The 67,351-nt window shown below is 35.1% G+C and overlaps 7 protein-coding genes and 1 long non-coding RNA gene across 8 annotated transcripts; 5 read left to right on the forward strand and 3 right to left on the reverse strand.

Moving 5' to 3' along the window:
• Positions 1-6,024: 6,024 nt before the first annotated feature.
• Positions 6,025-17,364, reverse strand: LOC116139231. Its single transcript, XM_031424904.1, is given in 20 exon segments — positions 6,025-6,935; positions 7,114-7,207; positions 7,540-7,734; positions 7,844-7,925; positions 8,674-8,831; positions 10,471-10,600; positions 10,679-10,754; positions 10,834-10,891; positions 10,979-11,077; positions 11,151-11,279; positions 11,861-11,982; positions 12,175-12,343; positions 12,855-12,955; positions 13,122-13,248; positions 13,335-13,424; positions 13,509-13,525; positions 13,528-13,591; positions 16,808-17,026; positions 17,123-17,197; positions 17,298-17,364. Coding segments are annotated over 19 exon segments (2,787 nt in total). The 5' UTR covers positions 17,298-17,364; the 3' UTR covers positions 6,025-6,153.
• Positions 17,365-25,410: 8,046 nt separating this feature from the next.
• Positions 25,411-26,211, reverse strand: LOC116139217. Its single transcript, XR_004129420.1, has 3 exons — positions 26,091-26,211; positions 25,899-25,989; positions 25,411-25,775 (listed from the first exon to the last, which is right to left on the reverse strand). It is a non-coding gene; the product is annotated as an uncharacterized LOC116139217 (long non-coding RNA).
• A 221-nt stretch (positions 26,212-26,432) lies between these two features.
• LOC116139232 lies at positions 26,433-28,068 on the forward strand. Its single transcript, XM_031424905.1, has 2 exons — positions 26,433-26,523; positions 27,377-28,068. The coding sequence occupies exon 2, from the start codon at positions 27,382-27,384 to the stop codon at positions 27,949-27,951; it is 570 nt and encodes a 189-aa protein (XP_031280765.1). The 5' UTR covers positions 26,433-26,523; positions 27,377-27,381; the 3' UTR covers positions 27,952-28,068.
• A 442-nt stretch (positions 28,069-28,510) lies between these two features.
• On the forward strand, positions 28,511-33,599 carry LOC116139233 (alpha-taxilin-like; the record flags this gene model as incomplete). Its single annotated transcript, XM_031424906.1, has 10 exons — positions 28,511-28,615; positions 28,838-28,946; positions 29,461-29,528; positions 29,708-29,785; positions 30,273-30,337; positions 30,448-30,514; positions 30,612-30,794; positions 32,373-32,429; positions 32,537-32,632; positions 33,139-33,599. Coding segments are annotated over 10 exons (963 nt in total), but the record flags the coding sequence as incomplete, so codon positions are not given.
• Positions 33,600-35,580: 1,981 nt separating this feature from the next.
• Positions 35,581-38,262, forward strand: LOC116139226 (general transcription factor IIF subunit 2-like). The gene is given in 7 exon segments (XM_031424898.1): positions 35,581-35,795; positions 36,156-36,172; positions 37,205-37,273; positions 37,275-37,329; positions 37,426-37,494; positions 37,623-37,769; positions 37,947-38,262. Coding segments are annotated over 7 exon segments (684 nt in total). The 5' UTR covers positions 35,581-35,588; the 3' UTR covers positions 38,067-38,262.
• Positions 38,263-50,227: 11,965 nt separating this feature from the next.
• On the forward strand, positions 50,228-52,934 carry LOC116139228. The gene is made up of 4 exons (XM_031424900.1): positions 50,228-50,409; positions 51,261-51,417; positions 51,542-51,835; positions 52,064-52,934. Exons 2-4 carry the CDS (start codon positions 51,283-51,285, stop codon positions 52,688-52,690), a joined length of 1,056 nt encoding a protein of 351 aa, XP_031280760.1. The 5' UTR covers positions 50,228-50,409; positions 51,261-51,282; the 3' UTR covers positions 52,691-52,934.
• Positions 52,935-54,243: 1,309 nt separating this feature from the next.
• LOC116139227 (oleosin 1-like) lies at positions 54,244-54,573 on the forward strand. The gene has a single exon (XM_031424899.1). The coding sequence runs from the start codon at positions 54,244-54,246 to the stop codon at positions 54,571-54,573; it is 330 nt and encodes a 109-aa protein (XP_031280759.1).
• A 1,269-nt stretch (positions 54,574-55,842) lies between these two features.
• On the reverse strand, positions 55,843-57,696 carry LOC116139218 (UDP-glycosyltransferase 84B2-like). Its single transcript, XM_031424893.1, has one exon. It carries the CDS (start codon positions 57,624-57,626, stop codon positions 56,100-56,102), a length of 1,527 nt encoding a protein of 508 aa, XP_031280753.1. The 5' UTR covers positions 57,627-57,696; the 3' UTR covers positions 55,843-56,099.
• Positions 57,697-67,351: the final 9,655 nt, after the last annotated feature.

Consider the following 67,351-nt stretch of genomic DNA (forward strand, 5'->3'; position numbering starts at 1 on the left):
CATTTTGAACTCATTTTGGGGGTATAAAATTGTTCCATCTTGACACATAGGATTTGTGGTTGTTATGTGATTAAATTTTATTAGTGATGATGTATATATATATATAAAGCTGAATACCCCCCTTAGTTGTTTGACACGTAGCACATTTTGAACTCATTTTGGAGCTATAAAATTGTTCCATCTTGACACATAGGATTTGTGGTTGTTATGTGATTGAATTTTATTAATGATGATGTGGATAGATTTTAATTGCTACATTGGTATTCCAAATCCAAAGGTAAAAGCATACATGTTTGAGTGACACATAGGACACTTTTTTTTTTTTTTTTTTTTTTTTTTTTTTGAGCTCTAAAATTGCTTTATTTTGGAGCTCAAGAATTGCACCTTCTACGTTGGATGTGTGGTTTAATGAAATATTAATGCACTGCATTGATATTCCTAATGTTCATATCAATCCAAACATTTCTTGATTAGGTTTAATGAGATATTAATACACTACATTGGTATTCCAAAGGTTCATATCATCTTGATTACATTGAGTAGAACATTTTGGAACTCATTTTGGGGTTGTAGAATTGTTCCATTTTGACATATTGGATTGACAAGTAGGATTTGTGGTTTAATTAGCCCAATCAAATTGCTCAATCTTGACACGTTGAGTTTATATTTAATGCTCCATCTACAATTAATAATTAATAAAAATTATTGGATCTGTAATAATAATACAGGTGCATTGCATTAGCATTCCAAAGCTGTAACTATTTTGACGCATTGATATGCATTAATAACAAGTATACATATGCATTGGATTGCTATTAATAATTATGGTTTAATGACATGTGTTTAATGACATCTGTGAATGATTGCTATTAATAATTATATAGGTGCATTGTACTGATATTGCAAACCTTTCTACATATTCAATTCATATTTAATTATGTTAGCATTTGAAAGGTCTAAATAAGGGGTTATAAAAGGGTCGTATGTTCAATTGTGTATTATTGCAATATGTTAGTTGGTGTCAACAATACATTTGGTCTTTTGTTAATTGTTTATAGGTTATGTTAGTTTGTGTCAATAATACGTCTGTTCTTCATGATTTTATTAATCGATGATTGTTTATTTATATATGTTTTTGTTGTTGTTTACAGGTCAAAGATTCATGAACTGACATGGAATAAAGGTAAGATGTTCGATTGACATTGTCAAATAAGTTGTTATTTTGATTCATTCTTCTGAACTGTAAGTATATCTTCTAACTATTTTAATACGAAATTGTAAGTATATCTCCTAACTATTTTAACGATTATTATTTGATTGAATGATTGTTTTTGTTCAGTCAATCTATTTGAATGATTAATTGTGTTAATCCTGTCGAACGGTAAGTGTATTCCTTAAAAATTTTAATATGAAGATTAATTAACTTTTGTTGATTTCGTTTTCATGTAATAGTTGTATACAAATGAATAATTGTTCCTTAACAATCTTAACATGAACATCGATTAAATTTTGTTGTGTTTGTTTTCAAGGAAATGTTCATGTACTTTACTAAAATCAAATCGACGATGATCTTATTGTCAGCCGGACTGTGAGTATGTGTCATATCTATATTAGTAGAAACAATTCATTTGTGTTGAATATGTTTTCTGAAAATAACATTCGTGTATTTTAATTTGTTATATGAAAGATTAATTGTTTATGTCCTGCTGATATGCGAGTATATATGTTAAATGAATTAATTTTGGCAGATTCCATTTTCTAATTAATAGGTGTTATTTGAAATATTTTTTATTAGTCCTAATATGATAATCCCTTAAATTTGGGTTAAGTAAATCATTCATTTTATCATCACACGCATTTTAGTTTCCACTAAACAATCAATAGTAAATTGATCATAACTTGCATAATAAAAATCCAATTGATAAAAGGATTGAATCTTTGAAAACTAGACAGATAGGGCTTTAATTTGATATATCATACACTTAATTTGGATAACTGTAGCCACACTGCCGAACCATTCCTTTTATCATCACACACGTTTCGACTTTCACTGAACAGTCAGTAGTAAGTTGACCATAACTTGCTCAATAAAATCCAATTAATGAGAGGTTTGAATCTTTAGAAACTAGACAGACAGAGATTTACATTGCTATATTATACACTTAATTTGGATAATTGTAGCGTCACTGCTGAACCATTCCTTTTATCATCACACACATTTCGGTTTCCCCTGTTTCTTGATTTTTACCAAACAGTCAATAGTAAATTAGCCATACTTTTCTCAATAAAACTCCAATTGATGAGAGATTTAAATCTTTGAAAACTAGACAGATAAGCTTTAATTTGATATATTATATGCTTAATTTGGATAACTGTAGCCCCACTTCTGAACCATTCCTTCTATCATCACATACATTTCGGTTTCTACTGAATAGTCAGTAGTAAATTAACTATAACTTGCTCAATAAAACTCTAATTGATGAGAGGTTTGAATCTTTAGAAACTAGACAGAACAGACTTTAATTTTGTATATTATACGCTTAATTTGAATAGCTGTAGCCCTACTTCCAAACTATTCCTTTTATCATCACATATTTCGGTTTCTACTAAACAGTTAGTAGTAAATTGACCATAACTTGCTCAATAAAACTCCAATTGATGTGAGGTTTGAATCTTTAGAAATTAGACAGATATGACTTTAATTTTATATATTATATGCTTAATTTGGATAAATTTTCTTCCGAACCATTCCTTTTATCATCACACACATTTTGGTTTCCCTAGTTTCTTGATTTTCACATAACAATCAATAGTAAATTGGCCATAACTTATTCAATAAAAATCCAATTGATGAGCGGTTAAATATTTAGAAATTAGAAAGATATAGCTTTAATTTGATATATTATACGATGAATTTGGATAACTATAGACTTGCGGCCGAACTATTCATTTTATCATCATACACATAAAACCAATTTAATTTTAGTGACAAAGGAAAACAAATATTGATATGTAGTATTAATTGTATTTGTTCTATCTCTTTTTGTTGATATTTTTTTTTTTTATGTTACATAAATATATCGAAAACAGGTTGTTGCTTAATATAACAAATTTTATTTGTATCACATTTATTTGTATCACAAATATCATCTGATGTTTTTCGCCAAACCATGTAGTTTTAGTAAACTATTTGTAATATATCGAACCATTATTATTATCCTTAAAAGAAAAATAAATATTGATATGCAATTTTAATTGTAATTGTTCTATCTCTTTTTGTTGATATTTTTAATGTTACATAAATATATCATGAAAATAGGTTGTTGCTAAGTATAAATAGTTTCATTTATTTAACAAATATCAACTAATATTTGATGCTGAACCATGTAGCATTAGTAAACTATTCATTTTATCATCACACACATTTAAGTTTTCACTAAACAATCAATAGTAAATTGACCATAACTTGCTCAATAAAACTCCAATTGATGACAGGTTTGAATCTTTAGAAACTAAGAAGACCGGGCTTTAATTTGATATATTATACACTTAATTTGGATAATTTTAGCCCCACTTTTGAACCATTCCTTTCATCATCATACGTATTTCGGTTTCCACTGAATAGTCAGTAGTAAATCGACCATAATTTTCTCAATAAAAATCTAATTGATGAGAGATTTGAATTTTTAGAAACTACACATATAGGGATTTAATTTTTATATATTATATGCTTAATTTGGATAAATTTAGCCCCATGGCCGAACAATTTCTTTTATCATCACACACATTTCGATATCTACTGAACAATCAATAGTAAATTAACCATGACTTGCTCAATAAAAATCTAATTGATGAGAGGTTTCAATATTTAGAAACTAGACAGACAAGGATTAAATTTGATATATTATATGCTTAATTTGGATAACTATAGCCCCACTGTCGAACCATTCCTTTTATCATCATACATATTTCAATTTCCCCTATTTCTTGATTTCCACTGAGCAGTCAGTAGTAAATTAGTCATAACTTGCTCAATAAAAATCCAATTGATGAGCGGTTTAAATCTTTGGAAACTAGAAAGATAGAACTTTAATTTGATATATTATACGATGAATTTGGATAACTATTGACCTGCTACTGAACCATTCATTTTATCATCAGACACATAAAACAAATTCAATTTTAGTGAAGACAAAGGAAAGCAAATATTGATATATAGTTTTAATTGTATTTTTTCTATATCTTTTTGTTGATTTTTGGATTGATTTGTGGGTTTTGTGGATTTTACAATTATCGTCTTTCTTTAGGATGCTATCATCAAATGCTTTTTTTGCTATAGGTGGTGGTCAATTCTAATTGCAGCAAATGGATTTGTGTCATAGAACATTTATCTTCATAGCTTCTTCAATGCTTCAATTAAGTTGCCTTCAGATTATGTTGTTGTTGGAGTTGTTATTGCTTTCTATGTGAGTTCTCCTCTCAACATTCTTAAATTTTTTTATTTCTAAAATATTAATAATAATAATAATTCATTTTCTCTTCTCAACAATCAAAATCAGTTTTTTCCTTTGGCTCTGCAAGTCTCTTGCTTAAAAGTTCACATTTTTCAACAAAATTTCTCTTTCTCTAATTGATTTATAGACTTATCAATAATACCTAGTGGGTTTGCAAATTTTTTTGCTTTTCTTGACAAAGTTTTAAACTTTGGTTGCAGATATCAAATGGTGACATATTGAGAAGTCCCATGATGATATATAGACTTTGAGTTCAATTTGTGGATATTTTATTTATTGATTTTTTTATTATCAATTCAATATAAATGAACTTCAATATAAAAAATATATATTTAAAACACAAAAAAAACCAATAATAATGTAAAAATAATATAATAAACATATCCACGCAATGCAACTTGAAAATGAATATAAGTTATAGAAATTGCGGAAGGTCGGTATAAATTTTAAGTTTAAATAGTTGATCTTGATAATATTCAGGTGATATTAAATATTATACACAATTCACTACAAAATACTGACATCGAATATTAAAGATATGTCTACAAAAATAATATCAATTGTACAAGATGATGATCCTGAAAATATAATTAGACCATATTATATTCAAATAATCATCTCAAGTTAGATCAATAATTTAATGACATTTACCTATAATTGATATTAATAATTATACAGGTACAATTATTAAATTTATCTTAACACAACTTTATATATATATACAATTTATATTTACTTAAAATTTGTATAATTTAACAATTATTATATCTTAATCTAATTAGTTTATTTTGTTAAAATAAATTTGTTTATAATCTATTTAAAAAACATTAAATAAATATACTTGCGCAACACGAGGGCCCATGTGAAGTTATTTTGTATATGCTCTTCTAGTATAAATTTTAGACTATGATTCCTTATCGTATTTAACTACTAAATTTATGAAGACCCCACTTTAAAAATTGTAGGTCTACTGTGTATTTATGGACAAAGCCTGTATCTTAGCTCTGAGCTCTACGGATTATTAATGTAATTAATAGTCAATTATTGTATCCATTTTCAGTAATACACAATATTAGTAGTAATTTGTTCAAAAATTTTAAAAAAGATTTTAAAATCTTTTCCCTCAACATTTATTTTGCTAATGCTTCTGCTTTGTAAGGGACACAAAATTATTGGAAATTTTTTTTGAGAATAATGTGAATATAAAGTATCAATTTAAAGAGAAAATTTGAATAAGATTATAAGAAAAATGTTGATTGAGTAGGGAAAACTTTTTTTTTTCATCAAAAATAAGGTAGAGTAATAAATGCAGGCAAATATAAATGATTTAATGAACATTCAGTTTCAGTTTTTGAATGCTCAAGTGGGTTTATTCTTCTGATATATTTGGAGACTGGTTGTACTGCCCCACAAGGCCACAACTCGTTGTAAACTATACTAAAAAGACATTAGGGAGAAGTGCACATTTTATCAAGGACTTTTGTATTAAACCAACCCATCAAAGAATAATAATGCATAATTTCTACGAAGAACTTGTATATGCATTACTCATTCAAATTAATTCGATAAACATAGTTAAGTTTCTTCCTTCTACTTTTAAATCTATTTTAGACAAAGGGGATATGAGATACTATCATTGTTAGTTAACAAGAGGCTTCACTAAATCCCTAACAGGTAAAAACTCCACTGGCACTGGGATATTAAGCTCTGAACAAACAAAGTCAATGATTCTTGCAGTCATGGCACCAAATGACAATTTGTTCAAGGACACCACTATAACAAACCTGTGTTTTATGTCACAGAAACCTGTTGATCCACCCATGCCCGAGTGCCCAAAACCAATAAACGATCCATCCTTGGCTGTATGCCTCTTAAACCCTAGTCCAAATTGTCCATTTGGCAATACCGAATTCCCATAATCACCCACTCCTAAGAATGCATCATTGATTCTAGGGTTACTGAAAATCTTGCCACCAGTATTTGTGAGCCTGGTATAACCGTCACCACTAGCATCCTGACTATGACTATCATTATTATTTGTCTTGTACTTTGGACCAGCAGGTACCTCCTTGCTTTTCTTATGTTTTGGTTTGTTTGACTTCTCCTGTGAATTAAATTTGAGCATGTGGGTGTGACTACCAAGTGTCGGCTTGGATAGAGAGGAATGTTGGGGTGGGACCACTCCCCCATCAGCTAAGGCTGCATAGTAGCGTGCAACTGCACGGGCTGAGCAATGTCCATTAGTAGCTGGCATGATGCCACGACGAAGGTTCAACATATTAAACAAAGGGGGAAAGGTTTTAGCAAGTTGTATAAATTGCTCAGGCTGCATCGTAGAGGGTAGGTCAGGATGATGACTCTCTAAGAGTGTGTTGAACTCATCTATATCTAGTGTAAGACTTGCAAGTCGAGATTCCACACCTGCAGGGTAGCCATTGATAGGCACAATAATGCCATTGATGATAGCTATTTCAGTTCAATGGTTACAATAGACTGCATAGTTCTATGTTTAATAGAAGATGATTGTGTCGATATTCATGTAAACCTATATTTTTGTAATAGGTGACACAAGATTAAAAAACTGAAGTTTGACAAGTACCTGGTGGAATTCCAACATATAGCTCGCCTTCAATATTTAGGGGTCGAATGTAAGCTTCTTCAAGAATCTCCTGAAATCTCTTCCCAGACGCATGCTGTTTTATCCAAGCATCTTATTAGAATGGGGAACAACATAGAGAAATTGAAAATAAGTTTGATCATTATCCAAGCATCTTATAACACACGCACAATCAATCCCATCTGGCATTCCTAGACAAAGAACCATATAAATATAGGCAAGATATTTGTAACTATAAATTTCAGGGTTCATAAAGAAACAGGGGGTGCACAAAAATTATCTCAGTAGGCTAAATGACAACTTAGAAGGAACATATACATGCTTGAGCTGTCATTTAGGGAAAGCTTCAGACTCAAACCGTAGTTGATATTATATTCATTTGAAAGCAACATTATCATGCTATAATACCTCAATTATTCCACCACACAGCCAGCCAAAAGACAGATAGTGATAGAACTGCTGTTGGCCTGGTTCAGTTTCCGGTACTGACATGGCAATCCGGCTCAAACATTCATTCCAGTCAGCAAGTAGAAAAGGATTTTCTGCTGCAAACTCCATCAAAGCATTGTGCAAACCACTTGTATGATTAAGCACATGATGGACCTAAAGTTGAAAACCAAGTTACACTGAGTACAAATATGGAGACTTACTGACATAAGAACTATTGATAACCATAGGGTATGTTTAACAGGTCATAGGGAAAGATGTACACCTTTATGAGATCTTTCCAATTTGTTCCATTTGATCCAAATCCTTGCCAAATTTTGGCGACATTCTCCTCAAGCTTGAGTTTTCTGCCAGACAAAATGCCACAATCTGTAAAATCGCATGAATGATTAAAGGAACATTGACATCTTGTATCACACAATGGTCTCTTGTGTACCAAAGTATTCATTAATCTGAGAATCTTTATATGATCAATTTCTTCATTTCAGCTATGTTCCAAGTAGTTCAAAATCAATGACAAATTTGGTGAATCTTTCTGAAATACTATAGGTCTATCACCGAATAATTTCATAATGAATTAAAGGTATATGATTTTAAACTCCACCTAAGTAAATATTTAAAAATGCAGCATCGAGGTATAACGAAAGAAGCTCAAAAATCCACAATATGAATTAAATGTTCCGTCAAATGGAGACCTATAGATTTACTATATATCCAGGAAGAGGCAAAATACCACAGAAAAAAGACTCAAATTTCCAAAAGGGTCAAGTAGGTAAATCACTATCCATGTCAATAATTAATTACCCTTGATCATATTGAACTAAGTGATACTTGTAACAATGTCTTCTGACACGCAGTAGATGTGGACCATCCAAAACATCAGCAAAATAATGCATTGTTTATATTTTAATAAAAACTTCTCAAATTATATCTGGCCAGACCTCAACAACATAAATTTGACACTTAAAGAGTTTGTAGTAAATATGCAAGGAACTACTGTTAATGGGCATACAACTAGTCAAATAAAACGTTTGCACAACAAAGAATGAAGATTTACGATCACAAAGCTAAGTACCCATAAGAACAGTGACATACCCATTGTCAACCAGCCAATGTAACAGTCCTGCTGTGATGCCCTTTGTTACCGAAAAAACATTAAAAAGACTATCAGGCTGAACAGGACGAGGATCATATCTACCAAGTACTCCAGCAGCCGTATCTATAATGACCTCACCATCTTTGTACGCACAAACCTTGAGGCATCATGAATGAAAATCTCATAAAAAGTGAAGCATAACCAAAGCAACATTTTTGCTTTTTCTTCTTTTGGCATCCAAAAATAAAGAAATGAGCTTAATATCATCCTACAATTTTTAAAATGAATTTCAAACCAGAAAGTGAAATAAAAATAAAGGTGAACCAACTAAAGGTACATAAACTGGAAGAAAATAATTCTTCTTTGCGACACCACCCAATTTCATTTATTGGACACTATACATTGATTTTCAAGATTCACTAAAAATACCTATTCCTATCACATTCTCACTCGATGTCAAATTAGTACAATTATGCTGTTTTCAATCACTCTCTAATGTAACCTTAGAGAGCTAAATAAAGGCTTCTGTTTGCCATGTCTTTAACAAAAGCAAGTGTCTAATGGTAATCCATGTTACTGAGCTCCTGCCAGCTTACTTTTTCTTCTCTGCTTTGCTGAGCAGTAATAAAAGTGATTTTCAGGAATTTAAAGATCTTGAGGCATAGATCAACTAGCAATTCAATAAAGATCTCCACTTCAAGCATTGTTGGATAAACCACATGAATTGCCTAAAGGAATCCCCAAACATACAGATAATACTAAGTATTTATACTTATTTTAAAGTTGTATTGAGTTTCAACTTTGTAGTCACATTGCCGGGAAATTCTAGCTAGAAACAATCCACAAAGTTTGATGAAGTGATTATCTATGCCATGGTAACGACGAGTGCGCTACTTGATGCAGAAAATTACTTTCATCATTAAATGTGAAGCATTGGTCCAACTTTGTGAAAATCTCACAGCCTATAAGTCACAGGTCTAACCACCATTACAATTTATATTATTAAAAAGAGGAGTATAAGAAATGCACACTTTTCAAAAAGAAATGTGGAAAAAGCTAAAGAGAATAATCCTATAATAATCGAGACAAAAGTGTTGTAATAATCTTACACTTCATACATCAAAAGGTGTATTATCAAAGTTGTACAATTTCAGGTATTAATAAGGAGGTTTTAAATTGTAACATGCCTCCTAAAAGCAATTTCATTAGTTGAAGCCATCAAAATACAAGACTTGTTTAGGAGATTCTGTACAAAAGGAGAAACTTTTGATAACTAAGTTTTAGAGGTTTTATGGGACATAATTTAATGGTGATCTTGCAACCATAGAAATATCAGATAATCAGGTTGTAACATGCGAAGCCCTGCATTTATCTGCCAGATCTATTTCCAGCAACACATTAAATGTCTCCTTACCCATATATAAGTAGCTCAATAATCTAATCGTAGATCTATTACATTTTCAGATCCTGGATCATCCTATGTTCTCCAAGGGCTAGATACATGCATTAATTAGTTATTATTGTTTATTGGTCGTAGTGTTATTATTTTTTCTCTCTAATAAATGGATACCTCCATTATAATGAAAACAAAAAAACTGAAGGCTTCTAACGAAGTCAATCAGCTCAATCAACTAGTTCTCTCTAACTAGGGACCTATAACATGGAAAACATAGCTCTAGAAGCAGAATGGAAAGAGAAAGAAGGAATTAAATATTACAAGCTTTGAAAATGACATAATTGGAAAGGCACTATTTAGATTATTATGCTATCAGGTAAAAGTTAAAATAGGTTCAGACCTGAATTCGAAGTATTTTACCATCGTTCCCGAGCTCAATTAAGAACTTCCTGAGCTTGGCCTCCACATCAGAATGGACTGGAGTATCATAAATCCATTGTGGATTAACTGCCGGTCCCATATTAATGTTTCTAAGAAGTTAAATCACATTGTAGTCAGATATGAGCCAAAGATAATGAAATGACCCATCAAGGATAGAATGGACTCACCCTTCTAAAACAGATTCAGCAAATGGTCTCATAATATCCATATATGCTATGCGAACATTCATGGTGGATGAAAGCCCTGAACAATTGTTGACAGTAAGATAAAAAATGGACAGTTGGTTAATACAAGGTAACGAATGGAAGTCTCTATCACAGACCTCTAAGAAGACCAAGGACCCTGGAAAATATTACAATATCACCAGGAAAGGCATCAATCTGGTACCAAAAGTGTGTAAACATATTAAAATTATGATTGAATGTCTCAAACAAACATATAGATAAAAGGAGATGATATGGCCTTACAGGATTAAAGCGTTTAACTTCTTTTTGGTCAAGATTCATTTTTTCCTGTATAACCTTCATGTTTTTTGTCTTTAGATCGGTAATATTTTTCATGGTTTCCTGTACACGGAGATTAGTGAGGAGTAAAGAAAATTTAAGTTGAGAAGACAATCTGAGAGTAGTGCAAACTTACTTGAGCTTCATCTGCTGGTGTGGAATCACGGAAGAATAAAGTTGTAACCTCCATAGCCTCCTCAGGCAGGTCTAGACGCAGATGAAGTCCCATTTCTGCCATGGCAGACAAAAGAGCTACATGGTCCCCCTTTGACAAAGACAAAAATAATTATTTCTTAATATGCAAAAGAAATGGTTTGAAGAGATGTGGAAACCAGGAAGACATTAAATAAATTAGTTAGAATTGAAGTCATAGCAAGGTTGTTAAAAAATTATTTTCTCGAAAAGTTTAAGCTTATAGATAAGGTCAAACAATAGTACATAAGCTCTAACATCCCCCACCCCCTTGTAATGCACTTGCATATGGAACATACACAATTAAATACAACTTATAACAATTTTCTTAATACAATATGTTGAATCAAACACAAGACCACTTTATCATCTTGGCTTTGATACGATGTAGATAAGAATGTTTCAATAGTATTTAGGCCAAGTACAAAAAATAATGACGGTCTAGCCTGATTAATGAAAGTGGAAATAAAGTAAAAGATTGCAGCTAAAGTAGACGCAGACACGACTCTTTGATCCTAGAGCAGTTAGCTGATAGACACTCACACTATCAATATATTGGGTCATCAGATAATTCTTCTAATTTCTATTATTCTTTAAAATATTTATTCTAACATTAGAAAGAAAAAAAAATAATAACCAAAAGTTAACCCAAACCTCTGCAGCTGCTAACAACATTTTTGCTAGTGCTTGTTTCACAGAGTTTGACAGTTTCTTTGTGAGCCCAAAGTCGAGCAAAATTGGACGATGAGGAGCCTCCTTGCTAACAAGGAAATTTCCTGCATTAAAACACCCAAGAAATTATTTGAATAGGTAGAGGGAATTGATTGTTGAACAACTGGCATATTGTGTGATAAAAAACCCAGCTTTAATTGTAACACTAATATTATGACTCAATCTAGCCAAACAAAATTTCAAGACTATAAGGATAAAAAAGAAAAAAAAGAAAAGAAACTAGTGAGAACAAGTACCAGGATGAGGGTCACCATTGAAAAATCCATCAACATATATTTGGTGGGCATATGCACGTATTATTTCTTCTACAATCTTCCACTTATCAACACAAAAACCTTCCAGAGATTCAGAGTCATTTAAACGTATCCCATCCATATACTCTAAAATGAGGACAGCTTCAGTTGACTGTCAATTGAAAAATCAAGATGCACAGTTAGATATTTGAAACTGAAAAAGCAGTGTCTCTATTCTAAGTCAAGTTCCTAAGTACAACACTAGATCAAAGTCTAGCATTAGTACTAACTAGGTAAACGAAAAAAAAAAAAAAAAAAGGCATTCCTTTTTCCACATTACAGAGCTAACATGATAAATGTTGCATAACAAAAGAACATATATACAACATATTAGTTCCTGGGAAATGCATAATAGAAAATCTAATAGTTATAGCCAAAAGTTAACCCCATTTGTGAAGGAGTATATGTGCTTACATTTATAAAACTTGAACTTGTTTCATGAGGACAAAACTTTTCTGTTTCACTTGATATTCTATTTGATTTTTTTATAACTTATGATAACACCAGATTAAAAATAAATAGTTCAGACTTCCTATCCTTCAAATTTAAACATAACTCTGAGTCACCTATACTCCAGATACCAGACTCAGCAAATTAAATTTAAAGAATATAGGAAATCATGCCTGAATAACTTCAGGAATAAGAACGTCCACTTTATTGGCAGTGTTGTTATCTTCACACCTGTTTTTGCAGCAAAGATTTCTAGACACAATTCTAGTATTTTCTACAAACACAAAGCAAGCATCAATAAGAAAAAGAAGTGCTTGCTGAAAAGTTGAAAGACATTTCAGAGGATTTTAGAAGTAACTAGTTGGAAATTAAAGCATTTATCCTTGAAATAGAAATACAATGAACTATCTCCAACTCATTCATGTAAATATTCTTCATACCAGCTTCATGATTGAAGTCAAGTTCTTTTGATGTTTCTTTACACCCTTCGTCTATCATGGAATTGAAGTCATATAGCGGTTCTGCCCATGCTATCCACTCAACAATCGATTTTGCATCCTTTAAGTCCTAAACAATTATGGCATACCCAATAAAATTTAATCACAGCAGGTTTTACTTTGCATCCAACATTTATGAACAAAAGAATGTAAAACCTCCAACATAATTTTCTTGATGCCCTGGTGCCGAACTTTGACAACCACCTCCTGCCCATTCATCAGCTTGGCACGGTGGACTTGTGCAATCTGCATAGCTTAAAACATGAAAATCCCAGAATGTACTTACTATTTCAATATCTCATACTGCAAATTATAGTTCGAGGATCTTACTGATGCTGTTGCCAAACTTGGACAAAATCCTTGAAGAGATTATTCATGGATTTACCCAACTCTTTCTCTATGGTATCACAAACCTGTGGGTGCAAAATTTACCACATAGTCAATCATGTAATTGAATATTTTGAAGATGTACAAAAAAATAAGCATATGCACAAACTGAGAAATACAGGGGCCTTGGCGACGGCCACATTTAGCCGCCGTGAACTCCCACGCAGCGGTCAGATCTGCCCAGCCGCGTGGGGGTTCAAGCGACGGCTGTGGCCACCGCGACCCATTTTTCCTCTTTTTTCTAGTTTGCTATTTTTTAAAAATTCCTCGAAATTTGATGACTTGGGCAGTTGGGTTGATAATAAGACCGATTTGCATTTGAACTTTAATGTAAGTCGAATAATCAGAATAATTGATGAAATTCTGATGATTTTTTTTTTTTTTTTTTTTTTTGAATTAGAAAATTTGATAACTTATTTAGGGTAGATATGAAAGATTGCTGGATGGATGTGTTAATTATTAAATAATTCTAAGGCCCCCCTGCTTTTTACTTAAGTAATTTTCCTGTTTTCCGTTAGTTTAAGGAATTAAAAGAGTAATTTACTTTTAATTGTTATAATTAATATAATTAATGAAATTACTTCAAGACATGGAGGCAGAGTAGACTTAGGTGGTGGCTGAGCACTTTTTTTCTTTGTAATTTCAATTCAATATGTGTAGCTAATTCGGCAATTGTATAGCAATTTGTTATCTTACACAAATACCTAATTTGGTAATTTTGTAACTACTCGTTATCCAGATTCACACATATCTTGTGATTGTATAGTCGTTGAAATTCCTCAGTATATTGATGAACAAATCTATTACCTCAACAATTATTATCATATATATTAAATAAACAACATCTTAGCATGCTCCTAAAGAAGTTGTCTTAAGGTATATCTTATTTTATTTTTTATTTTTTTGGTAACCGAGATGTCCAGGCCAATTTGTGTGCATTTCAACTAATTTCCGAGGTCTATTGAACACCTTATAAGCTCAAATGACCATGTAAGCCACAATGTTATTGTGGTAAGTGGTCCCAAGATTTGAACCTAAGAACTCAAGAAAGAGAACAAACCTCATTTGACTATCAGTCCAATCTCTTGTGGTTATGTCTTATTTCATACCACATTCTTGACATGTTCTTTTGAAACATCATTTAATTAAGTTCATTTAATAAAATCTCATGAATCAGAACGTCCTTTGAAATACAAAAGATAAAAAAAAATAGGGTGACTTAGAATGGTTCTCCAAAGTATTGACATATTGGCAATCTATCTTTTCTTCTTTAAGAGATGAGCACAACTAAATTGAAAAGTTTTAAAACATAGAAGGACTAAAAGAAGATATATCCAAAGTTGAGGTTTAAAGAATGACTTTAAACTTCAAGGTAGAACCAACAGTAATAAGTGCTTGAATGAAGCCGAGTGTTACATTACTTAATAGACTAGTCTTTTGGGTACTTACAGGCATAGGCTCTTGTCCATTATGTGCACTTCGTAAAAGGCAAGTTGTCTTACTATACGGGCCTCCAAAATCTACCAATCGGTGAGTTGAAGCCAAGGAATCAGGATAATGCTGAAGGGTTAGTTGGACTGCTAAAAGTGGGCCCTGTACAACCCGAGTAAGGTATGAGTCAGGCCAACCAATGATTGTGTCGAATGTGCAATAAGGGCATCATATAATTGGGCAGGGTAGAATGTTATGTTCCACATCAAATACCCATTGGTTGGATATTTGACTTATAAGGGCAGGTAAACAACAACACTTAATTGGCTAGTTTCTTGGATAGTATAATTGGCGTGTGCTCGACTGTGACACAAGTGTTAATTGATAGATCAATCGGTGGAGAGTTGTCTTGTTCCGGGAATGATGATTCTTTGATCAAACATTATCATTAAGCCATGTATTATATTTATAGTTAAATTTATAAAGTTAAATAATTATTTTCATGACATTATATAAAATTATTTAAGTAATTGTACATTAAACATTAAATGAGCATATATGTTAAAATGTTAATTTTCAGCGCTTTTTAATTTCCAAAAACAAACTTAACTCTTGTAATCATTCTAGAAAAAAAAAAAAAATGTAGACGGTAAAATCTACAGTTGATTCGGAAGGGAAGGATCATGTGAGGAATGAGCCACTGATAATCGTGTGGACTTGCAAAGACAAAGAGAATGAACGTGAAGGCTTGGGGGACACAAGTGTGGTGTCTGCCGTCGATATTCCGACGCTCAAGTTAGCACGGTTGAAGGCAATTTAGTAAGGGTTGAGAGTGAGAAAGGGTTTACCGTAATAATGTGGCTAGGGAGACTATTGTAAAGTGGTTGGAGCACAGTTTTACGGTGGCTAAGAGAGGTAAAGTTAGTCAGAATTAAGCTTTACGGCGGGGAAATGCAGCGGTTCTTGAGAGCAAGAACTTTGAGAGCTAAAACTACGGGTTGTATGTGAATAAATAATGAGGGGTTTGACCCCCTCTTTATATAGTAAGCCAAGGAGGCTTGAGTTCTAGTAGAACTCTGATTTCTACTATTTTAGAAATTCCAATAAATAGGAAAGACGTAATGTTTATCCATGTAAAGATAGAAGTATTAGCTCAAATAAGATTGGAAATATTGGATGAACTAGGAAATAAGTAGGACTCCGAGTCCTATTTTTGGACGAATATGAGCTAATGAGTTGGAGCATAATTTAGCTTAACTTGTAGAAAGTCCCAACTCATGGAGTGACCCAAAGTATAAGTTGGCCCAAGTCGTAGAGTGACCCAACTCGTAAAGTAGCTTAGCTTATAGAGAGGGCTAACTTGTGGTGTGGTCCAACACGTACAATGGGTCGGCCCATAAAAAAAAAACATTCTTACAAAGTGGGGCATCCTATTAGATGGTTAATCCATAAGATTAATTTAAGCGTGGGTCCAACCAGGATGGGGCTCTGGCACTGAGCTGTATAGTGTTTATATTAGGTCTAACAAGTCTGGTACAATTTTTGGCCCATATAACATATCGTTAGAAATATGTATTCAGATTAAGTTTTGTTCAGTTTTCAAGTAAAAAAATCAAACACTACCTAAACAAGTAAATTCTAATCTTGCATCACTAGAACCAAAATTAATACATAATGCAAGCAAACAAACATTTTCGAACAACTAATCTGGAATCCTTCAATATTCACCATGACAATATGAGCTAAGCAAAAATCAAAACTAGACTTCCATTATTTTCTAATATATGAAGTTTAGGTAAACGAAGAATCACCTCTTGTAAAGGACGAGGAGGAAGTGAGTCCTGCAACTGCTTGAAAAGAGATATGTACGCCGCCGGAAGCACATCAGCCCGTGTGGATAAATACTGTCCAAGTTTCACCCATAAGCAACCCAACTCTATTATCACATTTAGAACACGCTTAGCATTGCGCTTATGAGCTTTTTCCCATAAACTAGATTTTTTAGTCCATTTCTCTCTTTTCTGTACAGTCTTCGGTAAAATTAACAGCAAAAAAGGAAATAAGATCACCATATATCCTGTTGAAATCGAGATAGCAAGTTAGTTGTAGTAACAAAGAAACTTTACCTTGTAGTCCAGGTAAATTATCAATGCCGTCTTGAATACTTTCATGCGTCTCATGCAAATGTTTCCCCATCCCATCTGAAATTTTATCAAAACTAATTAACGGTTAGTTGATGACAAAGGAAACTTCAATGAATTAATCTAAAAAACACGGCCTTTACCATTTAAAAGAGATTACCTGAAGTTCTGAAGTTAGTTGATGAAAGAGAGATTGCAGAATAGAAATCGTTGAAATTACTCTGATTTCTGTATCGTTTTAAAAAAGGACGATTTCACTTGTTTTGTTAAGTTTTCTAATAAGAGTAAATGATATTACTAAAGATCAATGAACACAGATGTTGCGTGGAACAAGAGGGAGGGAATCTGAGCGTTAAAATATTATTTGAAAGGGGTGGCTTAAAGCTAGACATTGCTTCATTAGGATGTTAGATTTCGAGATGTTTATATGATCCCCCACCATTTTTAGTTAACTATTTTTTTTATAAGCAATTAAGATATTCTCCTTATGTTAGTTTATATTAAATATATGTGATGAATATTTGTTTATTCTTTTTATTTTATTATTATTAATAAAAAATCATAATTCTTTATTCAAAAAAAAAAAAAAAAAAAAAACTAGCATTGTACAGGATATCCATTTAAGTTAATATATAGTAAAGTTTTTGTTGTAGATAACGACCTTTTCTCTATTTCACGATTCTTCTAATGTAAGGTCCTAAAATAAGTTCTTTTCTTGTTATTGTAATTCCTTCTGGGTTAGGAGACATCCTAGCATGTTTATATAGATATTTAAATACGATAAAGTTTTAATTTATTTCTCCTTGCTTGCCTGATTAATTTGTCTCTTCAATATATATATTATATCCTAGATAATATTGAAGCTCATTGAGCTTTTCCAAGAACCTAGACTTAACAATAGTTTTTATTTTTTATTAGGGGAATATAGCTACAAGAAACATGACTGTTCACCACTAATTTTTTTATAACAAAACAATTTAGTTATAGAATATGGGTTTTTGCAACAGAATTGTTGAAACATTCCAATAACAATAACATTATGATTCACACTTTATTTTTCTACCAACTATTTATTTTTGTCTAGCAATCTTTCGGTCGTTAAAAAAATTATTTGTAACTAATATGAAATTAGTAGTGAAATATAAGTACAGTAAAACCTCTCTATAGTCATAATGGTGGGATTAACTAATTTTATTACTATGAGGAAATTATAACTTCATAGAGGTATAGTTACAAAAATTTATTATTTTATAATTTATGTTTTAGTAGTACGTACAATATTAGGATTTGAATTCATGTTTTAATAGTATTAAGATTTCGATTTAGCACTTCAATTGCCTATATTTGAAAAGAATAGAAGATCGTGTCTTGAAACCAGCAAAGATAAGTGTCCTTGATTGAATTGTAAATGCAGTTGTTGCATGGTCAATTGATGTGAAACCACAGACAATTACTAGTTTTTTTTAAGCATTTGAAAATTAAGACCTCCGATGTCGATGAATTGCAAGTTACAAATGAAGTGAATGAGGAAAATCAAAGAGTCATTGTAGAATTGAGTAATCAGATTTGACAACTTACACTAATTAAATAGATATTAATGTCTTCTTCAATTATCCAAATGAGCAATAAGTCATGTATGCTTTAACTGAAAAATAAATCATTACTACAATTAGACAAGAGGAGAAAAAGAAATAATCATGAAGATGATAGTACAGAAATACAAAAAGTTTTGTGCCAAGAAGCTCTAAACATGTTTAGGAAGCTAGAAATATTTTGACTTCAACAAGAAGATATATATGCTAGCGAGTAATATACTCACAAGTTAAAAGGTGTGGTAATAACTCTAATATATAAATAAATATCCTAAACAACTTTAGATAGATATTTTTTTTTTTTCATTTTAAACCTTTAATGTAAAGTATGTATTTTTTTTGCAATATACATATAATTATTACTATATGGAAGCAACTTTTCTTAAGATGGGATTCAGAAAAATTATAACTTATTACAATGTGAAGTTTATTCTTATTTATAACTATCCTAAATTGGGAATATAATTTTTATGACTATGTAGAGTTTATTTCTATATAAAGTATCACTATATCAAGGTTTTACTGTATTTTTTTCGGAGGCAAAATTTTCATCTTTGTGGACCTATATACAACCATGATTCATAATGAACAACTAAGTATTCGGTGGAAAAAAGCCACTTTTGGTAATAATTTATTACCAATTTTCTGAGGTCAAATTTTTTTCTTCTCCATATGGGTTTATTTAACGACCATGTTATAAAAAGTTATTATGGGTGACAATCACTGTGGTAGCAAAATGTTTTCAAATATTTTATTATAAAAATAATATTGTTTTTGGAGGCAAATAATCCCTCCTTGTTGATTTATTCGACAAGATTTAATAAGACATTAATCCCTCCAATGCATGATATAATAACAAAATTGTTAGAGATATATCAGCTATAAAGGATTCTGTAGTTATAACTGATCAACAGTATTTGAATTCTAAACATGAGAAGATCTCGGAAGTTGATAATGCAGCATCATAACAAGCTATTATTTAAATATATTATAGCTGTGTTCTTATCTTCTCAGTAACCACTTTGTAAATTCAAATACATGTATTACCTCTATAAATATAATGCAACACACGACTGGTAATATATAGAACACTAGCCTTCAATTTCTATTTCTGACTTGGTATCAAAGCACTCATTAGCTCACGCTTTTCTCCCTTCGATCCATTATGGCCTCAGCTTCCAATAATCCCTCTTTTATCATTCCTAATATCACATCTTTGGTCTCTGTTAAACTTGAGGGACCAAACTATCTGAACTGGACTACTCAGTTTATTCCAATTCTGAGAAGTCATGACCTCCTCAGCATTGTTGATGGCTCAGAGGTGTGTCCTGCTCAGTACCTCGTTGATTCAGATGGCAAAGTCACCTCTGATATCAACCCTGCCTACCTGGTGTGGCAGAAGAAGGATCAATTCATCCTGGCATGGTTAAATGCTACCCTTTGTGAGAAGGTTTGGTCCACTGTTTATGGCCTCACTACTTCCAAACAAGTTTGGAATACACTGTCAACAAGATTTGCTTCTCAGTCTCGCTCCATAATTTCTCACCTCAAAAGACAACTCCAAACTCTTCAACAAGGTACTAATACCTATTCTGATTACTTGCTTACAGCAAAATGTTGGGTTGATCAACTATCTGCCGCTGGTAAGTCTGTTGAGAATGATGATCTGATTTCATATGTTGTTGGCGGACTTAACCCCATAATTACCCCTTTCATCACAACTCTCAATTTTGCCACCCGTGATCATTCATCTCCTTTGATGACTTCCAAACAAAGTTACTCAACTTTGAGCAACTTCTCGAGGCACAAAATAAGAATTTACCATCTGAAGGTACTCAAATGACATTCTTCACCAATAAACATAAACCACATTATGGCAAGAAACCAAAATTCCTACCTCAGAAAAACCAGCAATTCACTCGACCAAATATCACTCCAAACACCTCTCCAAATCCTTCCTCTCATACACATAAAACACCACCCTCAAACACCTCAAACACATATACTTTTTCAAGTAAATTCCCTCCCTGTCAAATATGTGGTAAATCCAATCACCAGGCACTTGACTGTTACCACCGAATGGACTTCAACTACCAAGGCAGGCATCCTCCAGCACAACTAGCTGTTATGGAAGCTCACACTCATACTGTCCAGGAGCCAGAACAACCATGGTACCTTAACAGTGGTGCTAACAATCACATTACTTCAAAGCTCGAGAACCTGACACTGAATCAGCAACCATATCATGGGAATGATACAGTCACAGTAGGCAATGGAAGAGGTTTAACCATCACAATAACTGCTACTTCATTCTCACTTCCACTCATTTTTTGGTGAAGGACATGCAGACCAAGGAAACACTCCTCCAAGGACCGAGTAAAGGTGGCCTTTATCCCATGTACCTGCAGCAGTTAAAACTCAATAAGTCAACTCTTAAAGCTGCTCTACTTTCATCATTCACAGCTCTATTAGGTGTCACAGCTCCTCTTCAAGTTTGGCATTCAAGATTGGGTCATCCATCAAAGTCTGTCGTTTCCAAACTAATTAAGAGTTATGTTTTATCTGTTTCTGGTCCAATAAAATCTAGGCATTTATATGAGTCATGTCAAGTTGCTAAGAGTCATAAGCTTCACTTCTCTGAGTCCAATAATAGGTCTACTACTCATCTTGAGTTAATCTATTCGGATATCTGGACTTCTCCTATCATTTCTGATGGTGGTTGTAAGTTTTACATTATATTTATTGATGATTTTTCAAGATTCACTTGGTTGTTTCCATTAAGGCAGAAATCTGAAGTGTTTAGTTGTTTCATTTGATTTAAATGCCTAGCTGAAAAGCAATTCTCTATGCCTATTAAACAACTCCACACTGATAATGGAGGTGAATACTTGTCAACTGCCTTCCAATCTTATCTCTCAACCAATGGGATTTTGCATAAACTTACATGCCCCTACCCCTCAGAACAAAATGGAATTTCAGAAAGGAAACACAGACATATCACAGAAACTGGCTTAACTCTCCTAGCTCAATCTCATCTTTCCTTAACCTATTGGGTCGATGCCTTTCTTACTGCTACCTATCTCATCAACAGACTTCCTACTCCTGTTCTGGCCAACAAATCTCCTTACTTTACTCTTCTTAACATGGAACCAGATTATTCACTCCTCAAGACCTTTGGCTGCCTGTGTTTTCCATTACTCAGATTTTACAATTCCCACAAGTTAGCCTTTGGAAGCAAAAGATGTGTGTTCCTTGGTTATAGTACAAATCAAAAGGGGTATAGATGTATGGATATTCAAACTAAATGTGTGTACATCTCCAGACATGTGGTTTTCGATGAAATGAGTTTTCCTACTCAGATCACAAAGGATAAAGCTGCTGGATCTCCAACCTTGCAGGGGTGCTCTCCTGTGCTCACATCTTCTTCATCATCAGGTAATCTTTCCATTAATCCAATTTTTTTTCCTATAGTTATAACTGATCACATCTCACAACCTGCTCCTATCACCTTACCTGTTACCTCTCCTCGAGAAAACACTTCAACCTTAGTCAATTTGCCTATTCCAGATTCAACTCCACGACCTGATAAGAGTCCCCTCCCTACTCATGTCTCTCCATCAGATGACACTTTCACTTTAGCCAATTCCTTTCCTGCCAGCAATCCCTTACCCACTCCTGCCTCTTTACCACCAACCTCTCCCCCACCCTCTTCCTTTAACATAGATACACAGCCCATCCCTCCATCCATAGATCCCACTTCATCTAGAATTATAACCAGATCTCAAACCAATTCCCTGAAACCTAAGCAATTCCCAGAATATCACCTCTATCATTCCACCAAACACCCTCTCAAAGCCCTCTTTACCTCCTCCTTACCTACTGAACCCCGGACTTATCAGCAAGCAATGAGGGATCCTAATTGGCTAAGTGCTATGCAAGCTGAGTATAGTGCACTTTTAGCAAACAATACTTGGACCGTTTGTCCCCGACCCACTCATCAAAAGGTTGTGTGGAATAAATGGGTATTCAAAGTTAAACAGAAATCTGATGGCACTCTTGACAGGTACAAGGCAAGGTTAGTTGCCAAAGGGTTTGATCAAGTTGATGGTCTGGACTTCAATGAAACATTTAGCCCTGTTATTAAACCTGCTACAATTAGAATGGCTTTAGCTTTGGCTGTTCTCTACAACTGGTGCATTAGACAACTTGATATTTCTAATGCTTTTCTCCATGGTTTTCTTGAGGAAAAGGTCTATATGGAGCAACCTAAAGGCTTTGAAGACCTTAAGCTGCCTGCTCATGTCCGCCTTTTTCACAAATCCATTTATGGCCTCAAATAAGCTCCTAGAGCTTGGTTCTTAAGGCTCTCTCAAGTTTTATTGGAGCTCGGTTTTACTGCTTCTACAGTTGACACGTCCCTTTTCACTTTTCATAAAAACAACATATGTGTTTTTGTGCTCATTTATGTTGATGACATCATTGTCACTAGCAATGCATCATCTACAAGTCTTCATTTAAATCAAGGGAAGTATGCGACTGATTTACTATGCAAACTGAAGATGGAAGGTGCTAAACCAACCTCTACACCCTGTACCTCAGGCAGCAAGCTTTCAAATCTCTCAGGTGACCCTCTCCGTGATGCTACCGAATATAGAACAATGGTGGGAGCTCTCCAATACTTGACACTTACAAGGCCAAACCTTTCCTATAGTGTCAATCAGCTATGCTAGTTCCTTCATTGTCCAAGAACTACACATCTCACCGCTGCCAAGCGAGTCCTAAGATATCTCAAAGGGACACTTCATTTTGGTCTTCAATTCAACAAAGGCTCTTTAAACCTTAATGCTTTCTGTGATTCAGACTGGGCCGATAGTCCTGATGACAGAAAGTCCACCTCGGGTTATTGCATTTACCTTGGTCCTTGCCTAATTTCTTGGATAGCCAAGAAGCAATCCATTGTTTCGAGATCCAGCACAGAGGCTGAGTATCGGTCAATGGCACACACAGTGGTTGAGCTCTATTGGCTAAGGATGCTACTTAAGTAACTCCACATACCTCTACACACAGCTCCTTGCATTTGGATTGATAACATCAGTGCTTTAGCTCTATCATCCTGTTAGAGTAGATGCCCTAGAGCCAATCAATTATTGCAGAATTGACTCTTTGTAATAATATTCATTAATCAATAATAAAAGGCATTTTATTCTATATCGCGAAATCATTATTATTGCAATATGTATTGATATATGTCCTTAGAATGGTAGAACTGTGACGAGGGTATTAAGTGTTTCAAATCTTGATAGTGAGAACCCCATGAGTACATATGGTGGTCATTCTAGAAACGTCCGTAGCCCCAGTATTATTCTGAAGTAAGGACACAGATAATACGGTAAGGCTATCATAGTGTTGAACAACCTTGTCGAAAGGTAGTGACTGATCTCACTTGTCAAGGTCGTTTGGTGACAACCTGGTGCAACACATGGGTGCTTGTTGTAGGCAAATATACCGCATCAAGTTCATTGGACTGACCCACCAGAAGATTCCATATGGATGGTAACCCCAGTGTCTATGGAACAAATCCTCTAACGAATGGTGGTGCATGTGATACTTAGACTTGAGATCACCGGAGNTATAGGGTTTGAAACAGTGTCATTACTAAAACCCCCAACTTTTGGTCATTAACTTAATAAACCCATTAATAATTCCATTAAAAAATTAGTCAAAAGAATTAAATAAAAGATTAGTTAAAACCTTTCACAGTGGATGTAATCAATTTAAGTACAATCTTTCATGAAATAATCGAAAAGGACACAGGTTTCATTATGTTCAATTTATGGACGATTAATTGTAATTTACGGTTAACTTTTAACGGTGAATAACAAACAGACTTACGTACCCCTAGTTATTTAATTAGTTTTATTTTTTGAATTTTAAATTTAAGAACTACAAAAATATAGTTAAGAATTAAGAAAATTCGTCTGACTTCAAAGTTTAAATATTAAAAATGATAATGAAATAAGAAAAAAATTGATAAAAGAATTTAAACAAAAAATAGAAAAAACGGTTTTAAATATAAAAAAAAAAAAAAAAAAAAAAGCTCACAAAAAATTTTATATAAGAGAAAGAACAACCATTTTTATTTTTAAATTTGAAAAATTAAAAAGTAAATTTAAAACATAAAATCAAAATTAGAAAAGGAAAAGCTTCTGCTAGTTACGCAGCTGGCATGAGGCTTTTCCTTTAATTTATTTATTTTTTAGTTCTTTTAAGTATTAATTTTATTATTTCTTTAATTTGACATTTTCAACACGTTTCAACATTTCATTGGATGAAATTATTTTAGTTGACTCTGTTTTTCTTTTTCTTTTTTCTTTTTTTTTTTTATAATTACTTACATAATGTGTAGTTACCAAATTCGTCCTTATTTTTTGTTAAGTGTAATTGCTATTTAATGTCCCTAAATTGAAAAAAAAAAAAAAAAAAAATGATTGCACCTAAATTTGATTATATCTGTTGACTTTATAATGAAAGTAAGGAGTTATCATAATTTCTGGTCCTCCAAGGCGAAGGAAATCAAATGCTGCTGTTATTTATTAACACACTAGTGTTCAGAGTATTAATCCTTTTGTTTTGGTCTCACTTTATGCAACCATTTACAAATTTTACATATAAAAACCACCATGCAATAGTACATGATTATATAGTATTTACTACACTTAAAAAGGCTATACAATTGAAGGATTAATACCTGCAACTTATTATTCTACCTTATTCCCTTCAAGCTACTGAAATGGCAATTAAATGCCATGCTGCCCGCCCCTTATGCATGGAGACACAACTTATGCCAACCTCAAAATTTGTAGCTATACTAATGATCGACGCCTTCATTGATATATACATATATACATGCAAACCTGTTCGGGGATTTACAAATTCTTTAGGGCTGAGTATGCAGAAATATGAATGTTGCAGCATTCTGCGTCCCACGAGAAGTCTCGTGACATGGCATCGATGATTTTTTGCTTCCATGTAGATGGGCTGTTCTTCTGCACAACAACAGAACAATTTTCAAGAAATGAAAAATAGAGAGGTTTTCTAGGTGGCTAATCAATTAATTATTTTGAGATTACATGAGAATATATTACAGCTTTGCATAAAAAAACACTCACAATTTCGTTCAAAGCCTGGCTTAGGGTCATATTTCCGAAGGTAGAGTTGATAAACTGTGAAAATTTAGTGGTCTCAATATCTAGAAAATGCCTGTCAAGACAATAAACACAACACATGAATCTTTCCACTTTTCAGCGTGAAGCAAAAATTGATGATAATTTCAATAACTTCAAATATATTAACATAGTTACCTGAATCTGATATCATCCGAGGCCACTGAAACTGGAGCAGCACCATATTTTAGGGCCTTGAGCTACATTATTTAAATTAAAGGGACAACAGATTTTAGTACTCAAACATATGATAGATAGCAGCCTAACATAGTAAATCTGAAAANAATGATATGATAGCAAAGGATCAAAATATCTCCTCATCTTTCAACTCACATTAATAATAATTGAGGTTTATTTTACATCTTATGATATTCTCAATATACTACGGAAAAAAAACCAAGGCGTCGTTTCAAAAAAATTAATTTTACTAAACATATTTTATAAACTTTTTTCTTTTCTTTTCGTAATAAAATTATAAAACTAAAACCCCACTAGAGAAAACGCATTGTTTTGTTTGTGTTTCTTTCTGTTCAACGAAAGCGAGGACGTTTCTCTCACTCACCACGTGCTGGTATTCTCTCTTTCTCTTTCTGATTTTCTTGCTTTCTGCTTACCGTAGATCGCTTCAGCTCCTGTTTGATCGGTTTTCTACATTTTAATTTACCAATCGTTAGTCATTTTTATTTATGGGTTTAGTGTAGATTTAAGCTCTTGGTGAAATGGTGAAAACCCAGTTGCAGAATTAGTATCTTTTTTTTTTTTTAGCTGTCTCTTTGTCGTGCACTCGTATTTTAAGAGATGGGTTTCTGTATTTATGTCATTTGGTTGATGTTTTACCTGTGATTAAGAGCTTTTTGAAATTGAAACTACCAACGATTTCAGTGTATTTAGTTCTTAAAGCTTCTCTTTTTTTCCTTTCTTCGTCTAAATGGGATAATCAGAAACTTTGAAAAAATAAGCAGTAATTGCTTTTTTTGTTTGGAGTTTTTGATAAATTATAGGGAAAAAGTAGTGCAAGAGATTGTGGTTCTAATTTGAAGAACTGAGACTTAGGTTTACTGTCATGAAAATGATATAAAATCTTCAATTTGTTTCTCACTGAAGTCTGATGTTGAAACTAGCTAAATTGTTACTGTACAAGTAATCAATTTGTGTGTTGGTTTGGTTTTCTCAACTGTGATTTTGATGCTGGGGATACAGAATAGCCAGTTTTTACTGAAGTTGCAGTCCTTAAAAAGGAAATGTCATGAGTTTTCTGCATCAGTTTTATATTTATTTCTTTCTCTTTTCGAAAATATGAAACTATTTAGGAAATCTTCAAAAAAAGATGGGCATAGTATAACTGTTTTTCCCTGTATTTGTTGCATTAGTTTGTGGTAGTGGCTGTTTATATTGATGATTCTGTTTTTGTGGTGGAAGTGTAGGTATAATGGAGGGCGCAGCTGCAAATCAGCTTCCTGAAGTAGATTCATTGCCAGATGGGTTTGTTGATAGCCCCACAGAAGCTCTAGCTCCTGCAACACCAACTTTAGAACAAGAAAACTCGCTTGGTGATTACAAGGATGAGGGTTTTGTGGAATTAGATCATTCAAATGAATCGACACATGAGTTGGCATCAGAAGAGTTTCAAACAAGCAAGGGTAGGACAGAGAAGACTCAGAAACTGAGAACTTTTCCTGTTCCATTATCTGAAATGGATAATTTCGATGCTTCAGTGGACTTAATCAAAATGCCTAATAAGGGTTCAGTGGAGGAAACAGACGGTATGCCGGCCATGCCTACAGCAGTTGCTTCAGTTTCGGAGGCTTCAGCTGGGATATCTGGATGCAGCGAGGTAAAAGGCCAAGTTCAAGGGGAATGTCAAAATACAAAGAGATGTAATTATATTCAACTTGAATGCAATTTCCTACTTTTCCTTCTAAATAATACACTGCATATAAGTGTTTGTGGCTGCCCGTTTTACCTTTTTATCGGGAGAATGTACAGCACACTGACTTGATACAGCATATTAGATCAGATGCTTTATGAAGCATTATGGTAATTTTGCAGAAAGAATGTACGGGAAACTCCAAAAAGTAAGATGAGGTGGTTTTTCCCTCCACCCTGGGAGGTAGGGGATATTTGACATTGATAGAAGGTGTAGACAGAGTACTACTAACATTCATCTCTCCGATCATTTATCCTGACTTTTCTTTTTAAATAAATTATTTTATATTATAGTTGAAAGCAGGAATGACCAAATGAATGTGTGTTATGTCAAACGATTAGAATATATACTGACAGTTATTAAACCCTTGAAACGATTTTGGTAGACACATCTGAAAAGCTTGATATACTTCCAAAGAATTGATGCTTTAGGTGATTGGCTTTTGTATTAGAATGACAAAAGGAATTGAGTTGAATATAGTTGGATTTCTGAAGGCACCAACTTCTTGAAGGATCTTAGAAGTAAAGTATTTTAATTTAGGCCATGCATCCAGAGAATTGTTCATACATATGCATCTCTATCAATATGTCTTTGTATTTCTGTTTTTTGACATTTTCAAAATGTACCCTATTTCATTCATTTTGTAGCAATTGAAGGAAGATCAGATGCGCAGGGAACCCGTACAAAGGAGTTATCTGCATCAGAAAGTGATGATTCTTTGAAAAGCAGAAAACCGGTTAATAATATTTTCGTACTTTGATGTTATTTTTCTATAGATCTGTATGATGATCTACAGAGTTTTTATTTTTTGGTTAGTTTTAAGCATTCACTTTTGAACCTGTCATATTTTCCCATTTTGAGTATTGTGGGTGTATGAATTTACTCTTCATTTTTTGATTGTTTTCAAATTTCAAAATGTAGTTCACTAGCTTAAATAGTTTACTTTGTGGTTGTGCAGGAAAACACCGAAACCAAACGTAAGAGTACAAAGCGCACTTTTAAATCCGAAACTGAGTTTCTTGAATTCACTCTGAGATATCAACAAGTTCTTGCCGAAAGAGATGCAGGTAAGTTATCCTTTGGCTTTGCTTTTACAACTTTTGTGATAGTTGAGATGAACCCTGATTGCTACGGTGCTTGTTCAGAGGTTTAATCATATGATATATCTGGTGCATATGGGTAAAAGGGACATCGTTTATTATTTTATAGTCTTTGTTATAAAGTAAGGTTTTCTATCAATGAATTGCTGTTAAGATGATGTAATTCCATTTGGGCGTGCTGAGAAGAAGACTTGTAAAAATCCGTCAAATGAGATTGATGTATTGCAAAGAGTCTGGAAATTAGAGATACCATTATGTGATATTATGGAATATTCTTTTGTTGTATAAAATAGATTTCCTTTTAACCTTATATAAACTGTGCAGAGAGATTGTAATACTAACTTGTTATTTACTTGTTGAAAAATTTGCTTGGTCAGAAGCATGTATACTTTATTGACTTGTATCCTAATACATTATTATTGACGTTGAAGGTAGACGATATCATTTCACTGATTTCACCCTTTTTATTTTCTATTTGTAGCTATTGCTGTTAGAGATAAGCTAGAGTCTCTTTGTAGAGAATTACAACGTCAGAACAAGATGCTAATGGTATACTTTTTCACGATCACTTTTCTTCCCATGGAGTAATTTAAATTCTATGAAATATTCTCTACTTAAGTTAATTTCCCTTACCAATTTGGTATGGGAAGTTGTACAGTGACCCATAATCATCCTTCTAGCTATTTGTCGGTTTCATGGAGAATTGATGCTTGCTCACTATTGCACAGGATGAGTGCAAGCGGGTATCAACAGAGGGACAGAACTTGAGACTAGATTTATCAGCCAAGTTTCAAGATGCAATCAAGGTTTAATTTATGGTCTTCACTAGTTGAGAATGTGTGAATTATTCTTTACGTCTTGCTTTTCTGTCCTGCTTTAACCTAGTGTAGCATATAAGCTATAAGCATATGAATGCATGATTGTTCTCAAATTTTGTTGTTCATGTTTATTTGAGCATTCTATGTGGCATGTGTTCTAAATGCTCAGTTTAAGTTAACTCTTACCTCTAAAATTAATTGATTAGTTAATTTGTTATATCTGTCTGCGCAGGCTATAAAGTAATAAGGTGAGAACTCCAATTGCTTGATGCTAACATGAATTGGAGAGTGCCTGTTACCTTGGTTTCTTGAATTTTTTATTTTTAAATTGGTTTTCCTATGATGTTATTTTATTATATTTTTTCACTCTCTTACTGGGGCTTATGGTTCTCTTCATGCGTTTTTCTCTTTCCATTTACATTTTCTTTTTCCAATTTATGCTCATTTCTGTAATGTTTGTTTCTTTTTGTTGTAGGATGTTAGCGTTAAGCTAGATGAGCAAAAGGATGAGTGTCTTACTCAGCTAAAGGAGAATGAGATGTAAGAACAAGAGAATTCAGGCGAAGTTTTCAATTTTATTTTGTTTTTTGAATTTTATCTCACCCCTATATTTTGTCTAGCTGTTATTTACTCTTATTTTTTATGTCTAGGTTGAGAAATAATCTGAAGCAGCTAGCTGATCAGTATGCCCTTACTGAACAACAATATGGACAGAAGGTTTAGATTAACTTTTACTTGTTTATCTGATGTTTTTTGACTTAGGCTTCTTGACTTATTGATTGATGTTATATTGCTGTGGACTTTGGATGCATAGTTAAAGCAGAAAACCCTGGAACTTCAGCTTGCTGAATTAAAAATTAAGCAGCATGAAGAGAAACTAGTTCAGGAGCAGTCCCAAATGAAATTATATGCTGAGCAGGTATCCCAATTACTGGCTACCGAAAAGAATTTGCGCTTGCAGTTGACTGCTGACGGAGAAAAATTCCAGCAATTCCAGGTCTACCTCATTTGAGTTCATTGCCTTAAAATAATGCATAAAAACCTTACTGACCACATTTTGATGATAGTTGCATAGGAGACATTCTTTTGTCTCTCTCACCTAGCATTCTTAAATATCTCTATAAAATAATAATATGATAATAAGAGCTAAAGGATTTATTTTGGGATGTTGGATAATCAATTAAATTTAATTGTATTTGGGTGGTTGGATGTGTAACCTTTTTGAAATTTTGTCCTCGTGACATGTATAATGCAAGGGTTGGTTGTTCTGACTTCTTAGCATGGTGTCAGAATTAGGGCTGTTAACGAGCCGAGCCGAGCCGAGTTTTTGGCTTAACGAGCTCGGCTCGTAAAAAAGAAAAAGGATTCAAGCCGAGTTCGAGTCGAGCCGAGCTTTTAATTTCTTGACTCGACTTGACTCGTAAATTAAAAAAAAAAAAAAATCGAGTTGGCTCGCGAGCCGGCTTGCGAACCAAATAAATAACATGTATTTTTTTTTTTTAAATTCTGCGCAGGCGTGCAGCTTTTATCCTTCCTCATTTATTACTCTTTCTTTTCTCTCTCGCTCATTTATTAGTCTCTCTTTCACTTCTTTCCTCTCTAATTTATTATTGATGTGCCTTCTTTTCTCTCTCCGGACTCCAATGGCAATGGTTCACGTTTCTCTCTCTCTCTCTCTTTTTTTTTTTTTTTCCCTTTCTCCCTGTTTCCCTTGCTCTCTCCAGTCTCCACAACTCTGTTATTCTCTTCCTCTTCTCTTTTGTTACTTATTAGTTATTACTCTTTGCTTTCTGTTATTTTCTCTCTCTCTAATGACGCTTGTTTCTCCTCTTTTCTCTTTCTTTCCTTCCTTCTCCTTTTTTCTTATTTTCTCTTTCTTTCTTTCATTCTTTCTCCTTGTTTCCCTGGCACTCTCCAGTCTCCACCAATTCTGATTTCTTTCCTTCTTTTTTCTCCTTGTTTCCCTGCACTCTCCACTAAATCTGACACCGACTACCTAAAATGGTTTGGTTTAGTTTGGTTTTAGGGGAAAGGATATTAGTAGCGTTTTTAGAGATTTTAACATGGGGGTGTGCTTTGTTAGTTTTTCAAACTTTTTGTTTTAAAAATTTTAGTTTAATCCCTTATACTTAATAAAACTCTTAAAGCGCCCCTAATAATTCGAGCCTCACTTGGCTCGCGAGCCTAACGAGCCGAGTCGAGGCAGGCTCGAACTCAGCTAGTGCTCTCTCACGAATCGAGCAGAGCCGGCTCGATTCCAGACGAGGCGAGCCGTTAACGAGTCGTACTCGAGCCGAGCCGAGTCGGCTCGCGAGCGACTCGCCTCGTTGAACAGCCCTCGTCAGAATCATTGTTTCTTTGAGTTAGAGATGGATTTAATCCAAGTGCTTGTTCAAGTAGTCATGGGATATTTGTACGACATTTCACATTAATTCAATTTAATGCATGGTCTCATTAAGTATCTACTGTGCATGTGTAAAGCAGTCTCTTAATTAGTAGATACATAGTAAAGTTATCAAAGAATATTTTATCTGGTTATCTTGTGCCAGAAGTGAATAGCTATTTGACTCTGTAGGATGCATTGTTGAAGAGCAATGAGGTCTTCGAAACATTTAAGCAAGAGATTGAAAAGGTAAAATTTTACTTTTTTTAAAGATTAGATATATGGATTTAAGGCTTGGTTTTCATGATTGCATGATGCTAATGTACCATTTTTATTTCTTTGTACGTAAACACTAGATGGCAAAATCAATCAAGGAACTGAAGAAGGAAAATGTATTCTTGAAGAGCAAATGTGAGAAATCAGATGTTACACTTATAGAACTTGTTGAGGAGGTTAGTTGTTTTTGCATTTTCTTGATCTTATCTTTCTCTTTTTCCCTTTTACTGTAAAGACTGAACCCTGAACACCCTCCCACCCAAAGACCATCTGCCCTCTATATGCTAGGACCATTGTGGCTTGGATTTTTAAAAAGTAATTTTTTCCCTTTTAGAATATCTATGCCATATAACACTATCCCTCGTGCTTAAGCTTCATGTAATGAGTGCAGAAATTGTTGGAGAAAACTTCTGTTATTGTTGCCATTGAAGTTTGTTGCGCTGATTTTATTGCTAGTTAATTCCTTTTAACGACGACAAGTCTTGTCTGAGGTGGTTCTTCTTGCCACCATCGTTGGTCTTTCTGCATGAAACAGGGCAATCATGGACTATTGTTCTAATTGGTTTCGCTGACATACACTATCACATCTTTTTCCTACGTTCCCCCCTTTGGATTGAGATATGCTTTTTATATCTTATTGTTAAATTATATAGTACTTAAAACTCTTTCTTTGTCCAACCAGCGTGAGAGAATGAAGAAACAATTGGAAAAATCCAAGAATCAGAAAGAAAAACTTGAATCATTGTGCCGATCACTTCAGGCAGAAAGGAAGCAAAATACTGTCAGAAGCAACAGCTCTGATTCAGTTCCAGTATAAATCCCAACGGATTGTACCGTCTTACAATGAATTTTGTAACTACCATGATGAATTACATGCCATATTTTGTCGTATCTATGACTTCTGCTTTGAGATGAAGCATTGGAGATCTGTAACTTGTTTGAATATAATGCATTCTTCAGCAATCATTGTATTATTCAGCATTTTATATATGTTGCTTCTTCACCTGTGCTTTCCTTGAACGAGTTAAGGTTAAATCAGGACTTTAGGCATGAATTTATGTGTTAAATAACAAAGCCGGCCATGCCAGGCTAGCCTGAAGAGCGCGGTTGAAAGCTTGTTTAATTTTCAAAAATATTAGTGCCTGATTTCTTCCATGACTTGCTTTATGCTGATCTGACTCTATGAGATTGATTTTTAAATTTTCCATTTAAATGTTTTTATTATTATTATTATTATTATTTTTTAATTCAATGTTAGTTTCTAATCTTGTGACATAGAAGAAGTCAGCAGCATATAAGATACGAGGTTTTGACCATCTTGCTTTTTGTTTGTCTCAGGCTTATATGAAATAATATCAGATTCAAAGAGTGGGGCATTGTCCATTCTTGTTCTTTCACTGTTTCTAATGTTTTTCTTGATTATAGGCAACCCATTGAGCATAAACATTTGTACAATTGGAATATATTGAACTGAATCACGTGAAATTTTTACAATCCTGGGAATCGGTACTAAGCTTTCGACAATCAGATTTCAAACCTTGGGTGAATTTTCATTCCCCTGAAAGGCCATTTATTATATATATATTTTGGTGATAGATGTTCAGGTCAACTTGTATGCATCTCAACAAATTTGGAGCAAGCCTCTTAATGGCCACCGTTATTAGGGTCCGTGGGGGCTCGAATTTAGAAAAGCTCATAGAATCTTCTTTTGTTCTTTTAGTATCTGATCATCCATTTGTGGTTTATAAAATTTCAATTACATTGTAATGGTACAAAAAATAAGTTAACCTCGACAACTTTATTTGAAGGTGATAGTTTATAAAGACAGTAGTTTCAATTGTAATTTTTTTTTATTTTTCATTTTTATGATTGGAGATATCCAGACAATTTATGCGTATCTTAACTAATCCTCCAGGACTTTAGAATTACTAGTTAGATAAGAGTTCGAGTGATTATCCATATTAACAATCGAGAAAGGACTTGAAATCATGACTTTTTGAGTAATACATTTAAGAGTTTCTATCGAATCATCCGACGGCCGAGAATTTTACCCATCATTACTTCTAGATTGAAACTTGGTGGATCAGGTGTCCAAATAACATTTGAGCATTGATTATTTTTAATAACTTTGTTTCATGCTTGTCTTGTTAGTTTTTGAATTGATTTCAAAAACTAACAAGACAACCACTAAACGAAGTTAGGCATGGCAATGGGGCGGGGATCTCATTCATCGTACCTATCCCCACCCTCAAAATCATTCCTCACCCCCGCCCCATCCCCGTTACGGGGATGACAAGAATTCCCCTTCCCCGCCTCAAAGGGGAATGTTGGAGGCCCGTCCCTGTCCCCTTAATTTTATATAAACATAAATAAATTTGAGCATTACCAAACACAATAGTTAATTCTCGTCTACATGACAAACACTTAAATTAATCGTTTAAACATAATTAATCATACATAAATATGGGTCAGGGTTTGTTCTTGTTTAATTGTTTAGGGTGAGGGAAATTAGGAAAATATGGGTTTATATAGGTAGAATAATTGTATAATTAGGTGAAATATAAGGATATTAGTGAAACGTAAATATATATATACATTTTTTTAATTTTATATATTATATACGGGGCGGGTCGGGGGAAAGGCATCACCCACCCCTGCCCCATCTCCGAGAATGGGGATTAAAACACCCCCCACCCCCGCCCCTATCCCTGAAAAAACCGGGGCTTCCCCGCCCCATATGGGGCGGGGCGGGACGGGTCCCCGAAATCCCGGGAAACATTGCCATGCCTAAACGAAGTTAATATTTGTGCCAAAAATGAAATTAACCTCTACTTAAATTGTAATCAAAAGGTTTCCTATATAAAAAAAAAAAAATAATAAAAAATTACGTTTATCACTTATCCACCAAACTCTTGAAAACAGATTTGGTCTTTTAAAAACAGTTTTGATAGAATTTGAAATACTTGTATTAGCAATAAAAACACACAACAAGAACAAACTAATGGATTCCACTTGATCCATGATATGATAAAGCAGAATCTAAACAACACCCCTAAACATAGATAAATAAACAAACTCCAATAAACCGTCTTATTACTTTTCATTTTTTGCATTTTCACCCTCATCTCTCTTATGGACGAACCCGCCAATCATCGCAATACCGGTTATGGTGGAGTTGTTGATACAAGGCAGGCAGAACGAACAATGCTTCTAATGAAATGTCCTGCATTGGTCTCTCGCTCTTTTCAGCCTCCTTCCAATGGCCCTTCTCGCCATGTGGCCAAACTTTTCATCTCCATCGACCCCCTTCTGCCCATGGATGACAAAACTTCTTCTCAGGTTTTTTTTATTTTTATTTTTATTTTTATTAAGAGACAGTTGCATTGTGTTTATTTTTAAAGATTTTTCTTTTGTTTCTTTGCATGCATTTGTTGTGTTCCTGATTTGTTTTTTGGTTTATTTTCTCGTATTGTTTTGGGGACAAAATTAACATGCATTTGATCTTGAAGTTGAACTTTTATTTCTTACTGAGTTGTGTTTTTTTTTTTTTTTTTTTTTTGGGGGGGGGGGGGGGGGGGGGGGGGTGGTGGGGTGTGTGTGGGTTATTGGGGTGTTTGAACTCTGATTCGTTTTATTGGTTCTCTTATATTTACTGGATTTGGGTTTTATTTTTTTACTTTTCTGGTGTCTTGCTTTCAGTTTATGATTTTTCAATGGTTTGTGCTTGAGCTTTACAGTACCACAAATTTTATGCCTCTTCAGTGTAAAGTTGAAAGTATACAGAGGCTCATAGCACAAAACACAGTAGAAAGATAACAGAAAATTTGTGGCCATTTAGAGCTTGAATCATTCAGTTCAAAGAATTGTTGAAATGTTGTCTCATTGATTTTAGATATATGTTATAAGCTATAGCAGTAATATATATCCTTTTATTCTCAACCGTCTTAGGCGAATAATTTGAAAGATAATGAGTTCTATGGAATTGATTGGCCCTGAATCTGGATTTGCACCCAAACATTATGGAAGGACAAGTCTGAAGTTGTCCAATGTGTGCATTTTCCGAATCCACACAAGGTAACCAGGTGTGCTTTTGTTCGGTATTACTTCTATGCAGTTCATTAACAACGCTTCGCTTACCACAATCTTTTTTTTACCCAGTTTCAGTATTTTTGTGAAGTTTAATTTCTTTAGTTAACTTCAGTAGTTCACAGCCACGACCTCTTTAATAGTATCACTTTGTGGGCGAAGACCTCTCTAAACTTTCAAATTCTTTGGAAGCTATGATAACTTTTAGACTGAATTCCGTAAACATCACTGACATTAACAAGAATGTTATACAACTACTCACAAGGTCTCTTGACTGAATGTACATGAATGCCAATTTATTACCTCCTCCTTCGAGCGAACACATCATCTATTGGGTCATTCAAAGTTTATGATTGTCAGATTCTGCAATATAAAACTCTTTTTTCTCATATTGTTGTAATAGGAATTTATAATCAATACAATTTTTGGGTGCCCCATTAAGACAATATGTCGCAGAAATCCAATTCATTTGATTTGTGTCAAATCAAGACCAAAATTCAGTTTCCCTTTGGGGCTGTGATTTCTTTTTTCATGTGCATTTGGTCAAGTATTTAATTACTAACTCGCATGCTTGATTAACATTTTCTGTTTTTGATGTTTCTTTAAAAGATATTAGAAGTTAGCTCAAGAATGTACTAGGTGTAAAATCCTTTTGCATTCAGGGAAGATTTCTATGAGGGAAACATATTGAAGTTGGACATGAGACCTCTTCATGAAACATGGAAAAACTGGAAAACGCTGCCGTGAACGAACAAAAAAGTATACGACCAAAAGTAGACAGATACAGGTCTCTTATCATTCTTTGTATTTGTACTGGGAACTTCTCATTGGTAATGTACTCAAAGTTTCCCTTGTTTCTTGATCTTCTCCTTGTTTTTTTTAGGTCATTGATAATGACACTGGAAGTCATATGCGACCTATGCCAGGGATGATGATTCCTCTTGGATTTACTGTAATTTGGCTAACTTTTAATGTCAACAGAATTGTGTTTTTCTGTTTTTCCTTTTCTCCTTTTTTTTCTTCTTCTGAATACATTTGACGAACAGAATATATCTAAAGGGAGCTGTTTGTTTGCAATAGGAAAAGAAGAAAGCCCCGGCTAAAGCGTCTGAAGTGAAAAGAACAAGAAGGGACCGTGGAGAGATGGAAGATATTATGTTTAAGCTCTTTGAAAGGCAATCCAATTGGACTTTACGACAGCTAATTCAAGAGACAGATCAACCTGAAGTATGTATTTTGATCGTTTGATCATACATTACTTTTAGATGCTGGCTTGAGTTTTTGATGCCATTTACTGTCATTTTAACTAAAAATAAACAAATAACTTTGCGGTATTCCAGCCATTTAAAATGAACCTTTATTTTTGTTTTTTCAGGATTTTGTTCTGACCTTTTATTTTTGCAGCAATTTCTGAAAGACATTCTCAAAGAACTTTGTGTTTACAACAACAAGGGAACTAACCAGGGCTCGTATGAGCTGAAGCCAGAATACAAGAAACACGGCGATGAATCAACTCCTAAATAGGTTCTTAGTATGCCTTTGATTAATTACTTCGTTAAGTTATCGATTCAAGCTACTTTCTTGTCCATAAAATATTTTCTTTTATGTATTTTTCTGTAAGCAGTATTCAGGTATATTTTCAAATGCAATAGAGAAATTTTGAGATACAAACAATGAGTCTTTCTATTTTCTTAGGTTTAATTTTCAAACCCTCGTTGATGGAGGATATTCTTGTTCAAGATCTTTGTGTCCAAATTTTGCAATATATGGTTGAAGCAAAACTGTTGACATTTGCAATTTGTTTTATGTCATGAATCCTAGCTCAGCACCATTATTATTATTATTAGAGTAAACGACATATTCCCACCCAAGGTTTGACGAAATCCCAAGTTGGTACCATAGGTTCCATTTATTTTAGATTCTCACCCTTAAAGTAACAGGAAATGGTTAGATATAACGGTTCAGGGGTAAATCGGTCATTTCACAGAGGAGGCGCACATTAACAGATCGTCGCTCCTAACAAAAATCCGGCGCGCGTTAGCAATATCACTGCCGTCGTTTTTCGCTGTTTTCCGGTGATTCTTCCACCCAAAATCACCCTTGTCACCACCATTCGAACCCTCATCCTCCCATCTACAAAACCATACCCTTGACAACCCCTCATCGCCCGTCGATCTCCAGCCACGACAGCCGCCACATGCGACTGGTTTTCATCGGTGTCCACCGGTGAATGGTCATTAAACGGTTGTTGGGACATAGGGGTTTTGTAGATTAGGAGACGCCAGTTGCAATGGTGACGATGAACTAGAATCCGACGAAGAATGACGAAAACCTAAGCTTGACGGCACCGGCGATCGGAGGGCCCAATGAGTAGGGAACTAGAGGGGTTTTGGACGACGGATGATGGGGAAGGTGATGGAGGTGACCAGGGCTTTCGCCGGCATCGGAAATAGCCCAGATTTGGTGAAAACCGAGACAATGCACAATCACTGAGGGTGTAATTGATGTAATTTCAAAATAAGATGGTTAATTTTATAATTTTAGTAATTTAGGGGTTAAAATATAATTTATTAATTTAGGGTTAAAGGGCATTATGGTAATTGCACCCTCACTATCCTAAAAAATGTTAACAGTGTTATTTTAAGGGTGGGAATCTGGAATAAATGGAACTTGTGGTACCAATTTAGGATTTCGTTAAACCTTGGATGGGAATATGTCGTTTACTCTTATTATTATTATTATTATTATTTTTTTTTTTTTTTGGCCAAGGGTGTTCGGATCAATTTGATCAAGCTCTGAAGTTAACAATTGGGTAAGTCTCTAATGGCCACCATTATTAAGGGTTGAGATGAATCGAACTCATAATTTTTTGAATAATATACCCAAGAGTCCTAGCTGATTATTCAACCATCCAATGGTGGTTTTAACACCACTATGTTTGTTTCTATAAATATCAGCAGTACTTTTAATTATTTTAGTGGGGATTGTTGAGATTTAACTTAAAAATTAAAAATCTCACATCAATTATGAATTATAGGGCATATTAGGTAATGGAGAACAAAATCTTATCAATAACATTACCAAATAAAACTATGTGTATTAGGAATTTCAAATTTTCAATGTTAGTACTTGGATTAGTACACATTGGTTAGTGCATATAACATTACTCAACATTACCCCACCCATTTTAAAAAATAAAGACTAGGTTCAGGGGATAACCTAACCCAAACTCTATGACACATTTAAGATTATATATGACAACATAGTATATGAAAAAAAAATACTTTAAAAATCTCAGAATTAATCCAATCTTTTAAGTTTTTAAATTTCATAATAATAAAAATTAATATGCCAAGTATATTCTATTGGTTAGATTTTATTTGGATGTGGTTCTAGAATCAATATTATTTACGACCTTTTTTGTTTTGTTTTGTTTCAAGTAAAATTGTGGCTCAGGCTGCCCACGCCACGCACAGAGAGAGATATTAATGGTCATGTTTGGCTCCTCGACCCTGAGTCCTGACCCACCCAAGTCGATGTGACCTGTGATGGTTCCATTTTTATACCCAAAAAAGGAAAATATGATAAAATAGTAATAAAAATCAATGTCAATATCATCTCACGATAAAAACAATGGTATGATTCTAGTTCTAGAGCATCATCCATGACGTTTATGTAACCAACTATTCAATTTCTTTTCATCTCTCCTTTTTACTATATTTATTAAGTAATAATAGGGTTATTTACACTACAGCCTCTAGGCGTGGCTGAGCACCCGCTAGTTTCACTATTAAAGTAAACCCCATTTTTACATTCAGTAAACACATTTTCCCACACCAAGGTTTGGCATATCTGCAAGTTCCCACCCATGGTTTCATAAATGTAGATTCCTACCCTTAAATTAACACGGTTACTTTTCTTTAAATAACCCCTATACCTCAAATTTCTCTCAAATAACCCCCAAGAAGATCTTGGCCAAGCCAAAAATCTGGCTGATTCTAGTACCATTGGACTCCTCAACACCACATCAGCATCCCCTTATCTCTTCACCAGAACCTCTAACTTTTCACTCGATTGCAAACTCGACAAGGTGGCAGAATTTAGTTGGAAAGGCATGACAAAACACAAAACCTAAGGGAGAGGTTGCGACGATCAGTCTGTAATTGCGGTCTGCGATGTTGAGGGTTTTGATTGGGGGGGGGGGGGGGGGGGGGGGAAGCGTGGTGATGCTATTGGTGGTGTTAGGGGTGGTTTTTTATGTTGGGACCTACCGAAATTTGGATGAAATGCCGACTAAAACTAATAGCGGTGGCTGGCGATTGGGGGGGGGTACAATCAGGCAGGGAGGTTAGAGGTTTTGATGTGGGGGTTGAGGGGATTGTAATGGTGGTGTAGGAGGGGTGACGTTGTGTCGGCAGTAGGCCAGAATCACCTGAAATCGCCTGTGGGGTGAATTTGAGAAGTCAAGGGTTATTTTGAAATGACCATTTTATCCTTTTAACTGTTGGATTAAACAGTTTTTTGTTAATTTAAAGGGTGAGAATCAGCAATTTATGAAACTATGGGTGGGAACTGGGAGATTTGCCAAACCTTGGGTGGGAAAATATCGTTTACTCCCTATAAAATAATGAAATTAGTGGGTGCTCAAAAATTAGATCAAACCTATGGGGGTTTATTGTAAATTACCCGTAATAATATAATGGGTAAATTTCATTTGCATCTCAGACGCCTGAATGACTTTTAGGAAGTATAAAAATCTTAGGGGTGTTCAAAAGAATTGGTTGGAACTGGAACCGGTGGGTACCCAGGGTTTGGTTCCGGTTCCTACCCGGAACTGGTTGTCAACGGGTAGGTTCTGACTGTCAACAGATAGGTTTCGATTCCAAATTTTTGGAACCGTTACTGTATTGTTTCGATTTCCGCTCCTATAGTTAAGAACCAGAACCGGAATCGGAACCGGGAACCGAGATTAATATAAAATAAAATTAAAGAGTAGAGGGGTTAATAAAAACTTTCGTAGAAAAAGTAACGTGAATACATATATATATATATATATATATATATATTTCATAATATTTAAAGTAAGTTAGTTTGACTTTTGAGAATCTACCTTTACAAAGTAATGGAGTTTGTAATTTTGAATTTATAATTTGTAATTTTATTTTATTAACAAGTGCCAGGTAGGGGGTATTTATAAGTTTTTAAAGGTTTTTTTACCATTTTAAAAACTTTTGGGGGGTCATTGTAATTTTATAGGGTATCCAAAACCAGAACCGAAATCGGAACCGTTGTTACAGGTTTTGGTTCTGGGTACCTAAGAACCGAAACTGTCGGTTCTGGTTCTGGTTCCAAATTTTAAGGAACCGTCGGGTCCAGTTCCTTAAAAAAATGTAGGGTACCTGGAACCGAACACCCCTAAAAAATCTTTCTATTAAGAGGTTCTTTTAAAGGTTTTTGATAATTTTATAGAAATATTTATTATTTCTCAAAGAAAGCCCCGGCTAAAGCATCCGAAGCGAAAAGAACAAGAAGGGATCGTTTGAGAGATGGAAGATATTATGTTTAAGCTCTTTGAAAGGCAATCCAATTGGACTTTACGACAACTAATTCAAGAGACAGATCAACCTGAAGTATGTATTTTGATCGTTTGATCATACATAACTTTTAGATGCTGGCTTGAGTTTTTGATGCCATTTACTGTCATTTTAACTAAAAATAAACAAATTACTTTGCAGTATTCCAGCCATTTAAAATGAACCTTTATTTTTGTTTTTTCAGGATTTTGTTATGACCTTTTATCTTTGCAGCAATTTTTGAAAGACATTCTCGAAGAACTTTGTGTTTACAACAACAAGGGAACTAACCAGGGCTCGTATGAGCTGAAGCCAGAGTACAAGAAACACGGCGATGAATCAACTCCTAAATAGGTTCTTAGTATGCCTTTGATTAATTACTTCGTTAAGTTATCGATTCAAGCTACTTTCTTGTCCATAAAATATTTTCTTTTTTGTATTTTTCTGTAAGCAGTATTCAGGTATATTTTCAAATGCAAAAGAGAAATTTTGAGATACAAACAATGAGTCTTTCTATTTTCTTAGCTTTAATTTTCAAACCGAGACAGTGCACAGTTACTGAGGGTGTAATTGATGTAATTTCAAAATAAGATGGTTAATTTATAATTTTAGTAATTTAGGGGTTAAAATATAATTTATTAATTCAGGGTTAAAGGGCATTATGGTAATTGTACCCTCACTATCCTAAAAAATGTTAACAATGTTATTTTAAAGGTGGGAATCTGAAATAAATGGAACATGTGGTACCAACTTAGGATTTCGTTAAACCTTGGGTGGGAATATGTCGTTTACTCTTATTATTATTATTATTTATTTTATTTTTTTTGGCCAAGGGTATTCGGGTCAACTTGACCAAGCTCTGAAGTTAACGATCGGGTAAGTCTCTAATGACCACCATTATTAAGGGTTGAGATGAATCGAACTCATAATTTCTTGAGTAATATACCCAAGAGTCCTAGTTGACTATTCAACCACCCAATGGTGGTTTTAGCACCACTATGTTTGTTTCTATAAATATCAGCAGTACTTTTAATTATTTTAGTGGGAATTGTTGAGATTTAACTTAAAAATTAAAAATCTCACATCAATTATGAATTATAGGGCATATTACGTAATGGAGAACAAAATCTTATCAATAACATTACCGAATAAAACTATGTGTACTAACCAATGTATACTAATCCAAGTACTAATATTGAAAATTTGAAATTCCCTCCAAAATTTTTTTTTCAAATTTCTAATGTTAATACTGGGATTAGTACATATTAATTAGTGTACATAGCATTACTCAATATTACCCCATTCATTCTAAAGAATAAAGGCTAGGTTTAGGGATAACCTAACCCAAACTCTATGACACATTTAAGATTATATATGACGACATAGTATATGAAAAAAAAAATACATTAAAAATCTCAGAATTAATCCAATCTTTTAAATTATTTACGACCTTTTTTGTTTTGTCTTGTTTCAAGTAAAATTGTGGCTCAGGCTGCCCACGCCACGCACAGAGAGAGACATTAATGGTCATGCTTGGCTCCTCGACCCTGAGTCCTGACCCACCCAAGTCGATGTGACCTGTGATGGTTCCATTTTTATACCCAAAAAAAGAAAATATGATAAAATAGTAATAAAAATCAATGTCAATATCATCTCACGACAAAAACAATGGTATGATTCTAGTTCTAGAACATCATCCATGACGTTTAATCGTTTATGTAACCAACTATTCAATTTCTTTTCATCTCTCCTTTTTACTATATTTATTAAGTAATAATAGGGTTATTTACACTACAGCCCTATAGGCTTGTTGCGATTGGGGGGGGGGGGGGGGGGGGGGGAAGCTGGTGATGCTATTGGTGGTGTTAGGGGTGGTTTTTTATGTTGGGACCTACCGAAATTTGGATGAAATGCCGACTAAAACTAATAGCGGTGGCTGGCGATTGGGGGGTACAATCAGGCAGGGAGGTTAGAGGTTTTGATGTGGGGGTTGAGGGGATTGTAATGGTGGTGTCAGGAGGGGTTGACTGTGTCGGCAGTAGGCCAGAATCACCTGAAATCGCCTGTGGGGTGAATTTGAGAAGTCAAGGGTTATTTTGAAATGACCATTTTATCCTTTTAACTGTTGGATTAAACAGTTTTTTGTTAATTTAAAGGGTGAGAATCAGCAATTTATGAAACTATGGGTGGGAACTGGGAGATTTGCCAAACCTTGGGTGGGAAAATATCGTTTACTCCCTATAAAATAATGAAATTAGTGGGTGCTCAAAAATTAGATCAAACCTATGGGGGTTTATTGTAAATTACCCGTAATAATATAATGGGTAAATTTCATTTGCATCTCAGACGCCTGAATGACTTTTAGGAAGTATAAAAATCTTAGGGGTGTTCAAAAGAATTGGTTGGAACTGGAACCGGTGGGTACCCAGGGTTTGGTTCCGGTTCCTACCCGGAACTGGTTGTCAACGGGTAGGTTCTGACTGTCAACAGATAGGTTTCGATTCCAAATTTTTGGAACCGTTACTGTATTGTTTCGATTTCCGCTCCTATAGTTAAGAACCAGAACCGGAATCGGAACCGGGAACCGAGATTAATATAAAATAAAATTAAAGAGTAGAGGGGTTAATAAAAACTTTCGTAGAAAAAGTAACGTGAATACATATATATATATATATATATATATATATTTCATAATATTTAAAGTAAGTTAGTTTGACTTTTGAGAATCTACCTTTACAAAGTAATGGAGTTTGTAATTTTGAATTTATAATTTGTAATTTTATTTTATTAACAAGTGCCAGGTAGGGGGTATTTATAAGTTTTTAAAGGTTTTTTTACCATTTTAAAAACTTTTGGGGGGTCATTGTAATTTTATAGGGTATCCAAAACCAGAACCGAAATCGGAACCGTTGTTACAGGTTTTGGTTCTGGGTACCTAAGAACCGAAACTGTCGGTTCTGGTTCTGGTTCCAAATTTTAAGGAACCGTCGGGTCCAGTTCCTTAAAAAAATGTAGGGTACCTGGAACCGAACACCCCTAAAAAATCTTTCTATTAAGAGGTTCTTTTAAAGGTTTTTGATAATTTTATAGAAATATTTATTATTTCTCAAAGAAAGCCCCGGCTAAAGCATCCGAAGCGAAAAGAACAAGAAGGGATCGTTTGAGAGATGGAAGATATTATGTTTAAGCTCTTTGAAAGGCAATCCAATTGGACTTTACGACAACTAATTCAAGAGACAGATCAACCTGAAGTATGTATTTTGATCGTTTGATCATACATAACTTTTAGATGCTGGCTTGAGTTTTTGATGCCATTTACTGTCATTTTAACTAAAAATAAACAAATTACTTTGCAGTATTCCAGCCATTTAAAATGAACCTTTATTTTTGTTTTTTCAGGATTTTGTTATGACCTTTTATCTTTGCAGCAATTTTTGAAAGACATTCTCGAAGAACTTTGTGTTTACAACAACAAGGGAACTAACCAGGGCTCGTATGAGCTGAAGCCAGAGTACAAGAAACACGGCGATGAATCAACTCCTAAATAGGTTCTTAGTATGCCTTTGATTAATTACTTCGTTAAGTTATCGATTCAAGCTACTTTCTTGTCCATAAAATATTTTCTTTTTTGTATTTTTCTGTAAGCAGTATTCAGGTATATTTTCAAATGCAAAAGAGAAATTTTGAGATACAAACAATGAGTCTTTCTATTTTCTTAGCTTTAATTTTCAAACCGAGACAGTGCACAGTTACTGAGGGTGTAATTGATGTAATTTCAAAATAAGATGGTTAATTTATAATTTTAGTAATTTAGGGGTTAAAATATAATTTATTAATTCAGGGTTAAAGGGCATTATGGTAATTGTACCCTCACTATCCTAAAAAATGTTAACAATGTTATTTTAAAGGTGGGAATCTGAAATAAATGGAACATGTGGTACCAACTTAGGATTTCGTTAAACCTTGGGTGGGAATATGTCGTTTACTCTTATTATTATTATTATTTATTTTATTTTTTTTGGCCAAGGGTATTCGGGTCAACTTGACCAAGCTCTGAAGTTAACGATCGGGTAAGTCTCTAATGACCACCATTATTAAGGGTTGAGATGAATCGAACTCATAATTTCTTGAGTAATATACCCAAGAGTCCTAGTTGACTATTCAACCACCCAATGGTGGTTTTAGCACCACTATGTTTGTTTCTATAAATATCAGCAGTACTTTTAATTATTTTAGTGGGAATTGTTGAGATTTAACTTAAAAATTAAAAATCTCACATCAATTATGAATTATAGGGCATATTACGTAATGGAGAACAAAATCTTATCAATAACATTACCGAATAAAACTATGTGTACTAACCAATGTATACTAATCCAAGTACTAATATTGAAAATTTGAAATTCCCTCCAAAATTTTTTTTTCAAATTTCTAATGTTAATACTGGGATTAGTACATATTAATTAGTGTACATAGCATTACTCAATATTACCCCATTCATTCTAAAGAATAAAGGCTAGGTTTAGGGATAACCTAACCCAAACTCTATGACACATTTAAGATTATATATGACGACATAGTATATGAAAAAAAAAATACATTAAAAATCTCAGAATTAATCCAATCTTTTAAATTATTTACGACCTTTTTTGTTTTGTCTTGTTTCAAGTAAAATTGTGGCTCAGGCTGCCCACGCCACGCACAGAGAGAGACATTAATGGTCATGCTTGGCTCCTCGACCCTGAGTCCTGACCCACCCAAGTCGATGTGACCTGTGATGGTTCCATTTTTATACCCAAAAAAAGAAAATATGATAAAATAGTAATAAAAATCAATGTCAATATCATCTCACGACAAAAACAATGGTATGATTCTAGTTCTAGAACATCATCCATGACGTTTAATCGTTTATGTAACCAACTATTCAATTTCTTTTCATCTCTCCTTTTTACTATATTTATTAAGTAATAATAGGGTTATTTACACTACAGCCCTATAGGCTTGGCTGAGCACCCGCTAGTTTCACCATTACAAGTAAACCCCCATTTTTTTCATTCCATCTAAATTTAATAATAAAATAAGAGTAAACAACATTTTCCCACCCATGGTTTCATAAATTATAGATTCCCACCCTTAAATTAATACTGTTACTTTTCTCTCAAAATAAACCTTACATCTGAAATTTCTCTCAAATAACCCCCAGAAGAGATCCTGACCAAGCCAAAAATATGGCTTGATTCTGGCACTGTTGAACCTCCCTGACACCACCATCAGCATCCCCTTATCCTCTTCACCAAAACACCTAACTTTTCCACTCGATTGCACCTCGACAAGGTGTCAGAATTTAGTTGGAAAGGCGCGACAAAACACGAAAACCTATGGGAGAAGTTGCGACGATCTGTCTGCAATTGCGGTCAACGATGTTAGGAGTTTTGATGGGGGAAAGCCGATGATGCTATTGGTGGTGTTGGGGGTGGTTTCTGATGTCGGGACCTGCCGAAATTTGGATAAAATGCCGACTAAAACTAAGAGCGGTGGTTGGCGATTGGGGGGTTCAATCAGGCGGAGAGGTTAGAGGTTTTGATGTGGGGGTTGAGAGAATTGTAATGGTGTTGTCAGTAGGGGCTGACTGTGTCGGCAACAGACCATAATGGCCTGAAATCATAAGTGGGGTAAATTTGAGAAGTCAAGGGTTATTTTAAAAGTTTATGGTGGGATTAATGTGAGAAGTCAACGGTTATTTTGAAATGACCATTTTACCCTTTTAACTGTTAGATTAAACCGTTTTTTGTTAATTTAAAAGGTGGAAATCTGCAATTTATGAAGATTTGTCAAACCTTGGTTGGGAAAATATCGTTTACTCCCTATAAAATAATGAAATTAGCGGGTGCTCAAAAATTAGATCAAACCTATGGGCTTTTATTGTAAATTACCAGTAATAATATAATGGGTAAATTTCATTTGCATCTCAAATGCCTTAATGACTTTTAGGAAGTATAAAAATCTTTCTATTAAGAGGTTCTTTTAAAGGTTTTTGATAATTTTATAGAAATATTTATTATTTCTCAAAAATAAAAATATCAATGGGTGCGTTTGGTTTATTATTTTGGATATGATTTTTGGAATAATTTTGGGTAGTTGGATGGGGGAGTATTACGAGGTAAAATTTAAAAATATATTAAAAAAACCCCAAGGTTTGTTAATTTAGTTAAACACCCCAATATGTAAAATAACAAAAATACCCCCACCACCTGCAGTGCCAGATTCCGGCTACCACTGCCGGAATTTGGCCAAAAAATTTCGTTACGACACAGACCGATCGGATCTGTGTCGTAATGCGTTGCTATGGCCTTTTTCCGCCAGATCCACCACGGATCTGGCCGGAAAAGGCCAGATCTACTCCCAAATGTGGCCGTCGACGGCTGCAAAGGTCCATCTTTGGCCGTTGTTTTTGGTCAACGATGGCCAAGTTTTGGCCGTCGCTGGCGGCTAGATCGGTGAATAACCGATCAGTTCCGAGCTTGTTTTAAGCCGTTGTGATAGATTCCGGCTACCACCGACGGTGGTTGCCGGAATCTGGCAAGTATGGGGGGTGGGGGTGTTTTTGCTAATTTTTGAACTTTTTTCTGGGGGGTATTTAGTGAAATCAATAAACTTAAGGGGTCAAAAGTTAATTAAAAAAATTACTAATATTTCTGGAGTAATGTGCCAAACAATATTTGGGGAATAGAATTGGGAATATGGGAAGAAATACTGAACCAAACGCACCCGATACCCTTAAGATTTAGTTATGTTTAAAGGAATAAAATTTAAGAAGAAACATATGTTGACAAACACTTTTCATAACTTTCTCTCACAAACGTGACGTGAGAGCTCGTAATTGATGCATTTGGTCAAGCGGGACAAATTGTTGGACGGACATGATCCATTGCGAACTGACACATTGCATTTATGAGAGAAAGTTAGTGAAAATGATTTGTCAATGTAGTATTACCCAAAATTTAATTCAAATTTAATTCTTAGATTTTAACTTTTAATTCTTATGAATTATACTGCATATACAAATTCTTTCATATGTAATACGAATTATTAATAAAAAATTAAAAAAACATTATTAATAAATATAAATAAATGATATGAATATTCCTCAAGTTTTATATCTCAAATAACTTAAACACATCTCTTCCTTTGTGGTCACTGAGGTTAGTTATATCAAATGGGTCTTGTGTTCGAGTCCCAAGAGAGGTACTTATCACATTTGTACACTTATTTTGGTCCATCGGGCTTATAGCCTGTTTTGTGGCCCTGAAGTTTGGTCCATCGAGCATATAGGCTATTCCGTGGCCTTGAGGTTTGGTCTATTGGGCTTGTAGGGTGTTTCATGACCCTGAATATTAGACAAGCTCTAATATAGGCCTGAAAACCTCAAATAACCTTATTAAAAAAAAAAAAAAAAAAAAAAACACTTAAACACCAAATTAGTAATGAATTTTGTTTCCCTATCCTATTTGTATTCCAAATCAAAATGCATATTTGTTTTCCTATTCTCAAAACCATATCATAAATTATTCAACTATTTTTAATATTAAATCATATCTCGTAATAACCACTCAACTCCACCTAACAATAATATTTTAAAAATGCTACTCCAAATAACTAAAAAACTTGTTTGTTTCTCTATTATATTCGTATTCCAAATCAAAATGTATATTTGTTTCCCTATTCTCAAAATTATATCCTAAATTATTCACCTATTTTTTAATTTTCAAATCCTACTTCGTAATGAATACCCAACTATACTTAACAATAATATTTCAAAAATATTACTCCAAATAACTAAATAAAATAGCGCTATTATTTTGTATACGTGATGTTTTTCTTAGAAAGTGAAGAAAATCTTAAATTAAAACATTTAATTTTAGAGCACCCAAACTTAAAATGCAATTTTGTTATATCACAATTCACAAAACGTGGAAAAATGGAATCGAGCCGTCATCTCTCCAACTTCCTCTAAGGTATAAAATAAAATAATGACACGCAATTATCACGGCTGTTTTTACTTTATGGTAAGCGCTGACCAAACCAATGAGAAGGAGTCCTAATTCCAAAAGGGAGTGTGGTTACCACGGCGTCGTTTCCTTCTCAAAAACTCTGTAATAAACAAACGAGAACACAATAGAGCATTACCTCTTTCTCTCCTATTTTCCACCTAACTCTTTGATTCCTTTCCTTCATCTTTTTCTTACTCTTCTCTCTTCTTCGTCCTTCTCCTCTCTTCGGCCTCATCTCTTCAGGTATCGTTCAGTTTTACTCTTCTTTTTTTATGGCCTTTTTGTATTTTTTATTTTCGTTTATTATTGTTTGTGATTGTTCATAATTGATAATTCTTCGTCTTTCGTGCCCTTTTTTGTCTTGATTTTTTTTTATTTTATGATTTTTAGATGATTAATAATTGGAGTTTTCTGGGTTTTCTTTATCTCTACATTATTAATGATCATCTTTTTTTTTATTTTTTATAATTTCGTCGCGGTTTATGATGATTGACTTCGTTAATTTAGATCTTTACATATGTTTAAATCCTTTTATTAAATGAATTTTGAAAAAAAAAATTCTTAACTTTCGATCGGTGCATGGTAATATGTGACTTTTTTTTACGGTAATGGTTGATTATACGAAAAAAGCATTAATTTCATGGGTTTTTTTTTTTTTTTGAATGCTCTCGTTTTTCTTTTGTTTATTTTAGTACTGATCCTATGACAGGCCATAGTTGATCAATCTGGGTTTTTAGGGTTTTTTGCTCAAGTGTTGTAATGGATCTGTGTTTGGACAATTATGAACAAGGAACCCCAAGTTTCTTTTTTCATTTTGTTTGTTTTACAGAGGTTATTAAACTGATTCATGGTTGAATTCTTGATGATCATATGCTACCTAATACGTGTGTTTACATTCATTTACTTCTTCTTTTCTTCAATTTCTAATAGAGGATTAATTATATTATTTTTGGAAAATGCATAGTTTCTTATTTAAACTTTTTATATGAATCAATTCAACAACTGTTGTTTTTGCATACACATTTGGCTTTTTGCGTTTTCTTGTTTCTAAAATCTTTTGGCAGTATTGCTTATTGCATATCTTTTATGTGCAGGTGACTTTACATTGCAATAATAATGGGGAGTTTCTTCAGAGGCCTAAATGAGGATTCAGTTACTTCTCCACTAGACATTCTTAGATGTCCATTTTTGAGGAACATTAATGAGCCCACTAATTTCTCCTTCGCATCATCCTTGCCGTTCCCCATGCCAGTAAGTTATCTATTTTTGCTTACTTAAGCATATCAGAGCTTTTTTTTTTTTGTACTTTCATCATCTTGTGGATTGCCTTTAAACTCCCTAGACTGATGTTATTTTCCCTTTTTTTCCTGCTCAGGTTCGCGCAGCCAAAGGTCCAATTTTTGAGGATGGTCCAAATTTTGATATGGCTTTCAGGCTTTTTCATGGGCGTGATGGAGTAGTCCCGCTTTCTGAAAGATCATTTGTGCATCGTGGGGCAGCAGAACCTGAGTTAGCCCCACCACGGTTCAATCCTTTAGCTGCTAAAGCAGCCACTATCAGTTTTTCATCCTTTGGACCTGGAGGACCTTTCAGTTTCGATTCATTTTCAGAGAAGTGGAAGAATCAAAAAAGAAAATCAGAATCGTCCAAAAAAGAGTCTAATTCACAGGTACAACTATATGCATTTTCAAATTTAAGAAACAATTCAAGTTCTTAAAATTTGAATTTGAAAATTCTTATAATATTTTTTTCTGGAAGGCTGAATTGTATTGGGGTTTTAGTGGTTCAAGAAAGATTATAAATTCTGTTATTTCCATAGAAACTCTACAACCTCAAAACCAATGTTCTGCTTTTTCTTTGTCTACCCTCCTGACATGTTTGTGTGTTGATCTTTCAGGGAGGAAAATCTAATCATGAGGCTATGAGCAATGACTGGCTACAAAATGGGAACTGTCCAATTGCAAAGTCATATCGTGCAGTCAGCGGTGTCCTACCACTTGTTGCAAAGGTTTTTCAGCCTCCTCCTGGCATGCAATATAGGTGCCCACCAGCAGTAGTTGCAGCCCGAGCTGCTATAGCACGAACTGCTTTTGCAAAGAACCTTCGCCCTCAACCCTTGCCTGCAAAAGTACTTGTGATTGGGATGTTGGGTATGGCGGCAAATGTCCCCTTAGGTGTATGGAGGGAACATACTAAAAAGTTTTCACCATCCTGGTTTGTTGCTGTCCATGCAGCTGTTCCATTCATAGGAATGCTCAGAAAGTCTGTGTTGATGCCGAAGACTGCTATGGCATTTACCATTGCAGCATCTATATTGGGACAAGTCATTGGTTCTAGGGCAGAACGATACCGTTTGAAGGCAGTAACTGAGAAAAGACTGGCTATTGAAGAGAATTCTGTTGGTAATACAAGTCAGTTACAGGTTGTTGCAGTTAAAGGTGGGCATTGTGGCAGTCCCATGGAATGGAATTCAGCTCCTCTTCAGGTGGCCAGATCTTCTACTTCTGCGGACGTTTTCTGCTGATTTTACATCAGATCAGTGATAATTGATCAAATTGTATGTTTGTGTCCCATATTTTGTGTTTGTAATTGCCCCTGCCTTATAGCAGACCTGTTTTTGGCTATTGAGGAAATAATAAGAGGTGAAAAATGAAAATGATTGATTTTTAAGTATCTGTATAAGCATTGTTCAAGTGTTATTTCCTTTTATGTAAGAGACATCCTTTTGGGACGTGGAATTAAGAATAAAAGATGATTTTTTAAGTAAATTATTTGTCTGAATTGCAAATGTTGAGGTGAAGTGGGTACAACTTCCATTGGAAATTTCAACAAAGCCGGCTGCTGAGTGCTGACTATCTCACTTTTCAGCCAGTTCTGAATATTTTATATTAGTCGTAGTTTGAAATTGTATTTGGTGCAGGTACAATAACAAAGATCTGTGACTGGGTCGCTGTGGTGACATTTGTATTGCACTGTTTATTTGGGACTAGTTGGATTCCCACCAGGAGAATATTAAACCCTGCATAATTGTTTATCATAATTGACAACTATAGACTTATAAAAGCAGCAATGTTTATCCTAATTAACCACCGATTGCCTTATCAATCCAGCAATAATAGCTGGAGGCTCGAAGTACCTTCCTTTCCTTTGAGATAGATATTGTTAAGTTCTTATCGTTTACTCATAAAAAATTTTTAAATTGATGGGCCGAGTGAGTGGGTTGAACTTTATGCGGATTAGGCTGAATTGAATTGGGTTGAATTGTACCCAATTGGCGTTTTTGGCATCCCTACACAATACAACCAACATAGAGAAAACAACGTATTCCCGTCTAAGGTTTAGTGAAATCCTAAGTTAATATCTCTGGTTGTATTTATTATAGTAACAAAGCTACAAACACCGGTATTTTTGCATCGAAAATGTATACTGGCTTACGTGTCCCCCTGATTCACACTAGCAATCCAGACACATGATTAAACAATAAATATTTTTCTAGTGAACGACTGTCCATCAAATATGATCGGTAATTCACTGACATGAACTCCCGTCCATATTATATGGACGGGGGTCCATTTACTACGGATGGACGTCTCCATTTAAAGGACGCCCGTCCATAAGTAAAATGGAATAATTTTTTTTTAAAAAAAAATTAGGAACGGTTGTTCATAGGTTATGGACGGCTGTCCCTAAATATTGGACAGGCGTTCATATTTTAATGGACGCCTGTCCATTAACAATTCCTTTTAAAAAATGAAAAAATATTTAGGGACAGTCGTTCATCCGTTATGGACGGCTGCCTACAAATAAGGGACGTTCGTCCTTAACCAAAATATAAAAATTAAAAAAAAAAAAAACCTTGGTGACGCCCGTCCATGAATTACATTTGGGCGGACGGCCGTAATGAATAGACTCCCGTCCATTAACAATGCACATCATTATAAAATATTACATTTCCTTCTTCCGCCACGTTCCTCTCACTCACCTCCTTATATCACCATTACTCTTTGCTCCATCTCTCACAATCATTTTCATATTTCTTTCCCATTTCGTGATCATCAATAGTTACAATCGTCCATCATGTCTTATCGTCCAAGGTCCATGAGCACCCAGGAGTTCTACGACAGAGCACCAACCTCATATCTGATGGTGAAGTTTTTGACGGCAGCCGCAATAGGTGCATCACTGTTATTCTTAGCAGGTTTAACCATAACCGGGACAGTGATAGCTCTGATTTTGGCTACTCCAGTACTAGTCCTATTCAGTCCAATTCTAGTCCCGGCTAGGATATTGACTTTCTTGGCTGCTACTAGGTTCTTGTTCTCCGGCGGGTGTGGCGTGATTGTGATAACGTTGTTATCGTGGGTATACGGTTACGTGACAGGAAAGCACCCACCGGGAGCTGACTAGCTAGATTATGCTAGGATGAAGATAGCTGACAAGGCTAGGGATATGAAGGAAAGGGCCAAGGAGTATGGACGGTGTTATCTGATAAAAGAGAAATTATGCAAGGTCAATGAATTTTTTTATGTGCTTAGGTCAGACTTCATTTGGGCAGTGCCCTGGACTTCAGTCCAGGTCCAAAGCGCCCTAAACAACATGGTACACAAAAGCAAGCACTAACTTACCTACAAATCACTTGACAAGTCCTTCACGTTGTCTTCTGAGAGCTTCTTTTCCTGCAACAAAATGTTGAAGATAAGTAAATACTACTTAAAATGAAAAATAAAGGACGGGCGTCCATTTAATACGGATGCCCGTCCAAATGTAAGGATCGCGACCCCAAAGTTTATTTTATTTTATTTTCATATTTGGGTTAAGAATAAACGTCTCTTATTTGCAGGCACCTGTCCTTAACCCAAATATGAAAATAAAATAAAAATTAATCTGGCTTGTAATAATGAGAAATAAGATTTGATTGAATTAAAATCTAAAATATCATTGATATTCAACTTTAAAGGTTAGAAGTTATCGGTAAATTTAATCCGAATTCTATTTATAATTTAAAAAAAAAAATAGATAAATGGATTTGCAGAGATTGAGCTTAAATAAAGTTAATCAAGGAGTGGGGTTATTTAAGCCCCATCAACTTTCTTTCTAAGCCCTAGTAATAATTTTTTTATAAAATATATATTTTCAAACTAATAATTACCAAATAGGACATTTATTCATTTGTTACACCCCATATATCACAAAACTATTTTTCTCAATTCCCTAAACTCTTCATATAATTTCTTTTTTTTTTTTTTTTTTTTTTTTGGTAGAAGTGTGTTTTGAAGTTATGTTGTCATGGTTGAAATTATTTTGAAGAAATGAAAAACATTGAACCGAACAATGGAAATAATATAATAATGGTTGAAATTATTTTGAAGAGATGGAAAATTGAACGAATGCAATATGTAAATCGTTTATGAGAGCGATAAAGGCTAGCTGATTATGCCTGAGATTTCTTACTTGGATTGAGAAAAACCAGAGAATTTTGCTTCTTTGGTGGGTTAGATACAAAGTGAATACAGATGGGTATACAAAAGCAAAAGACCAGCTCCTGTTAAATTATTAACCACATTTGCAGGTCTTTCACAACTCGCAATGGCTTTATGCGTGCAGTCATGTCATCATTTGCTTACATTCATAACTCTTCACATGAATCTGACTTTTCTTTTGTCCACACATGGGCATTTCGCGTATTAATCTTATAAACGTGTGGCTTCTTTTTATTGTAATTTTATTTTTAGGTGATTCAATATGTCCACACCATAAGAGCTGGACACTCTTGTCATTCATTTGTGATCACAGTTTTCTCAGCAAGAGACAATTCAGATAATAGCTGCATTCTCTTAATTATTCTAACTTTTCAATAATACATGCGTTGAATTTTCACAATGATGGGGCTCTTTCCCATTATGTGAACCAAAACAACTATAATTAATAGACCCTTAAGTCCTAACCTTATCTTCTTCCTCTCGCTGTCTGTCATTGAGTAAACCTTCACTTTCACAAGAATTTCCATTACTAATCTCATCAACCAACCACTGAATATTCATGTCCGACGAGCCCCCGCCGGCCACTGCCTTCCTTGCTGCAACCTTCAATTCCGTTAAGTTCTTCTTGTACTCTTCTGATTTGGGTCCACTAATGATTTCCTTAATACATTTTCCCACTTCCTCAGTACTAACAATACCGTCACTGTTTGGCCTCATCCTTAGACCAATCTTAAAAACATCAGTTGCAAGCTTTGCATTCGTTGGCTGGTCGGTCCATTGAGGATATGCGATCACTGGCACGCCTGCAACTATTGTTTCTGACATAGAATTCCATCCGCAATGAGTTATGAAACATGCAATAGCCGGATGGGCCAAAACTTTGGTTTGGGGACACCAAGATGCAATAAAGCCTTGGTCTTTCGTTTCTTCGACGAACCCATCTGGTAATTCTCCTGCACCGTCAGGTGTTGGAACTTCTGGTTGCTTGGCAACCCATAAGAACGGATGGTTACTATTCTTTAGAGCTGTTGCTATGACCTCCATTTGTTTTGCTGAAAAGACGATGATGCTACCGAATGATACGTAAATAACTGAAGAAACTGCCTGTTTGTTTAGCCATTCTAAGCAAGCATTTTCCGGTGTCCAGAGTTCAACACCGACATCGAATTTTTCATCTTCACCGAGTAGCGAAGTGGGGACCAGAGGACCGACGGGTCGGATTGGACAAAGCTCAGACATGGAGTCAATGACTTCTTTCTCTAACTCAAAGAATGAATTGGCTAATACCCAGTTGTGCTTCTTCATGTTTTGGAACAAGTCAGAGAATATTTTAAGGAGGCTACTGAACGGATTTGAAGGAAGAACAAATGAAGGCAGATCTTCTGTGGACAACAGTGGTAATCCTGGTAACTCAACACTTAAGTCAGGGTTCTCTAAGGTGGGAAACGAGTTTAGTTTATTGAAAAAACGATAATAAATAGCAAAGAGTGAACATGGTTGGATCCAGAGCAAGGCACAAGGGACTTTATGCTTAACAGCAACATCAGCCGCCCATGGAACAAACGGATTGATGATGATGCAAGAGAGTTTCTTATGGTTATTATAGTAGTGTTCTTTGATAAGGTTTGAGAGGTTAACGGGTCCGACTTTTTCTAGAGTTTCAAAGTAGTGTTCTAAATTGGCTTTGCGGTCATAGTCTAAGTCGAACCCATCAGAGAAAAACAGAAGTTGGATATCAGAAATAGAATGGCTTGCGGTGCCTTTGCTGACGTTGTTGTTGTTGTCGTTCTCGTCAGTGGTGGCGGTGAATTGTTTTAGCATGCGTTGTTTGGTGGTTTCGGTGCAGGCAAGTGTGACATGGAGGCCTTTGGAGACAAGGCGTTTGCCAAATCTAAGCAATGGATTAATGTGACCTTGAGCTGCGAATGCCACCATTAGCACATGATGATGAATGACTTGTTTGTCTTCGTTTAGAGCCATGAATGGTCAGACAAGCAAACTTCCCTGGAAAGACCAAGACGAGGCTACCAAAGAAAGAGGAAGGGAGGTGTTGAGGAGTATAATATGATAAGCCGAAATCACATGCCATATATATATAGACAGTCACTCGGACTTGTGAGTCTTCAATGAGCTTTAGAGTCCAGATTACCTTTTTCTTTGTGGGCACGTATATGTTTGTCTTCAGTTGGAATGAACACGCGTTAAGACAAAGGAAATCTTATATATGGTGATATGTATAGATTCCTGCTTCACCTTGCGTATAAATGTCTAATACCAGGACGTCCAGTATTTACCTCTAGAAATAAAAGAAAGAAAATAAGAACACAAATGCATACTAAATCTACGTGAAAGTTCTATCTCCAGATTCTCCACCACAATAAATCGCTAAGAAAAAATACTAAGTTCTGTTGCTTTTATTCTAACCCAGTAACCAAAATTCTAAACCCTTTGGTCTTACTCTCTCAACTCAGTTCTACAATACATTTCTGTAAAGTCTATTTTCTCTAGTTTCACTCAACTCCCTCTATAAATGTTTCTCAAACCCTTTGGTGTATAATCATGCTTCTAAGCCTCCCTTGATATAAGATTTACACACCTATGTAGATTTGAATTCACATATATACTATCCTAGTCCAATTATAACTTCGACCAAATCAAAACGAGAAAATTTAGCTACCCGACCATCCCAAATTTCGATTTAAGAAAATGGCCTTGAAAATATTTTTCATTTTTTTTTTTAATTTAGAGAAGATGACATGGCATAGTTAGGATTAATTAAACACGTAAAATGAGTTAAAATGAAAAGATTAAAACATATATGGGCTGAATCATAAATAATGAAAGTTTTTAAAATTTGAAATTTATCAAAACAAGCCCCACCTATTCACCTCGCTTAATCGCAATTCATTAGGGCAAAAAGCAATTTCTTGAAACAAAGGGAGACACTGCGATTTTTTCCGATTGAACTTGCAAATTTGCACCCTAAAATCAATTTCTTGAACCCTAAACGGAATATAGTCGCGATTTCTGACAATATAATTGCGATTTCCGATCGATTTCTTGAACCCTAAACGGAATTTGTGCTATTTTCGGCAAAACAGTCCACATTTCCGATCGAAACTGCAAACTTTGACACCAAATTCAATCCAAAACCATGGCTGACACTCACAATGAGAAGGAAAACCAACGTCACTTTGAATCCTAGATTCCAGTGGCGCAAGCAGTTCAACGGCTGCTCCGGTGGATCATCCGATCAGTAAAGGTGGTCCACAGGCAGAGGAGACAATGGCAGCACAACAACAGAGAGAAGAATCGGCAAACGGTTCTGAAGATGAGGAGTCAGGCGAGAATTCAGGCCAGGAGGAGGAGTCGTCCGAGGATTCAGGCGACGAGGAGGAAGCCGGCGAAGAAAGGGTACGTATTTGTTTTGGGAATATTGCTTGTACTGTCACTTAAGCGATCATTTGTATCGTTTAAGCGATTAATCTCTTTTACTCATGATCGCACTCATGATCTAAGCGATACAAAAGATCACTTAAGCGATCTTAGATCTGGGCAGATGATGCGATTGATTCAGTTTACTCTTGGTCGCTTAAGCGATTTCAGATCGCTTAAACGATCTTGTCGAGGCAGAATCACAGATATAAGATCGCTTAAGAGATTCTTTCAGTTTACTCTTGGTCGCTTAAGTGATCTTGCACGAGGCAGAGTCAAGATCTCTTAAGCGATCCGAAATCGCTTAAGTGACTACAGTGGTAATTTTTTGTTGCTGATATTTTGTTTATTAGTTGTTTTGGTTTATTTTTGTTGTTGACATTTTGTTTATATCGATTGTGCAGATTGTGTGGACCGTAAAATGTAGAGACTACAAGTTGGAGCTTATAAGTGAGAAGGTACCCTACTTCCTTACAAGGGCGACGGTGAGGTCGAGTTGGGATGTTTTTGACAGAATAAGGGACATTTTAGCTAGAATGAGGCATGGTGCAAGAGATTTCCATTGCACTTGTTTCGGTCAGTTTTTTAGAATCGGAACAAATTGGAAAAAGGCATTTTGGGGGCAGGGAGTGCATTACATGTTGTTGCACTCAGTAAAATGCAATACAAAAAAAAAAAAAAAATGTGGTTCGTGGTGGACGGAAAGCCACTACGGTTTGGGATGATGGAGTATGACTTGGTGACGGGCTTAGGATGCGGGGAAGTGCTAGATAAGGCAGAGGCAGACGCAATAAGGATGAGTCCGGGAGCCAAAAAGTTTCGTAAGAAAGTTTTGCAGCGGGCAAAGTCTATTACAAGACACGTTTTAGAGGAGAGGCTAGAAATAGTCCGGTTTAATGATGGAGAAAAGATAAAAGTGTGCTTGCTATTGTTTTTACATTCGATCTTATTGGCTGGTGACTCAACAAAAGTTGTTGAGAATGATTGGTTGTTGTTTGCAAGCAACTTGGAGTTCTTTAATTCTTATCCGTGGGGACGGATATCATTTGAACGAACCATCAACAGCCTGAAAAAACCAGACATGGCGTTAAAACAGGCCCAATGGGTTGGGAAGGATAAACCAAGCACGTACAATTTGTTTGGCTTCCCATGGGCAATGCTGGTAAATATTAATATCTTTTTGTTATATTTTTTATAATATATGTGTTTGAATTATGATATGGACTGTTTTTTTACAATGTAGGCTTGAATGTATGAGGCCATCCCTGTCTTCGCTTAGGTTGGGGGGAGGAGCAATAGTTTGGATTTGCAACAGTAATTTCCTAAGATGTTTCAGTGGCATGTCGAGAGGTGTACCCATTGGGCCTACGACCAAATAGACATTAAGATTGAAGCGGCTAGGGTAAGATTAAAAGATTAAGCTTTTGAATATGCAGTTGCTTTAAAATGTCGCTTCAATCTGATTGATTTTGTTTCTTATTGCAGGGAGTCGTCCGTCCCTTTCTCACCGCTACTGGGGATGAAGCGGAAGAGGACTATGTCACATCTTTCAAAGCACTAGAGGATGAAATGGATGAACGGATAGACCACTTGATACGAGACCTAAAAATGGTCACACATGTAACAGCAATTGCAGGGCCACTGCTTGACAACGTGGTTGATGCCGAGGATGATAAAGCTCCAATCGGCAAGAGGCCCGAGGATGAGGAGGAGAAGGGGGAGGAAGAGGTTTGTATGCCTTACCAAACCGGTACAACAAGTACTGCTTTGCCGAGACATTGGCGTTGGGAGAATGAGGTGGTTGACCTCATCAACGGCATGTTTGAGAGTTTTACAACAGCCATTTATGATAGGTTTGACAAGATGGAAGAGCGCATGAAAAGGGTGGAGGAGAAAGTGGATAAGCTGGCAGAGAAAGTTGGTACAGTGGAGGAGGAAATTGGTACAATGGAGGAGAAAGTTGGTGGAGAATTAAAGGCAGTTGAAGTGCAAACTGAGCTGAAAAGAGAGAGCCGAAAGACCAAGTTTGTGAAATCGCCTTACATGGTAGTGACACAGGTAAAGAAGAAGAAAATTAAGAAACAAATGGAGGAAGAACCAAAAATGGAGGAGGTTGGGGAGGTTGGTGGAGGAAGTGGGGCGGTGATAATGGAGGAGGGCGAGGTGGGAGGCGAAGGAAGCGGGGATGTAAAAATGGAGGAAAGGGGAGGAAGTGGGCAAGCGAAAATGGACTCAAATGTCGATTTGTATAGGCCAATAGAGGAAAAGAAAAAACTCTTCTATGCCTATTACAATGGATCAGGAAGTAATGTCCATATAAAGTGTAAGATAGGGGATTATCCTCAGGAATGGTTTGAGAAGATGTTGACGATGGGCACGTGGCTTAAGGACTTGGTGAGTTATTTTCGCTTAATTTTTCTTATTTTTGCCTATGTTTTCCATACTTATCTTGTTGTTTTTATTTGATGCAGCACATCGATGAGATATTGGCACTGATGAGGCTACGACAGACTACTGATGGTGATCTATTGTATCCCGACTGTGCCATCACTGATGTGACGTTTGGTCAAACGCTTGTTTCGGCATATCACACTTTAATTAAAAATGTTGTTGCTAGTGGTGCAGCAAAAGGACCGAAGCGAAAAAGATTGGCCCCACAACAGTTGGACTGTATCCCTGATGATTTTCATTTTGATGACAGGATTATGCAATATATACGGGGGGATTGGCCCAAATATGGCCACGGTTGGGCCTTTGTTAAAAGAGTGTACTGCATCATCCTCGTCAAACAGATGCACTGGATAACAGTCGTCGCGCATCTAGATGAAGGGTTATTGAAGATCCTTGACTGCAACCCAACTATTTGTCTAGACAAGTAGTTGGAGGTCGAGTTGGAGCCACTGTCTAGGTTGTTCCGCGGTTGTTGCGTGACAGCGGGATGTTTGGGCGCTTGGGTGATCAAATACTAACCGAAAAGTGGCCAATTAAGCGCTTTACCGATCCAATAAATGAGTCAAGGTAAATTTTTATAAAACTAACTTACATAATACAATTGTTCTATAAGTTTATTCTAATGCTAATGTCTTCTTCCTATTGTAGTGCTGAATGTGGGGCATATGCCCTGAAATTTATTGAGTTTCACATGACCAACACCCCGATGGATGGCTTGAATGACGAAACAATGAGAGACTGTCGGAAGGGCTGGGCTGTCGACTGCTTCCATGAGCAGATGGATCCGTTTTGAGTGAGTAGAACCCAATCAAAAGGTATGAAAGTTGGACTTTGAATTTTGTAGTTTATGTGATGTTGATGTTGATACTTGGGTTGTGGTGTTGATGCTGTAGGTGTCATGCTTATATGGAGCTTTACCAAAAGAGACGGACTAAGTGAACTTCTCACCTACCCACTTAGTAACTTTTTTATGGGTTTTTTTTAATTTACAAAAGTTAACGTGTCTGCAGGTGTGTGCCAGATAATTTTGCAAGTTCCTGACAAACAATGAGAGGAAATTTCTCAAAGGCTGGTTGGCAAGAGGAGGCATCTGCAATAAAGGCTGCTGGGAAAGTAGGGTACCAAATAATGATCTCAGATAGGTTACTGGCAAACAGAATTCGAAAACTTCTCAAAGGCTAGTTGGCAGGAGGAGGCATCTGCAATAAAGGGATTGTGCAAAGGTGTTAGTGACATTAAACTCTTTGGCATCAAAAAGTAAATTAAAGGCAATGTATAGGAAATTCTCAAGTCCAGATCGTTGTGCTATGACTCTTCTTGCGGCAGCCAAAAGCCTTGTGCCTGCAGAATCATTGTAAAGAATTGGATCTGACATTTGGGAGATATTTTTTTTTTCCATATAAGATATCTCATTAGCAGTTTGAATTTACTATGTATGGTGTGATCATTTGCTTCACCCAAGTTGGATAATGGTTTTTTAGCGTTTTGTTTCATTTTGTGTATCACTACAACGTGTGATGTACTGGTGTGATTATTTGATTCACCACAGTTGGGGCTAATGGTTAGCTTGTCCAAATATTTCGATATTTGCCGCATCCCATGCCTATTTTTTATTTTGTGTTTCGATAAACAGGTTACATTGATGTCTCTTATATTTTGCTTTGTGATGAATTAGATTGATATAAATTACTTAATTTTGCAATACAAATTCTTTTCGGATTTGGGAGAGAAATGAGTGATGTACAAATGTTTCCCAATCACAGTCATTTCGAAATTAATTAACTTAAAGAATGGCATGGTACCAAACAATTACGTATATGACCGACCACATATATCTCTTAAACGACCAAGACTTTTCCAGATATGATCGCTTAAGCGATCTCAAATCGCTTAAGCAACCAAGAGTCTATTACGAAGCATTGCTTAAGTGATACATAAGATCGCTTAAGCGATTACCCATCTGGGCAGATGTTCATTCTGCCCCGAAAAATATCGCTTAAGCGATCCCAAATTGCTTAAGCGACAAAGACTCTTTTAGGAAAAATCGCTTAAGCGATACATAAAATCGCTTAAGCAATCATAGATCTGGGCAGATAGTCATTCTGCCTCGGACAAGATCGCTTAAGCGACCAAGAGTCTTTTACAAAAATAGCTTAAGCGATACAAATGGATCGCTCAAGCGATCATAGATCTGGCAGATTCATTCTGCCTTGGCCAAGATCACTTAAGCGATTAGCGATCAAGAGTCCTTTACGAAACTCGCTTAAGCGATACAAATGGATAGCTTAAGCGATTTTCAATCTAGGCATCTGCCGCGGACTAGATTGCTTAAGCGATTACCGATCGCTTAAGCGACCAGGAGTAAAAGCAAAGAATCGCTTAAGCGATACAGACAGATCGCTTAATCGATCAGAGTAAAAGCAAAGAATCGCTTAAGTAATACAGACGGATCTCTGAACCGACTGTGTAAATACAGAGGATCGCTTAAGTGATCCTATGTATTTGGATATTATTTATTGTATTTTAGAGCATCGGTTAAGCAATTAACGCTATGCTAAACATATAGGGTTTATGATTCGTTCAGTAGACTATGACCGTTATTATATTTATATTAAACATATAGTTCTTTTACGTCAATATGAAATATATAAGGTGTAGAATGTTTACGTCTATGCTAAACATATAGGGTTTACGATTCGTTCAGTGGACTACGACCGTTATCATATTTATATTACACATATAATTATTTTACGTCAGTATGAAACATATAAGGTGTAGAATGTTTACGTCTATGCTAAACATATGGGGTTTACGATTCATTCAGTGGACTATAACTGTTATTATATTTATATTAAACATATAGTTCTTTTATGTCAGTATGAAACATATAAGGTGTAAAATGTTTACGTCTATGCTAAACATATAAGGTTTACGATTCGTTCAGTGGACTATGACCGTTATTATATTTATATTAAACATATAGTTCTTTTATTCAGTATGAAACATATAAGGTGTAGAATGTTTACGTCTATGCTAAACATATAGGGTTTACGATTCGTTCAGTGGACCATGACCGTTATTATATTTCAAAGGTAACCATGGAATCTTAGTGAACATATGTTCTTCTTCTTTGTTCAAAACATAAATGGTGCGTTTGGTTGAATATTCCTATAAATATTACAAACCCTATTCCCAAAATATTTCTTTGTTTAATTATTTAGGAAATATTAGTATTTTTTTAATTAATTTTAGACCTATTAAGTGAATTAATTTCATTAATACCGCCTGAAAAAGTTTAAAAATTAACAAAAACACCCCCACCCACCTAACTTCCTAGATTTTGGCTACCACCGACGGCTATAAATGACTAGAAATGGCCGATAATTCACATATGTGACATTTTTTGGCCAGATCCACAGGCCGCATCTGACTGTCATCGACTTTCAAAGAAATGGCCGACATTGACCGTCAACGACGGCCAAATCTTGGGCATTGTTGACCAAAAACGACCATATATTTGGCCATCGCAGATGGCTAGCTGTGGACTTTTCTGTCCGTCGATGGCCAGATCTAACCGTGATCTGGCCGGAAAAGGCCATATCGATGCCCTATCCGCCTGATCCGACTGTTGTGCGTCGTAACGCCCTTTCTCGGTAGGATTTTGGCGGTGGTAGCCGGAGTCTGGCACCGTGGGCAGGTGGGGGTGTATTTGTTAAATTTTAAAATTTTTCGTTGGTCGATTAAGCGATCGTACTAAAAGGAACTTCATTTACACAGGGTCGCTTAAGCGATCATAGATATCGCTTAAGCGATTCTTTTCTTTTTCACTTGGTCGATTAAGCAATCATGGATGGCTTAAGCGATCATGTGATTGGCAGAATCAAATCGGCCTAGGTGCATAATCGCTTAAGCGATCCGTGATATCGCTTAAGCGATCCGTGATATCGCTTAAGCGATTCTTGTCTTTTTGTCTTGGTTGATTAAGCGATCATGTGATTGGCAGAATCAATATCTGCCCAGGTGCACGATCAATTAAGCGATCCTATTTGAAAAACCCTTTGTCGCTTAAGCGATCATGGGCAGTATATACTTTTCCAGCTTTTCTCCTGAATTTTGACAAACTAAAATTACCAACACGTATTAATTCCATACTTTCTCCTCAATTTGACAACCTAATCCAACAAATATTTAGGCCATGTAACAAGAAATATAAAGAATGATTTATTAAAGGTAACAATAAAATTTAAAATATCAATAATTGAAAACAATAACTCATCAACGGTTGGCCTTCGCAACTCTCTAAATTTCATCCTTCTTCGAACCTAATTTTCTGAATCTGCATGTGATTACTTCTGGCAACTGGTTCTCTTNAATCTTAGTGAACATATGTTCTTCTTCTTTGTTCAGAACATAAAGGGTGCGTTTGGTTGAATATTCCTATAAATATTACAAATCCTTTTCCCAAAATATTTCTTTGTTTAATTATTTAGGAAATATTAGTATTTTTTAAATAAATTTTAGACCCATTAAGTGAATTAATTTCATTAATACCACCTGAAAAAGTTTAAAAATTAACAAAAACACCCCCACCCACCCAACTTCCCAGATTCCGGCTACCACCAACGGCTACAAACGACCAAAAATGGCCGGTAATTCACAGATGTGTCATTTTTCAGCCAAATCCACTGTGGATCTAGTCGAAAAAGGCCACATCTAACTGTCATCGACTTTAAAAAAAATGGCCGATGTTGACGGTCAACGATGGCCAAATCTTGGGCATCGTTGACCGAAAATGACGGCCAAAGATGTGGACTTTTTCGTCCGTCGACGACCAGATCTGGCTGTGATCTGGCCTTTTCCTGCCACATCCGTGGTCGATCTGGCCGAAAAAGGCCATATCGACGCCCTATCTGCCTGATCCAACCGCTATACGTCGTAACGCCCTTTCCCAGTAGGATTCCGACAGTGGTGGCCAAAATCTGGGAAGTTGGGTAGGTGGGGGTGTATTTGTTAAATTTTAAAATTTTTCGTTGGTCGATTAAGCGATCGTACTAAAAGGAACTTCGTTTACATAGGGTTGCTTAAGCAATTGTAGATATCGCTTAAGCGATTCTTTTCTTTTTCACTTGGTCGATTAAGTGATCATGTGATTGGCAGAATCAAATCTGCCCAAGTGCATGATCGCTTAAGCGATGGGCAATATATATTTTTCCAGCTTTTCTCCTGAATTTTAACAAACTAAAATTACCAACACATATTAATTCCATACTTTCTCCACAATTTGAGAACCTAATTTCAAACTAAAATTTAGGTCACGTAACAAGAAATATAAATGATGATTTATTAAAGGTAACAATAAAATTTAAAATATCAATAATTGAAAACAATAACTCATCAACGGTTGGCCTTCGCAACTCCCTGAATTTCATCATTCTTCGAACCTGATTTTCTGGATCTGCATGTGATTACTTCTGGCAACTTTTTCTCTTGTGGCCAAGTTGCTTGCAAATTGAACACTTATTCATCTTCTGGGGAACCTCAGAGGCTGATGGAATACGCTTAACTCTTTTTCTCCCCTTTACTGTCTTCTTGAATGGTAGATGGATGATAATGTCAGCCAACTCTGGCGGCACTACCCACTACTCTTCTGGAGGCACTGGATATATTGTTTCTGAATAAGCTAGTATGTAGTGATCTGCCATATAGAGAGGGGAGCAAAGTTCCATGTAAATTCTTGAACCAAAATCCGGCTTCTGTTGGTGTTTCAGTGCCGCTAGTGCATGAGGACAAGGTAAACGTTGAATGTCAAGCACTTTACA

This window comes from Pistacia vera, unplaced genomic scaffold (assembly GCF_008641045.1).
Source record: "Pistacia vera cultivar Batoury unplaced genomic scaffold, PisVer_v2 Contig349, whole genome shotgun sequence".
Classification (NCBI taxonomy): Eukaryota; Viridiplantae; Streptophyta; class Magnoliopsida; order Sapindales; family Anacardiaceae; genus Pistacia; species Pistacia vera.

Excerpts from the sequence above, each read along its gene's own strand:
- LOC116139232 (XM_031424905.1), top strand. The coding sequence starts at position 27,382 with ATGGAGGGCGCAGCTGCAAATCAGCTTCCTGAAGTAGATTCATTGCCA.
- LOC116139228 (XM_031424900.1), top strand. The coding sequence starts at position 51,283 with ATGGGGAGTTTCTTCAGAGGCCTAAATGAGGATTCAGTTACTTCTCCA. Across the intron at positions 51,418-51,541 it reads CCTTGCCGTTCCCCATGCCA|GTTCGCGCAGCCAAAGGTCC; the intron begins GTAAGTTATCTA and ends TTTCCTGCTCAG. Across the intron at positions 51,836-52,063 it reads AAAAAGAGTCTAATTCACAG|GGAGGAAAATCTAATCATGA; the intron begins GTACAACTATAT and ends TTGATCTTTCAG.
- LOC116139227 (XM_031424899.1), top strand. The coding sequence starts at position 54,244 with ATGTCTTATCGTCCAAGGTCCATGAGCACCCAGGAGTTCTACGACAGA.
- LOC116139218 (XM_031424893.1), bottom strand. The coding sequence starts at position 57,626 with ATGGCTCTAAACGAAGACAAACAAGTCATTCATCATCATGTGCTAATG.